The 66,944-nt window shown below is 43.6% G+C and overlaps 4 protein-coding genes across 4 annotated transcripts; 1 reads left to right on the top strand and 3 right to left on the bottom strand.

Annotated features, from left to right (window-relative positions):
* Positions 1–16,104: 16,104 nt before the first annotated feature.
* Positions 16,105–16,608, bottom strand: LOC120248806 (histone H2B type 1-M). The gene has a single exon (XM_039257288.1). It carries the CDS (start codon positions 16,581–16,583, stop codon positions 16,203–16,205), a length of 381 nt encoding a protein of 126 aa, XP_039113219.1. The 5' UTR covers positions 16,584–16,608; the 3' UTR covers positions 16,105–16,202.
* An 845-nt stretch (positions 16,609–17,453) lies between these two features.
* On the bottom strand, positions 17,454–18,164 carry H1-4 (H1.4 linker histone, cluster member). Its single transcript, XM_039257268.1, has one exon. It carries the CDS (start codon positions 18,116–18,118, stop codon positions 17,462–17,464), a length of 657 nt encoding a protein of 218 aa, XP_039113199.1. The 5' UTR covers positions 18,119–18,164; the 3' UTR covers positions 17,454–17,461.
* Positions 18,165–44,572: 26,408 nt separating this feature from the next.
* On the bottom strand, positions 44,573–45,028 carry LOC120248801 (histone H2A type 1-E). The gene has a single exon (XM_039257283.1). The coding sequence runs from the start codon at positions 45,026–45,028 to the stop codon at positions 44,636–44,638; it is 393 nt and encodes a 130-aa protein (XP_039113214.1). The 3' UTR covers positions 44,573–44,635.
* Positions 45,029–45,304: 276 nt separating this feature from the next.
* On the top strand, positions 45,305–60,472 carry LOC120248804 (histone H2B type 1-C/E/F/G/I). The gene is made up of 2 exons (XM_039257286.1): positions 45,305–45,746; positions 60,274–60,472. Exon 1 carries the CDS (start codon positions 45,357–45,359, stop codon positions 45,735–45,737), a length of 381 nt encoding a protein of 126 aa, XP_039113217.1. The 5' UTR covers positions 45,305–45,356; the 3' UTR covers positions 45,738–45,746; positions 60,274–60,472.
* Positions 60,473–66,944: the final 6,472 nt, after the last annotated feature.

The raw sequence follows: 66,944 nt of genomic DNA, 5'->3' as shown, positions 1-66,944 counted from the left end.
AAGCAGTATGTTAGAGTTTCGGAACGTGTTCAGTATTTTATCTTTTTATGATATTTACAACATTTTTATAAACCAAAAAAATGTGTGTATACATAATGTGGATTAGAAAGTGCTCTTCTTATTTGAGTCTGAAAATACATCATGAATGGACTTTTATAATAATAAAGAAAAATTAGAATGAGGGGGAAATGTTACCAAGAGGCAGCAAGTATGGCAATATTAATATTAAACAAATTTCAAAGCTCAAAGTATTAGTGGGCATAGAAAGGTACACACTAGATTGGACGTTTACAACCAATGTGGAAAACAAGATATTCTGGAAAGCCGCCCTGAAGCAAAATAGCTAAGGGCTAGATAAACAACAAAAACACTCTAGCACATTATGGCCCAGATCACAAGACACCAAGGAAAACTCCCCAAATCTCTCAGAACAATAAATACCTCGGAGCTGATGCCAGCCTGCTAAGCAGGCCAGATTTGGTTCCCAGCGGCAAATGCCATTATCAAGATTCTGCACTTTGTGGATCAATGTCAGCCTGTCGGGGAAATGAGGATTCTCCGCCTTTAAACTCAACTAGAGATATTGTAGCAAAAAGCCAGGGCTCTTTGAGAAAACAAAGGCTTGTAGGGGGAAAAAAATCTAGCAAAGATCCTTAACAGGAAAATCTGTTTGTCTCCGCAGGGCTCTATGGAGGAGGGTAGAGGAAATTTGCTACAAGGATTTCACCATAGACCTACTTAGAGTCGAGAGTTAACGTGAAAGCTTCCTGACGTTAAAATGTTGTGGTCTTCTGCGCCCCCTAGTGCATGAAGGCAAACTCACACACCAATTTAGGAGGGAATCATCTTGAATTCAAGTTCTCTAGATACACATAAGTTACTTATTTATTTCCTATTCGGCAATTATTTATTTATTGAGCACATATTATGTTCCAGGAATTTGAGATGTTCAAATACAAACTCATAATAAATGTGACCTAATCTAGGGGGATAACAGACGCTTTGAAGAGTCAGGCTTTTAGGTTCAAATCCACTCCTCTTCCTTGCACAAAGAATTTCAGATATTGAAGTTATCAGATGGAGACTAGAAAATATTTCCTGAACGCTGAAAAAAATAAAAATGAAATAATACAGTCTAGGAGCCAGGGACAATCAAAACCAGACCTGTGGAAAAAAAATTAATGAAATAGAACTTAAAAAAATTTTTTTGTCTTTATTTTGAGAGACAGAGACAGAGAGTGAGTGGGGAGGGCCAGAGAGAGAGGTAGACACAGAATCTGAAGCAGGCTCCCGGCTCTGAGCTGTCAGCACAGAGCTGGACGCGGGGCTGGAACCCATGGACTCTGAGATCATGACCTGAACCGAAGTCGGACCCTTAACTGACTGAGCCACTCAGGCGCCCCATGAATAGAACTTCTAAAAATGAAAAAAAGCTATATTTCATAATGATAAAATAAAAATCAACTGATAAGATGTAACATTTAGGGCCTTGATGGACCTGACCGCATAGCCACTAACTGTGGATGGCAGTAACTTCCAGAAATCATAGGAGAACTTCAGGTTTACAAGTGTGGGGCAAGCTTTCAATACACTTCTTTTAGAAACTCACATAACAACCAAGGAAAATGTTTATGGTTATAGAAGCTTGAACAGCACAATGAACGAACTTCATCCATCTGTGATTTCTTCACTTAACACATAGCGGATTTCTGAATTTTTCAAAGTACCCATTTAATAATTTCAGATTTTCAACACTGGCTTCAGAAAAAAGGAACAATACATATCAGAAAATCAGTTTCCTATATAGTGCGCTCTTATAATCTAACTAAGGAGCAATAGAAAGAACTCTTTTTTTAGGGATAGTAAAATGAAACAATCTTCTCATATTCTTGGAAACTGAAAGCACATTTCTAAATACGTGGATTAGACTGGATATCATTAAAGAGGGTATGTAAGAGAAATAACTATGAATAAACTTAACCAAGGAGGTGAAAAACTTGTGCTCTGAAAACTCTAAACATTGATGACGAAATTGAAGATGACACCTATAGTCGAAATACATTTCATACATCACATGCTCATGGAGTGGAGGGATTAATATTGTTGAAATGTCCATACTACTCAAAGTAATCTACAGAGTCGCCACAATTCTATATTTTTTCCAGAGTCACTGCAATTCTTGACAAAGTGCTAACAGTATTTCCCACAGAACTAGGATACATAATCTTAAAATTTGTATGGAACCACCAAAGACCTCAAGTAGCCAAAGCAATCTTCAGAAAGAGGAACGAAGTTGGAGGTATCATGATCCTAGATTTCAAGATATACCACAAAGCTATATTAATCAAAACAGTATGGTAATGCCACAAAAAGTAGGCAGATAGATGAATGGACTGGATAGAGAGCTCAGAAATAAACCAACTGTTATGGTTAGTCAATCTATGACAAAGAAGGCAGGGATACACAACCAGCTATATGCAAAAGAATGAAGCTAGACTGCTTTCTTACATCATATACAAAGATAAACTCAAAAATGGATTATAGACCTAAATGGAGACCTAAAACTATAAAACTCTTAGAAGAAAACACAGGCAGTAATCTCTTTGACAAGCTATGTCTTAGCAACATTTTTCTAGTCATGTCTCCTGCAGGCCAGGGAAATAAAAGCAAAAATAAATTATTGGGACTACATCTATATCAAAGGCTTTTCACAGAGAAGGCAACCAACAACAAAATGAAAAGAGAACCTGCTGAATGGGAGACAATGTTTGCAAATGACACATCTGATAATGTGTTGATATCCGAGTTACATATAAAGAACTTACACACTCAGCATCAAGAATAATAATAAGGTTTTTAAATGGGCAGGCAATGTGTATAGACATTTTCCAGTGAAGATATATAAATGGACAACAGACAATTGAAAAGATGCTCAAATCACTAATCATCAGGGAAATGCAAATCAAAACCAGAATGAGATATTGCCTTAGACCTGTCAGAATGACTAAAATAAACAAGGGAAATAACTAGGATTGAAGATGTGGAGAAAAATAAACCCTCATGCTCGGTTGGTGGGAATGTAAATTGGCACAGCCACTGTGAAAAGTTTTGAGTGTGACAACATGATGGATAGATGGACCTAGAGAATATCATGGTAGGTGAAATAAATCAGATAGAGAAAGACAAATGCCATACGATTTTACTTATATGTGAATCTAAACAACAAAACAAACAAAAGAGCAGAAAACAGGCCCATAAACACAGAGAACAAACTGGTCGTTGCCAGAAGGGAGAAGGTGGAGGGGATGGGCAAAATGGTTGAAGGAGAGTGGGAGGAACAGACTCTCAGTTGTGGAACAGATAAGTCAGAAGGATGAAAGGTACAGCACAGGGAATGTAGTCAATGGAATTATAATGTAATAGCGTTGTGTGGTGACAGATGGTAGCGGCACTTACAGTCAACACAGTATAATGTATACACTTGTCAAATCACTATGTTAAAAAAATGATGGTAAAAATGAAGCAATCTTTTCAAATACTTGGAAATGAAAAGCATACTTTTAAACACATGGATTAGAATGGATATCATAAAGGAAGCTATGTAATATTTTCATATAAATATGAATGAGAAAAATTCACATGAAAATTGTAGGATGTATTTGTAATGGTCCTAAAAGGGAAATACATGCTGTTAAATACATATCTTAAGGAACAAGAAACACTGAAAAGACGTAACCTAGGTATTCAACCAACAAGTTAGAAAAAAAATGATAGAAAGTTGAGAATTGAACTTAGAATCCTTACTGGCAGCACCTGATGTCTTCGTTTCCGATTTTAATACCAGATGCGCCACTGCTCATGTAGAGAAAGGCCATGAATTTTTTTTTAAATTTTTTAACGTTTTTATTTATTTCTAGGAGAGAGAGAGAGAGAGACAGCATGAGCAGGGGAGGGTCAGAGAGAGAGGGAGACACAGACTCCGAAATAGGCTCCAGGCTCTGAGCTGGCAGTCAGCACAGAGCCCGACGCGGGGCTCGAACCCACGAACCGCAAGATCATGACCTAAGTGAAAGTCAGACGCTTAACCGACTAAGCCACCCAGGCGCCCCGAGAAAGGCTATGAATTTTTATGTGGTGCTCTTATGCCCTGCTGAGCTCTTATTAGATCTAATTATTTATAGTCTCCCATAGATTTTTACACTGACATATTATTTTCAATATGTCAATTTCAAAATTTACAGAGAAGAAAAATTAATAGAAGAAATGGAGACGACCCATAAACCAAAAGCTTCTTCTTTGAAAAACCTAATAATAATAGACAAGCCTCTAGCAAAACTAATTAGAAAATAACAGTGTGTGTGCATGTGAGGGTGGGAGTGGCGGCTGAGAGATAGTTATGGGAAGAAAGAAGGGAATGTTGCTACCAAAGGGAGGTACTAAGAATGATAAGAATGCTTTGAGGGGCGCCTGGATGGCTTAGTCGGTTGAGCTTCCGACTTTCGCTTAGGTCATGATCTCGCGGTTCGTGGGTTCGAGCCCCGCGTCGGGCTCTGTGCTGACTGCCAGCTCAGAGCCTGGAGCCTGTTTCAGTCTGTGACTCCCTCTCTCTCTGACCCTCCCCTGCTCACGCTGTCTCTCTCTCTCTCTCCTAGAAATAAAAAACAAACAAAAAAAGAGTATATATGTAGACACATATGTTTTATATTCTTAAGCTCTTCTAGTCAAAGAATGCTTTGAATAAGTTTTATGAAAGAAAGAAAGAAGGAAGGAAGGGAGGGAGGGATGGATGGAGGAAAGGAAGAAAGAAAGAGGGAAAGAGGGAGGGAGGGAGAGAATGAAGGAAAGGAGATAAAGAAAGGAAATTTAACAGAAAAGGATAACTTTCAAGAAAAAATATTAAGCAATAAACAAGATGAATGAGCAAATTATGATCATAAGGAAATAGGATGGGTAGTTACAAAAATCTCTTCTATGCCCTTCATCCCAAGTGATGCCAAACATAATGGGGTTATACAAGTTTGAGTGAAATTTCATAAAGTGATAATCCCTGTTTTACAAAAGCTGTTTCAGTAGAAAAATAGATCTCTTATGGGTTTTCTTTTGAACATCTATAATCTGTTATCAAAACTGAACAGGACCGATTCAATAAGAGGGAAAATTACAGTTTTGTCTTACTTGTGAACACTTATTTTAAGAAAAGCTCTATTTAAAAAGCAAGCAAATGGAAACCAAGAAGCCATATTATTTAACAAATAATAGCACATTGTACAGAGTTGATTCCAAGAACGGAAGAAAAGTTTAACCTGCCAGTGTCAGGTATTAATGGGGTAAAACTGTACGGCCATCTCCCTAGACACTGAGAAAATACTTGCTAGAATATTTTCCTCTTTTCCTTTTTGAGTTTATTTATTTTGAGAGAGACAGAGACAGCACGAAGTGGGGAAGGGCAGAGAGAAAGTTAGAGAGAGGGAGAATCCCAAGCAGGCTCTGTGCTGCCATGTGGGGCTCGAGCTCATGAAGCCAAGAGATCATGACCTGAGCCAAAATGGAGCCAGATGCTTACCTGACTGAGCCAGCCAGGTGCCCCAAAATTCTTTCATCACAACCACTGTCAACAAACTAGAACAAGAGGGAGTAGCTACTTATTTTATAAAGAGTAGCTATAGTGAACATAACATATAATGGTACAGTTTTAGAAGAATTCCTAAAAAGTAAAAAAAAACCCAAAAAGACAAGACTTCTGTGGTACTTGTCCCTTTCAACATGGCGCCAGGGCCTCGGTGCCCATGAGACCAGGGGAAGTATAAGTAAGTATAGACAAAAATTCAGTAAGAAAAAGCTGTCATCTTTGTTTGAAAGTGATGTCATTTAAGAAATCCACGAGACTCTATAAACAGATCTGATAGAGTTCAGCAGGGCTCGTGGCTACATGATCACCACATGACATCCATGGCCTTTGTATACATTAGCAATGCCGTAGCTGGAACCGAAATAGAGCAACCAGACATCATTCACAACAGTACTTCAGAGTCTAAGGATTCTAAGTCCAGGAAAAAAATTCAAATCTACATGAAGAAACTATGAAATGTCATCAAAGGATATAAAACAAGATTGATTTCAGTTAAGAGTTAGACCTACACTGTACCATGTTCATGTTTTGTGATGACACCATGCTAAAGTGTTCATAAATTCCAGAATAAGCTACAAATTTAATGTTATGCCACAAAACGTCACTAGATTTTTGTTAACATTGTAAAATGCATGTTCATGAGCAGAAATAGTGAAGATGAGTCTAAGAAAGAAAGGGAAAGAAAGGGAAAAAAGTAAAGAATGGTGGGGTCTTGATTTAGGGCGTGCGCTTGAAGAAGGGCTTGGTCATCTTAGGGATATAGCCTTGATTTGTTAAAACTATCTTAATGTTTGTCCAAGTCTTTATAAGTGGAGAGGAAGGCTCAGAGTAGCCTGGCTAGAGTCTGGTGTATACTTTAGCTGCTGTCACTTGAACTGATTGCATATAGTTACCAAGAGATGATGTTTTTCCTGCAGATGGTGTCTTTCCTGCCCAGGGACCCTGGACCTAAACTGCCTGGGTCAGAATCAGAATCCCCTCTACCATTTAGTAATGGTAGGACATTGGGGAAATATAATTAAGCTTAAGGTGACTCAATATATGGGGGTACTTAGAATAACAATAGTTAATAGGTGTGTTACATGAGTTAACATCTGGAAAGTATTCAGAAATGTACCTGGGTGTTTGCAATAAAATACACTCCGCAAAAAAGTTTAAGTAAAAAAAAAAAAAAAAAAAAAAGCTGGGAAGGGTTGTGTGCTACCCACTCCCAAGGTTTCATTGACTTTTGTGGGTCCTGCGGACTTTTGCCTTCCTGGGCCGCTTCCTCCATTAAAATAATAATAATAAAAGTAAACACATTAAAGTTACATAAACGTTAATATATTAACATTACACATTAGAGCGTTTTGATCAACTTCACAGTTAATATTTATCTTCTGATTTCAGAAGAAATGATAAAATTTTCATGAGCCGCTACAAGTACCGTCGCACCTGGGCTCTGCGCCAACCGTGCCAAAGATGTAGACCTGCGTGCACACGAATAGGAAACAAAACCATGGTTATCCGAGTAGGAAATCATTATCCAAATACTGAGACATACGCACACGCAATGCTCACACGAACGTCCCTACACTTATAGGACGGTAAGAGGGGGTGTGCAAGCCGGGCGTCCCGCGCCGCCACTGCGAGGGGCTCCCCGGCCGCTGGGCAGAGGGACGCGCCAGCTCAGAAACAGTCGGACAGGAGGCGGACCAGGGGGGCCGCTGCCCGCCGCTCGGTCGGCGCCCCGCCCGCGTCTGCGCGCTCATCGGCGGTTGTTGCGAACGTCCAGCGGCAGCGCTCCGAGGCCGGGTGGCCATGGTTTGCACGCCAGTAGGGGGCGACCGAAGAAAACCGAGAAGACTCACGACCCCAACCCGGAAGCCTGAAGAACGTACTGTGGCGCAGGCGCAACGTGAGGCTCGTTGGGGCTCCCAGCGGAACGTGTCACGCGGAAACGGCCCAATCAGGGGGCGACGTGGGTGGGCGTCGCAGGACGGGCCAATGAGGGAGCTCCCATGGGGCGGGGCAGGGCGGGCCAGTGAGAAAGCAGGCCTGGGTGGGCGTCGCAGGACGGACCAATGAGGGAGCCCCCCTTGGGGGCGGGGCAGGACGGGCCAATGAGAGAGCCGACTTGGAGGCGTGGCTATGAGACTGGCGGAGCGAAGGCGGGGCCTGCCGGACAACAGGGTCATTTCCAGGCCTGCGTGGTCGCGGAGGGTGCGGGACGGCAGCTGCGAATTTTTAGGACTTGCCAGTTCCGGCTGAGACCTGAACGTGACGGGTTTGTGCTGCTGTTTGGTACTTGTGTTTCAAGGAAATCCCCTCTTCGAGTTGCAAACACGGTTCCCCAGGTGTGATTCCCTGGACCGGCAGCGTCAGCGTCACCTGGGTGATAGAGACACCTATAATGGGATCCTGCTACACACCTGGTGAATCAGTCTGTGAGGTGGGGCCCAGCAAGCTACGTTTTAAAATATACTCCCGGTGGGTTTGGTGCACGCTGACGTTTGAGACTCCTTCTAAGTATTGTGCTTCCCTTAATTCGGATGCTGGAGGTGACCCCTCAAATGTCAGCTGAGCTAACCTAAGCTGTTTATCTTCAAGATCGTTATCAGAGCCAACACAGTGCTGAGGCCTTACCCACTCGGACTTCGATGCCAGAAGATGAAGTGAAAAGTACATGTATGTCTAGAAAGGAGAGATCTTGGAGAGGGATCTGGATCAAGAAGGAATGTAGAATTCCATTTCTTCACAAATTTTATTGATCCTAACATCTCATTTACAAACTTTTTGCCCTCCTCATTTAGAGTTCTCTGGCAAACATAGTCCATGGTAAATAATGATTCCCTGTAGGCCTGTACAGCAGTAAATTCTATTTTCATGATTAAAACAAAAAATAAAATAAAAACACTTTATTTTTAGTTTCTTCACTTCGCTAAGGCTCTCTTTCTAAGGAATCAGTGTACACCAAACCAGGAAGGATTGGATTTGGGCAGAATATACACACTAGCCAATCATTCTCAGGCAGATCACTTTTCATACTTCATAATTTTATGGGCTGATTCACTTTTCAGTTACTGTTTGCATTGATTTCTTCTCTGCATTCATATCTCTCCCCTAATTGAAGAAATAAAAAGGGTTTGTTAGGTGCCTTACTATTTGATATAGAAGAAAGATTTTCTTTTTTCTTTTCTACATGTGCTTGTATAATGAATCTCTGCTCCAGTATTACCTAAACTTTAGTCATTTTTAGCATGAACACATAATGACTCAAACCACTAAGAGATACCTGAACAGTTTGATCTCTGTTCTAAATCCTCCAGCTATCTTTCAAGGGGTGCAAATCAAGCAGTTCAAAGGCTCGTATTTTCTTCTTTTAGTCTTTGACCTGAAGAGAATTGACCACTCTGATTTTCATTTTAATTCAATGACTAAAGAAATATAATACTTGATGACAATTGTTAAGTGCTTACAAAATTGTTTCAAGACTGATTTAAGAGCTTTGCATGAATTATCTTACTTAATCTTTAATAACTCTAAGAAGTAGTATTACTGTTATTGTTTTTGTTGTATAGATGGGGAAGTGAGACTCACACGCTGTTTCTCATTCTTTTGAGCCGTTGCAACAACTCACCCTGGCCCCTATACCTGTTGTTGTATGTGTACTTTAATTAGTTATGATTGCTGTAAATCCTTATTGAGAGCCTACTGTGTGTCTGGAACAGCCTTAGGCAGTAGGGAGTCAGCAGCAAAAAAGACTAACCCTGACCAATAGAGCTTACAGTCTGGAGAATGGTAGGAAACAAACAGTATGCAATTCTGTCAGTTATGCTAAGTGTAATGAAGAAGAATGAACAGAGCAAGTTAAGAGTGGGATAGAAGGGTGCCATTTGCATTTGCTGGTCTCAGAGTGTCTCCCACATGTGGTAACATTGTAATCATCCACTCACCCCAAAACGCAGGAAACGTGGGGCATATTTCAAGTGTGTAAAAGCTATTCCCAGCTGAAATGTTAAAAACATAACAAGGTATATCTCTTTATCTCCTTCTTTTCCCTCTCTGCTTTATGGCTTCTCCTTGGTCTTTAGGCTCTGTCGCTTCCTTTTATAGTAGCGATTTGCTTCTTCTATTCTTTTTCTCAGACCCTCTCAATCCTTTCCACCTTTCTTCTTCTCCCTATGAAATTCTCTCCTAAAAAATAGCCGTCATTTGGCTATGATAGTTACATTGTTTTGTATTTATGAAATGCAGCTTAACATTCACGGTTAAAGTTTTAGACAAAATTCTAAAACGTTAGTCCTTCACTTTTCTACAATCCCTGTTCCCTTTCCATGGTAGCAAATTTCATGGTTTATGAAAGGAAGGGCCAGGGGGCACCTGGGTGGCTCAGTTGGTTAAGCTTCCGACTTTGGCTCAGGTCATGATCTCGTGGCTCGTGGATTCAAGCCCTATGTTGGGCTCTGTTCTGACAGCTAGCTCAGAGCCTGGAGCCTGTTTCAGATTCTGTGTCTCCCTCTCTCTCTGATCCTCCCTTGCTCATGCTGTCTCTCTTTCTCTCAGAAATGAGTTAAAGGAAAAAAAAAAAAAAAAAAGGAAGGGCCAGTGAAGTGCTGCTGTCCATGTAAAGCAAAAGGAGCCTTTTTTTCTGTGTAGCACTGCATGCCCATGCCACCAAAATGAAGGTTAAGAACTCTGAACTTTCCCAACATGATCTCCACCTCTCCTAAGTCTTCTTTCCTGCAGCCCGGGTTCGCAGGGCAGTTGGGAGTATAAGTGAAGGAGACTGCTGAAATTGTTCATCTGAATAGAGTACAAGAAGATAGTCTTCAATTAGAAATCTCCTTACAACTTTTGGGTCCACAGTTGATCTAAATATCCAAAACCATTGACAGAACCATCAAAAGAGAAAATAGTTGGAGAATTCAAGTTATGTTCAATGATAGATATCTAGTCATATCATAAATCTATAGTTTTTCTTATGACTATGTGTATGGTAAAGAACTAACTGTATCCAAAGAGAAATGTGGTCTTTGCCCTTTGCTGGGATGTGAACTCTAGGCTCATGGAATGTCCTGCATGATAAGATTATGTTTACCTAGAGGTCTTGGGCTGTACAGTATAGTGTAATAATGTCACTTATGTTGGGGATTTTAGGTTATGTGGCATGTGGGCTACCTGTAGAGCGACTATCAACCATGTGGACAGTCAACCAAGTTTACGTGATAAATCCCCTTGGTTGGCAATGTCTGTTGTGTTGTTACAATACTGTCGTGGTGCAGGGAGATATAAACACTTCCCCAGACTCCACTGGGAGAGGATTACCAGAAGCTCTGAGTTGGGGACCCTCTGAGACTCTGCTCCGTGTGCCTCTTACCTTGGCTTATTTGTAATCTGTATTCTTTCTATATAATAAATACCCCCCAACCTTGAGTATAATAACTTTCAGTGGATTCTGTGAGTCATCTAGTGGATGATCAAATCTGAGGATGGTTTTGGAGACCCTTCAATGTTGCAGTTGGTGTCAGACGTGAGGAGAATCTTATGGGACCGTTACTGAACTTTGCACTATGTCACAATGGCATATTACTGTATTCTGTTTAGTACTCAAATACTGAGATGAAGTTTTGTCTTAATGAGCTTTGTAGTTTCCATAGGAGCCCAAGTCTATTCCCCTGGCAGCAGATTTCTAAAGAACGATGAATACTTTTTTAGGTCTTAGTGAATGATAATAATAACAACAGAAAACTGAAGGAGTAGCTATAAGTTTCATTGATGGTCTACAAACCTGAGGTCTCCAGAAGGTCAAGGACAACTTCACCTCTCTTTATATTTCCAGTGCCTGTGCCTGTGTCTGACCGAAGATGTTCGATGACTATCTCTTGTTGAACCGATTTACGATAATACTCTGAACCATTGCCAATGCTACAATTTAGTAAGAATTTTGACACATGTCAAGGGTCTCCTTATCAGCCTTTATGACACAATTATGCTCTTAGTTTCTTCCTTTATGTCTTTCTACTACCTCTTAATCTGTTACCTTACACTTTAAACTTTGTAAGTTACTTGTAAGTCTGACTCAATCATGAATTCAAATTCTATCTCTTAAATCACCAAATTTAGCTTTTACTCCTTGTCCATTTTCAAATTTTATTAATTTGTAGTAGTTTTTAAATCATTAATTTCTTATATTTTCATAAGCCAAAATATTTTCTCAGTTTTTTTTTTTTTTTTTTTTAAGGTGTTAGATGTTTACTGAATACACTGAAAGGGAGTGGTAGCACGACAGCAGAGAAGAGGCTGGTTCTCTGCTTGGGGTTTTACCTTTTTATTGTATTTATTTTCTCTCTTAATTTATCTTTTCCAAATCTACTAGTTTTGTTGGATATTCCTACAACCATCACGAACCAGAGATTTGTTGTACAGATGGCTGTTTACAATTTCTCTGTTGAATTCACTCAATTCTGTCAATATTTTCTCTATGCACTGGCAATGTGCTAGGTTTATTTGACTACAGAGACCACTGTTTGGTCTACAATCTCAAGCAAAAGTCCATCAGGATATCATGTGGAAATTTTATTGGCTTTTGTCTCTGTGGATATTGGTCAATTTTAGTCTGACTTCCTGGAATTCTTAACGACCTAAAGGAATTAGGTTTAGATGATTTCTGACTACTCTGTAAATAACAAATATTTGTTATAATCAAGTATTTAAAGCACACACAAAAAATGTGATGATTTCACAATATGTTCACAAATGTAGCATCCTCACCTCGAAAGATGATCTGGAACCTAGTTCCCCTTCCGATTTAATGACACACTGAAATGACTTGCTTCTAATTCATAGAAAGTGGCAGATATGACAGCATGTGACATTCAAAACTAGGTCACAGAGACTTGGTGGCTAATTCCTCTACTTGACTTCTCTTTCTGCAAGGGAAATGCTACCACATTTTGAAGACTCAGTTACCCTCTGGAGAGGTGCATGTGGCAGGGAACTGAGGTGGTACTGGGGTTCTTCCGGGGACAGCCAGCTGGAACGTGTGCAGCAGGGGAGTGAGCCGGCTCTGGGAGGGAAGAGGGAACCTTCCAGCTGTGGGTCAAGCCTTCAGGGGACTACAGCCTGGGTGTACATCTTGACTTCAGCCCCATGAGAGGCCCTGGGCCGAACCACCCAGCCCGAATCACTTCTAGATTCCTGACCCCCAGAAACAAAATGAGAAAAGAAATGTTCATGGATTGAAGCTGTTGAGTTTGGGGTAGTTTGTTACATAGCAGTAGATAATAGAGGAGAGTTCCACAGTTAGAGGTTTGAAAGTTACCATGATCTTAATGACAAAATTTGAGATGGCTAGACCCAAAAGAGAAAATCATAGAATGATTTTATGTATGACTAGAGTAGAGGAAAATGTCCCCTCTAAAATATGAAAATGTATGCAGCTGGTACTTAAGGCAATACTATAACATGAGCAAGTCAGATTTGGGCTGGGAATGCAAGTATAGATTAACATTAGGAAATCTACTTATACCTCATTGCGGCAGGCTAACGGAGAAAAAGCACATGATTCCATCAAATGACAAAAATTCATATATCATTTCTAATAAAAAGCCTTAAAACAATTTTAGAAGGGAACTAATCAACACATACAGATTACACACACACACACAACACACACTCACATGCACATATACAAGCAAGCAAACAAATTTTTATGTCATGGACGCACTTCAATGAAAAAGAAAAAAAGGACCGTGATGACTGAGAGCGTCACTATGTAGCGTACAGTTTCTGATTTTAGCTAATACAATAACATGATAATGTAATTAACATAAAGTTATTGGAAAGAATATAAAACTTTTTCATTTGCTAATGATAGTATTATATGCACTGAAAATCAAGACAGTCTATTAAATATTGATTAAAATAAGACAGTCCATTAAATATTGATTAAAATTACAAAGTTTAGTAATCAGATAGATATAAAGGGCATGTAAATAATTTCTCAATTATCTTCCCCACCAAGTAGTTATAACAGTATTTCAGTGGGCTGGCACCTCTCAGAACAGGTTAGAAGGCACAACCTTGTTGTAATCAGCCTTCTAGTTCTTGTGGGAGTTTATGTGGCTTAGGTCACAGTGTGATGCAGTGACCCTCTTTTTTATATCAGTTTTCACTCTATTTTATTTATTTTTAATTACACAGGTAATCCACTAACTCTAAAACATCCTCAACCATGATCTTTGAAAGCTCACATCTGGTTGTCCTTCTGGTGCCAAGATTCGTATTTCAGACAATGTTGCTACTAATTCCAGATCTCTTTTTTTTTTTTTAAGATTTTTATTTATTTCTAGGAGAGAGAGAGAGACAGCGTGAGCAGGGGAGGGTCAGAGAGAGAGGGAGACACAGAATCTGAAATAGGCTCCAGGCTCCAAGCTGGCAGTCAGCACAGAGCCCGACGCGGGGCTCGAACCCACGAACCTCGAGATCATGACCTAAATGAAAGTCCGATGCTCAACCGACTAAGCCACCCAGGTGCCCCTAATTCCAGATCTCTTACACTCACTTTTACTTTTCTCTCTCTGGATTTTGGATAATTAAGACCTGCTTACAGAGTTCATGAAAATTATTCAGTTGGCTCCAGTTGGGTATTTAGCCCACCCAGCAAGCTTTCATAATTTTAATTTTCTTATAATTAATGTATATATGTATACACATTTATCTCTAGAATTTGTATTTTGTTATTTTTTCCCCCCACACCTTTGTGGTCATTCTTGTATTCTCTTAGGCTCTCAGCATATTTCAAATAGTCCTTTTCCCCCCGTTTTAAATAATAATTTGTTTATTTACTTATTTATTTAGAGAGATCACTAGAGCGGGGTTAAGAAGCAGAGAGATAAAGAGAGCGCCCGCGAGAGGGAGGGAGAGGGAGAACCTCAAGCAGACTCCATATTCTGCCAGATGGGGCTTGATCTCACCAATCATGGGATCATGACTTGAGCCAAATCACGAGTTGGGTGCTCAAACCCACTGAGCCACCCAGGCATTCCCCTGCCTTTTTTTCTTTTAAAAGTTAATAAAGTGAGCGACTTGAAATCTGTATCTTTTAATTTCCTTTTTTACTCCTTTTGTTTCCTGCTCTTATTTCTGGTCAAGGTGTCCTGTGGAATTGGGTGCTAGTTTTGTGTGTGAAGCCTCCCAGGCACTGTCTCCCATGGGTTGTGTGTGGGGATTTGTTGAGACCTAACGTGAAGCTCCTTCCGCCAGAGAGGATTTGTATTTGCATTAACCAGGTGCTCAGGGCACAGAGCCAGCTTGGGCTTAACCCCTAAATTACTTCGCAGCCTGGGCGTTGGAATCCCCGTGACACGGGTGCCAGGGACACACGGGCTGCAGCCCACGTCCCAGTGGCGGAGCCCACCTTGCTCAGCACCAAGGCCCCGGGCAGCCTCTTCCTCGCCACCATCTGTGGCGAGTGTGGGCCTGTGCGCACGTGTGTGTCGGCGTGTGTGCCCGTTTCCAGGTCACCTTCTACCCGGAGGATGTAACTGGGCAGGTGTGTCAGCCTCACAGGAAGGATTTCTGATCAGTTTTCTTGGTGAATAATGAAGGAAATAGACATTTTCCCGGTTCCCCGGCAGCTGAAACCCTTCAGGCCACAGGACCTGGTGCGATAGAAACCGCTTCCTGCCCGAAGGGCTGTCCTTCCCTTTCAACCTCCTCGCGGGCCTTGGCCTTGCGTCAGGGGTCCACGGGGGAAGCGGCCATGGTGGGGAGAAGGGGGCCCGGTCCTGGGTAGCAATTGCCTGCCCACAGTCAGACACCTGATGGGACTGAGTGGGGGGCTTCTGTCCTGTGACCCCGAGGACTGTACAGCTGAATGCTTCCCAAAGACTGGAAATGAGGTAGGACTTTCTAGGAGAGGCTGTAGTGACCGACAGGACTTGAAGTCCTCTCAGAGCGGGGACAGCTTCCCTTCCCTGTCGGGCCGTGGGTTGTGGAGACAGCACAGACTCTGTCACCCTCACCCCCCAGAGACGTGCCTTCCCCAGCCTGCTGCTCAGAGCAAGCAGAAATGTGGGCAACTGCAAAGCTGGCCAAGCAGAAACGTCCATGAAAAATTTCGGGGACAACTCACATGGTCTTCAGCTGTTTTCAGTATTACATCTATCCCTTAAGAAGGAAAAGAAGCAAATCTGAGCAGAACAAAGTGTTCTTTTGTGCTCTGGGTAAGCAGTCCTGGCCAAGTCCATCGATCTGCAGCCCAGCCCAGGGAGTCAGAGCTGTGTACCTGGACTGGGATTTTCATTTCCAATTGTCTAGTTTTGTGTGACTGAAGTAAGAATGGATGTATAGAACCATTTTTGTCCAAAGTGAGCACATAATTTATGGCACGTATGGTTATTGACCCGGTAACTTGCAAATCCTTTCTATACAGCTCTAATTGAAAAGCTGGGAGTTGCAGCTAGATTTAGGTATCACCAGACACCCGAAAATAGCTTTCAGAATGAGGATTACAGCTCATTTATTGAAAGCATGCGTGGCTCTGAAAAGAGCCTTTGGGGTTGGGTAACAAGACGCTTACTTGGCAAGTTCACTTGGAGCTGGTGTACTTGGTGACGGCCTTGGTGCCCTCGGACACGGCGTGCTTGGCCAGCTCGCCGGGCAGCAGCAGGCGCACGGCCGTCTGGATCTCCCGGGACGTGATGGTCGAGCGCTTGTTGTAATGCGCCAGGCGCGACGCCTCGCCCGCGATGCGCTCGAAGATGTCGTTGACGAACGAGTTCATGATGCCCATGGCCTTGGACGAGATGCCCGTGTCGGGGTGCACCTGCTTCAGCACCTTGTACACGTACACCGAGTAGCTCTCCTTGCGGCTGCGCTTGCGCTTCTTGCCGTCCTTCTTCTGCGCCTTGGTCACCGCCTTCTTGGAGCCCTTCTTCGGGGCCGGAGCCGACTTGGTGGGTTCAGGCATCGTGGCGTTAAGTAGGAACGCTGAAACTAAGAACTGGGAAAATAATTCGCAGCAACAAAGCCACGTTTATTTATAGACGCGGTATTCAAATGAGGTTAGTAAGATTTCCTTCGCGATTGGATTAATTTTAGCGTGTCGTCACAAATGCGGATGTAAAAGATACTTGCAGGTCTAGCTTGTCATTGGCTGCGTTCTTACTTTGTTCCAAGCCAATCAGAAGGCCTAGAGTAGGCTGCCCAAACCTACTATAAATAAGTGAGTTAAAGGAATGGCGCTGGATTTCAGATAAGTGAAACTTTTCTAGTTAACATCCTCGCTTTCGGTTTATGGGTGTAGACCATTCCCTGCTGGCTAGTAAGGCTTCCTGCATGGAGCTTGGGGTCTGCACCAGTGAAGTCTATTACGCTGATGCTCGTAAGTGGTCACTGACAGCAAGTCCGTATTGTCAGCTTAATTTTTCTAGTGACCTGGAACTCTCATGGGCTGCGCTTCTCGACCCGTCGGGAGATAGAACGCGGTCGTGTCCACCTAGGAAATAAGCGTGAAGGTCGCAGTAGTGGCTGGGAAGTCTTACCAAACTTCTTACCCTGCACGGGTCAGTGTCGGTGTTAGTTTAAAACTGTCTGGTAGGTGTGTAGAGATTTCACCCCCCCGCCCCCGCGTGTTTAGGAAGTTCCTGGGGATGCACGCAGTCAGCCTTGTTGGGAGCAAGCAATCCCTACGTGTTGGTAGAGGTACCGCCCCTCGGCGGAGACACCCTCCCCCCCGCGCGCCACGCCCCCTCGAACAGTGTTAGCAAGCTCTTTCCTTGAGGTTTGTGGGTGGCTCTGAAAAGAGCCTTTGGGTTGTTGAGCTTCTAAGCAGGAGGCCAAAGAAACTTATTTCTTCTTAGCTGCCTTCTTTGGCTTGGCTGTCTTGGGCTTGGCGGTCTTGGGCTTGGCCGCCTTGGGCTTCACGGCTTTGGCCTTCGCTGGGCTCTTGGGCGCCTTCTTGGCCTTGGCTGCTTTCGCCTTTTTGGGGCTCTTGGCTTTTTTGGCTCCTGCAGCCGCCGCGGGCTTCTTGGCCTTCTTCGGGGTCTTCTTGGCGCTCTTCTTGGGGGTGCCGGCCCCCGCCGCCTTCTTGGGTTTCTTGGCCGCCCCCGCAGCCTTCTTGGGCTTGGCCGCGCCCGCCTTCTTGGCTTTGGGCTTGGCCTCCCCGGAGGCCGCCTTCTTGTTGAGCTTGAAGGAGCCCGAGGCGCCGGTGCCCTTGGTCTGCACCAGGGTGCCCTTGCTCACCAGGCTCTTGAGGCCCAGCTTGATGCGGCTGTTGTTCTTCTCCACGTCGTAGCCGGCGGCCGCCAGCGCCTTCTTGAGCGCGGCCAGGGACACGCCGCTGCGCTCCTTGGAGGCGGCCACGGCCTTGGTGATGAGCTCGGACACGGGCGGCCCGGACGCCTTGCGCTTGGCGGCGCCTGCGGACTTGCGGGCCTTCTTCTTCACGGGCGTCTTCTCAGCAGGGGCCGGGGCGGCGGGCGCGGCGGGCGCGGTCTCGGACATGTCGAAGGCGGGCGCGGGGAGAGCGACTCGAGCCGGAAGAGGAGGCACTGGCCGGGACTCGGGCCGCGCCGCTGCGCCCTCCCGTTTATATAGGGCGGAGCTGCGCCGTGATTGGTGCGCTGTCCAGCCCGCCTCGCTGGCAGCCGCAGAGTGTCCTCTCGGATCCCGAGTTGTGTTTGTTACACCTCAAAAAATGCCAAAAATATCAAAATTGTCTACATCGAATCGCCCGGTTTTTCTCGCAAAATGATCCCCGAAGCCTCAGGCTTCACGCTGGTCTCAAAATATGAAGAAAGCGCAAAGCTTTCTGCCAAAAACTTGCAATATTTCTCGCCGTGCTCTTCAAATTTCAACTCAGAGAAACAAAACTTTCTATTTTCTTCGTAAATTATAAACCGATCTTTAGCTGTGGAGTTTTCTGACCTCGCAAATAAGATTCTCCAAGTGGTTAGCTTCTTATATGTCCAAAAACCGTGCCACTGGCACTAAGATTTTTATTACAAATCTGCGCTTAAGTGAGGGAAGTAACACAGGCTCCTCGGAGAGTCCTGCCTATTGAGCTGAGGGCATTTGAGTTCATCAAACTGGTTTAGTTTAATGCCAAACAAATTATTGCCCATTTGGGGTTAGATTTTGGACCCCTGGGACATCAATCTATGCAGTCATGGTTTTATTTCTGTCTGCTGCACCTGGGTTTTTAAATAATTCTTTAGGATAATTCCTTTGCTTTCTGCTCCCAAGGGTTGGGGGCGGGGCTGTTGCTTCTCTTTTCCCTGGACAACTGCTCCATTAGTTTAGATACCTTGAATTCAGGGTATTCGGAATGGTTAGGGGACCCCAAAACATAGTCAGGGTAGACAGCTGGAAAAGGATTAATTTTCAAATAACATAGAGATGAGGTCCATAAAATCACTGGAAGTGGAGGGACACTTTGCAGAATATGCCATGTTGTTGAGTTCTTTGGCACATTCTTCGGGATTTAACTGTAATAAACGAGTTAGAAATGACATTCAAGCGTTGATCACATGGGGAAATACATTTGAAGTGTAAATTATAACATATCTACTCTCATTATTAGAGAAACCCAGACCCTGTTATTACTCAATAGCTGATGAATGGCTAATCCACCTACCAAATATGGTTTCCATCAGGATGATTATGGCCCCATGCTTCTCAGAGCTCCATAAAAAAGAAAACAAGTTACATGTTGGGTTGAATTACAATTTCAGATTTCCATCTCAGACACAGATCTTTGGCAAGTTCAGTCATCATCTTCTGAAGACATTCTTTGCAAGATCTCTCAAAGATGGATTTGTCTGGGTAATTGGCCAATCAACAAAGATTCTATGTTGGCAATGACCACCCAACTAAAGGAATTATTCCTGGAAAATGGTCTGGTTGGAATCATCTTTAAAAACTTGCAAGCCATGTACTTGAGAGACAACGCACCATTTTGGCCAGTGCTATAAAGTGATCTGACACTATTCTGTGGGTGTAGATGGTTGTAATAGAGCATTGGACATCACATTAATTTTTAGTTTTGTTGCCACAAATCTCCACGCACTACAGACCTTACTATTGAAATCAAAGAGAACATATATCTTTGATACAACATTAATTAAAAGTTTCAGATTAGTGTTACTTAAGTTATTGCTGGTATAAAAACTATGTAAATTATCCATATTTTAAAATCTTTAATGTATAAACATTTCAATGTAATTAAATTGCTACTGACAAATAAATATGCCCTTTGGTATATATTAATACAAACAGGGAGGGGATAAGGTTTCAAAAAAAGCCAGTTGATAGTTACTAGGGAAACTGATTTGTGGACATTCAATCCCAGAAGTGTGTTATATTCATTTTCAATGACAAACAATAGCTCTTATAAATGTCTGAAATTTGCACTACCCACTGAAGTTTTCTCTTAAATGTCTGACGTGATCCTACGTAATCCTTACTACTTCTGATGTCAAGGGACTTAATCTCTCCAAATTCTGTGATCTTTCAACTCACCTATGCTTGTCTCCTCTGGTACAGTGTGTTTTCCTATCAATAAAATGAACTGATGGATTCAAAGAATGCACTGAGGGTTTCCCAGTATTAAAGCAAATATTTATTTTACACTCTTCTACGATGATATAAGAGTAACCCTAAAGGCTCTACTTTACTATTGATCTGTCAGCTTGGTCAGCTCTGTTACAATGACTTAGGGTGTGTGTATGTGCGAGTGTGTGTGTATTTTAAATTTAGATTCCAAAGTCTTTCTTCGGATGATTCTGAGCCAGTAACTCCAGTGAGTCTCAGAATATTTAACAAATCCTCAGTTCCCTCTGATGCCCAGCTGAGATGTCAACTACAGCTCTCCCTGGAGGTGAGCAACAGGTCAAATCCGTTTTCTGTTGTGCGAGTGTTCCTGTGGATTTCTGGACTTGCCTGTGACATGCTAGACATGAACCCAGGTTGAGAGGAGGAGGTTGCAGCAATCCAAGCCTGACTCCCTCAGATGCGTACCTGAGTGGGCACTAGTGTGGGCTGTAGAAGGTGAAAAGGTGATGGCAGCGGCTTCTGTGCTTCCTGATTTTCCATCCACATTGGGTGGATGAGGCTTGGAGAAGGTGAGAAGGTGATGGCAACGCCTTCTGTGCTTCCTGATTTTCTATCCACATTGGGTGGATGAGGCTTGGCTGCCTAGGGACTCCCAGAATCCCCTAGTACTGCATCTCCTCATCTCATTTTAGCATTCTTTTTTTTTTTTAATTTTTAAAATGCTTATTTATTTTTAGAGAGAGAGAAAGAGAGTGCAAGCAGGGGGAGGGGCAGAAAGAGAGGGAGACACAGAATCCGAAGCAGGCTCCAGGCTCTGAGCTGTCAGGATGGGGCTCAAACCCACAGACCTTGAGACCATGACCTGAGCCGAAGTCAGAAGCCTAAGGGACTGAGCCACAGGTGCCCCTCCCACTTTATCATTCTTCATAAAAGCTACCCTTTCCATTTACTGGTCATTGTACTCTGTGTTACCTACATTCTTACTTGGCCAATGGAACAATCCCTAGCCTGGGCTATTGTCCTTATTTTACAAAGGAAGACATGGGCTTGCACAGACTAAGGGCTTCTGAGCAGGCTGTTGCTAACAGGTACATCTAGGTTTCCAGCTCACATCTGTCTGACTTCAAGGTATGTGCTCTTAAAGTATTTTGCAGACTGCTGGTCTGAATAATCACTAGAGGTTGTGAAATCAATTTAGTAGCAGAGGCCACATATTTCTCTTTCTTTCCTTCCTTCCTTCTTTCCTTTATTCCTTCCTTCCTTCGTTCCGTTCCTTCTTTCCTTCTTTGTTCCTTTCCTTCCCTCCCTCCCTCCTCCCTCCCTCCCTCCCTCCCTCCCTCCCTTCCTTCCTTCCTTCCTTTCTTCCTCCCTCCCTCTCTCTCTCTCTCTCTCTCTTTCTTTCTTTCTTTCTTTCTTTCTATGAACTATAATAGAATATCCAATACCCATGCCCAATGCATGTGGCTTCAGTTATGCACTCGGCTCTTTGACCATGTGCTAATGCCCCCACATATTTCTTGCTGTGTAGGATCATAGGCCAGAGTGGGAAGAGTCTTCCTCATGCAATTTCTTGAACTCATGAAGTATTCTCAAGTGTATTAATCTCTAATGACCTAAAAAAAAAGCGATTTCCTGATACTGACTTTTTTTTAAGCCTCTAAGAAAAACCCCAAATGATGGCAGTGGGGAGTATTCTGTGAAACTTTCCATTTTGGACATGATAGCAATTGTGCAGAGGAGAAACAATATGATTTGCAGACAGGTTAAAGGCATGGGAAGCTTGTACTTGGTTCCTTTTACTCCGAAGTTCTGGGTTCCAAGCACTTGACTCTGCACTCGGCTATTTTAATGTTGCCATGATTGCTTTACTGAAGACAGAGTTTGGGGATCGGTGTTTTTTGCAGGACAAACGAGTTACTCCCCAGCTTCTGCAAAGAAGGTGTGTTATGTGCACACGGACATGGCACTGTGGGCTGTGGTCACTGTGAAGATCACCTGTAGAACTCTATCTGTTGGGACAGACTTTCCCTTTGTAGACTTTTAATAGGTACTCTATCTTAGCTTTTAGTTTAGAACATTTCTGGAGAATTTTTCTTAAAAGGACTATATGTTAGCTTAAAAATTGTTATTCTTTCTATCTCATTCAACCTTCAAAAGTGTGGATGGCATACCCTAGATTATTTGTTTGCGACATTGTTTGAAACTGTAAAATATTGGGAGGAACTTTAGTATCCACACATAAAAGAGTGGTGGAATGAGCTAGGGCACACTTGAAATACTGAGGAACATGAAGCTAGAAAAACAGGTAAGAAAGATCTCTCTGAAGTAATAAGGAGTAAGTTGTAGGATGTATGGTTAAGTGAAAAAACCAAGTGCAAAAGAGTATCCATAGTATCATACCCTCCAGAGGAGAGAGAAGAGGATATAGGAAGACACACTTTCCGATTATTTGTGCGGAAGATGTACAGGAAGGATAAACCAAAAACAAAGGAGATGGTTATCTATGGCAGTGGGGGAAGGGTTAAAAAGGAGTAGAAAGAAAGGAGAAAAGGGAACAAAGTGCCAAGGTGAGGAGGGAGTATCAGTTTATTGAATCTGTCTGATTGTGTAACTGACTCTTACAACTATAGTAATGTTTCATGTACCAGCAAAATAAACAAACTGTTAAAAGTGATAGGGTTGGGGAAGGAACCCCAAATGCAGTATAAGCACTAACAAATGAGCCAAGCTATATTAGCTTGCTAACATCAAAACACTGGAGGGTTGTAATCTAATGAAAGTATTTCACGGATATGGGTTAACCATTCTGCAACTATTGATGTGTCTACTGGAATTGACCACAAATTTCTCATATTGTAGAAAATGAGATGTACTGTTCATACTGGTGGAAAAAGAAGCATTTGAATAAAATGAACCGTGCTGGCCTGGATTAGAAGCAGACGCATATCTACAGTTGTATGGATACAGAGACATAGATGTGTGTGTGTGTGTGTGTGTGTGTGTGTGTGTACGCAAATATACACATATATTTCCTTGCTCTGTTGGCCGAGAGGACTATTGGCAGTGACATCCCAGCAGCGATTAGCACACCTGGCCCACAATTGTTGGTCTTTAAGCATCATTTTCCGATAAAAAGAACCAGGGCTCCTTGGATAAGTGGTTGATTCCAAGGATGGAGCAGGTTAAAGACAGGATGGGCCTGAAACATCTTGTGGTACCAGAAGACAAGGACATGTTTTCTAAAAGATGGAAACTTTGAAAAAACATGGCAACCAGTCTCAAGGAGCTAAGAATGGCCAAAGCTGCTGCCATTTGAGCAACGAAATAAAAATCGATAATACTGGATTTTTTAGCTTTTGAATAAAATATGTATCCATAAATAAATACATTCGCAAAGAGGAAGGACAACTCTTCCTCGTTGCAGATGCAGTCCACATGTGGATGCTACAATCACTAGGTGGGAGTTTACGGAGCAGCAGGATTGCAGTCTCAGAGTGTCTTCCGTAAGACCCCTATCAACTACAAAGGCAGAGGTGATCAGTTACAGCCTAACTGCAGCAGACATCCCCTTAACTAAGTGAGCAAGGTAAACGTGACAAGTAATAGGACATATGGACATTGTGAACTCTTTGCATGGAGAAGACGCTCCTTTTTGTGATATTTCCTGGCAGAAATGCATATACTCGCTCCAATGATAAGAAAACATCAGACAGATTCAAATCAAGTTGCATTCTTTAAAATAACGGATCAGTACTCCTCAAAAGTGTGAAGGTCAGGAAAGACAAGGACAGACTGAGGAACTATGATAGACCTGAGAAGCAATAAGTAAATTCAATGCAGGATCCTGACTAAGACCTTGGAACAGAAAAAGGACACTGGTGGCAAAGTTTGTCAAGTTTGAAAAAAGTCTACATTTGGTAAATAATATTGTGCCAACGTCCATTTCCTGTTCTTTTCTTGTTTGTTTTGTTTTGTTGCATTTTCTGAATTGTCATTGTACAATGCTTATGTAAGACATTAACATTAAGGAAGCCAGTTGAGTGATATGAGGGAATTTTTGTACTAATTTTGTAACTTCTGTATAATCTAAAATTAGTTCAAAATAAAAAGTTTTCTAAAAAAAGTTTCTCTTCACATCTCACCATGTTGTAACACTTTTCATAGAAAGGGAAAATATACCTACGTGTGACATAGATTCTCCATAGTGGTGGAAATGTAGATGACTTTTATTCTTGTGTCCAAGCTTTTATGTTTTTTAAAAGTTTCCACCATAACCATGGATTGCTTTATTATTAGCAAACAACATGCTTCTCTTAAAAATATGATAAAACTTTTTTTCAAAATGTGTACCAAGTTTCACAGACACCAGGTATTATAGGCTGTGCCCCGCTCCTGCTCTTTCTCTGGGCTTTCATTGAAATTGTTTATTTGTTTTTTTAATGTAAGATTTATTAATTACCTCCATGAACATTCTGGTTTAGTTTGTCCTAGTTTTGAAATGTATAGGTACCCAATCATAGTGTATTTATTCCTTTGGGTCTTGGTTTTTCGTTCAATAAGAACTACCCTTCTGTATTATTGGTAACAGAGAGCTCCAGGTTGCCGATTTGCCCTGTGTTATATTTCATTTATAAATGTGGCCCAATGTATTCACTTACCCAGTTTACTGTACTTGGACTTCTTCCTGGTTTCATGATGAGGCAACTTTAATTTTCCAAATATGTTTGCAGCAATTTCTCCTGAACCACACTCCCTTCTCCACCATGTCTTGACTCTTATGCCTTCATCAAATCTAATTCTTGTCCCCTAGAGTCTGAGTGAACTTGTGACAGTTCACACTAAGAGAGTGTGGAGGAAGTGAGGCTGTGTGACTTCTGAGGCCAGATCCTACAGAGCAACCAGCTTGTGCCTTATTTTCTGGAACCCTTAGGCTCCCTCTTTGAGCTATCTATTTCATAAGAGTTTTGGTGATTCTGCAGCCACCAGGCTGTGAGAAAGCCAAACTCTGTTGGAGACTATGTTTGGGCACTCTGGTTGTCTGTCTTAATATTTGAACCATCCTACTTCTAGGACAAGAAATGTGCTCTTGTCCTAATAACATGTCATGGAGGAGGCTCCATGTTATTACAACTGCCAGTGGTCAAGTCTTTCCATCTGAGGTCCCAAACATCATGGCAGAGAGGCAAGCCAGCTCCGTTCCGCTCTACCTAAATTCCTGATCCAAAGTTTGTGGACATAACAACATGGTGCATCGTGGTTGTTTTTAGCAATTACACTTTGGGATATTTTGTAACTTAAACTGTAATGATTTCAGTTTATTTTCATGTAATTTATAAGCTGATCAGTGTCTTTAAAAACGTTTGACCATAACCTATGTCAAGAGACACGTGTTACATCATTATACTCACACTCGCCTACCCGCATCGTGTGTGTCCTAACTGAAAACAAAACAAAAGTAAAAGGCATGCCTTTTCTATAAAATTTTCTCTGCTACTTTCTCTTCTTCACTCCCCACCCCACCCTTCCCTTCCTCTCCCTTCCCTTTCAGTCCCTTCCCTTCTTTCTCCTCTCTCCTCTAATTTCAACAAAGCTGATCACAAGCAACCAAACTGCTTTTATAAATAAAAAACTGCTATTATAAATAATAGGCCTCAATCAGACTGAAGGAAATCTGTGTTAGAGGCTGCAGTTTAAGAGGTAATCTTTTTTTTTTTTTAAATTTTTTTTTTAATGTTTTTATTTATTTCTAGGAGGGAGAGAGAGACAGCTTGAGCAGGGGAGGGTCAGAGAGAGAGGGAGTCACAGACTGAAACAGGCTCCAGGCTCTGAGCTGGCAGTCAGCACAGAGCCCGACGCGGGGCTCGAACCCACGAACCGCGAGATCATGACCTAAGCGAAAGTCGGACGCTTAACCGACTAAGCCACCCAGGCGCCCCTAAGAGGTAATCTTAAACTCATTTTTATACCTATAGAATATGCGTATATATATCTCTATCTACCTTACATATTTACACTTGCATATATAGGTACATACATGTATTTTAAGTTCTAAACTCAGTCAAGTTGTTCTACATTGGCCCAAGGCTAACTAAATCAGTAAAATAAAAACAGAAAATATGGAAAGAGAAAATCTAAGAAATCTAAACTTAATTTGGATGTTAAGCGTTATTGAGACTCCAAGAATCCATCTTGTTTCAAGATGAAAGCTTGAGAGAGATTAGTGACTTGTCCTCTGGGTTACGAGCAAGGAAATCCTATGGAATCTGGATGCAGGAAGGTCTTTGCAAAAGGCATAGGTGGAAAATGATTTGGATCTGGGGGTGAGATGGAGGACTGGGGTGTCTTTACTTGGACTAGAAGAGCTTAAGAATATAAAACATATGTGTCTACATATATACTCTTTTTTTGTTTGTTTGTTTTTTATTTCTAGGAGAGAGAGAGAGAGACAGCGTGAGCAGGGTAGGGTCAGAGAGAGGGGGAGTCACAGACTGAAACAGGCTTCAGGCTCTGAGCTGGCAGTCAGCACAGAGCCCGACTTGGGGCTCGAACCCACGAACCGCGAGATCATGACCTAAGCGAAAGTCGGACCCTTAACCGACTAAGCCACCCAGGCGCCCCTACATATATACTCTTAAGAGTCAAAACACAGATCCCTCAATCCCTGCAAAAATCCCAACAAATACTCTTTTCTATCTGGAAAGAGAGCCCCTCGATAAATATGATTTCAGAAATATTAACTATTTCTTTATTAACCTTAATATTGAACTCATAATCATTGTCTTAATCAGTATCTTCAGCATCCATCTATTCAAAGATGTCGCCGGTATCTTTAGAAGAGATGGTTTAATGAACAAGGAAAGATTGCATCTGGCCTTGCATATCTCCACTGTGCTCTTCATCTTCCCTCTTTATCCATCATAATTCCAGTTATTATTTCCTCAGGATCCCTTTACTTTTTCCTCCTCACTCCCCCTGAATTATATACCTTTGCTGGTTTGTAAATGTAAGATCTATATATTTACACAGATTGTTAATTAATACATGGTCGCAGTTTGACATAATGGTTAAACAGATAGACTCTTTGATAGTCATCTACTGCTGCATAACAAATTATCCCCAACCTTTAGTGGCTTAAAATAATAATAAGGACTTATTATCTCACACAGTTTCCATGGGTTGGGAATTTGGGGGTGACTTTACTGGGTAGTTTTTTTTTTTACCTTAAAACACTTTTTTTAATGTTTTATTTATTTCTGAGAGAGAGAGAGACAACACAAGCAGGGGAGGGTCAGAGAGAAAGGGAGACACAGAATCTGAAACAGGCTCCAGGCTCTGAGCTGGCTGTCAGCACAGAGCCCGATGCAGGACTTGAACCCACGAAACCATGAGATCATGACCTGAACCGGATTCGGATGCTTAGCCAACCAAGTCACCCAGGCGCCCCACTTTTTTTTAACGTTTATTATTTTTTTTTATTTTGACAGGGAGAGCAGGGGAGCAGCAGAGAGAGAGAGAGAGAATCCCAAACAGGCTCTGTACTGTCAGTTCAGAGCTGAACGCAAGGCTTGAACTCATGAACCATGACATCATGACCTGAGCCTAAGTCAAGAGTTGGATACTCAACTGACTGAGCCACCCAGGCATCTCTTAACTGGGTAGTTTTGACTTGATGAGACTGGAATCAAGATATTAGCTGGAAGTGGAATCATCTGAAGACTTGACTGGGGCTGGAAGACCCAATTCCCAGATGTCTCGCTTGGCTGCCAAATCAGTGCTGGCTACTGGCAGAAGGCCTCAGTTTCTTGGCCTGTCCGTAGGTCTTCTCCGGGACTCCCTACATTGCACCTGACTTCCCCAAAAATGAGTGATCCAAGAAAGCAAAACTGAAGCCACAATCCTTTATGACCTAACTCCAGAAGTCACAATATTATATTAGTTACAGTTTATGCAGTTTTGAGAGGGAATCATCCAAATATGTGTGTGCATATTTAGAGGTAAGGTTGCCAGGGCCATCATGGAATCTGGCTACCACAGTTCTGAAGACAGATAACTCCATTTCAAATTCAAATCCTATCACTTACCAGGCTTATGATTTTAAGAAATTTACTAAGCTCTATTTCTCAATTTTCTCATGTTCAAAATTTGGATGAGAATAGTATGGTAGATTGTATTATTACTCCCAAATTTTTACTGTACATTTGGGAGGATTACACATCCCTGTCCATAAATATGGATTTACAAGATGCCTCCCCACATGAAGAGTACACTTCTTGACAACAACATCAGTCATTGACACAGGGGTTGCTTTGGTTGGTAAGATAATTGGAAGTGACATGTGCCCACTTTCCAGAAAAATTATTAACAGCAATATGATCCCTTTATGTCACATTCTGCCTGGGTTCCTCCATGAAGAAAACATGATAGATCCACTAAGAAATACAATGTGAGTCGGAAATAACCTTTGCTATTGCTATCAACTAAGATTTGGGGGGTGTTTATTGTATAACTTGGCAAAAATCTTATTGATTCGACTATTACCTACTTTGTAGGAGTGTTGTGAAGGCCAGATGAGGTCACCTGTTTGAAGTGCCTTCACAGTCTACGGCCACAGGCGCTCCCAATGCGCCTGACCATGTCTGAAGTGATGTCACAAAGTTTGACACATAGTAAGTGACCATATATGTTACTTTTTAAAACAATTCTTTTATGTTTTATTTTTTATATTTGAGAGAGAGAGAGTGTAAATGGGAGAGGAGTAGAGAGAGAGGGAGACACAGAATCTGAAGCAGGCTCTAGCTTTCAGCACAGAGCCTGACATGGGGCTCAAATGCATGAATGGTGAGATCATGACCTGAGCCAACTGAGCTCAACTGACTGAGCCACCCAGATGCCCTTATATATGTTACTTTTTAATCCTAAATTCACATGATCTCAGTTTATAAGCCATACTATTAATTAATTTATAATGAGATACACTTGATATTACATAAAGTATCAGATGTGTGCTTAATTTCCGGTCAGGAGACCAAGATACATATTAGAGGATATATTTTGAGCATAGGGTTCTACCAAGGGGTATTTTCATCATACATGGGTCCCCAAATCAAGCAGCCTCTCTGGCCGGAAGACATTTACACAAGTGTCCTACTGTGTTCTCATCTGTGGAAAAGATACATTGAACAAGTCACCATTCTTGAACTCCTCTTTTTCTAGCTGACTACCAAACTTCCTTTTCTCACAGTTGCTCTTACATGAACTCTCTGGACTTACAGTGACCATAATGTCCCAGTATAATTTCTATCAGTTACAGTAAAATAGAGTCAGTTACAGTGTAGAATGTTGTAATGTATTTATAAGGTTTACCATAGGCTAGACTACATGCCAGGCACTGTTCTAAGCACTTTACAAATACACACTCATTTCATCCCTGTAATAACTGAATGTACTAGGATTATTATCGCCATTTTCCAGAAGACAAAACTGCACCCAAAGATGGTAAGTAAATTGCCTTGGGTCTTAAGCTACAAGAGCTTATCTGTACTGCCTCTCTTCCTGGTAAAATTACTCCAGTGACTAACTCGGTCACATTTTGTAAGTTATTTTTATCCCCATTATAGTGAAATATTATTTTTATATTTTTAACTTTATTCCTAAGCAGTTTTTTTTGATTTGGGGGTGGGGCAAAAAGCAGGGGTTGGAATAGGAGACAGAAAGCAGTTTGTAGGACAACATAGTTTATGAAGCTTAGCGTAGTCCCTGTTAGCTTCCCCTTGGTGCCCACGAGTGCCATCCCCTTCTATGACGTGGAAAACTCAAGCTTTGGGGTTTTGTCTGTTGTCTCCCCCTACCCCCAACCCAACACACACTTTGGTTTCATATAAAGTGCTCCCACTCACTTCCCCATTAGAAAGTGGCTCCTAGACTTTCCCTGTGGATGAATTCTGGAGCCCCCGGTATTCAGGGATTTAAAAGATCACAGATGTCACAAAGCCTCCTGCTTTATGAAATACAAAGCATGAGCCCAGGGTGGTGACACTACATCCTGATGCAGAAGCGGCCACCCTCTGGACTTCCAGCAGCGGGAGGACCAGGGCAGATACTTAGGACTAGAACAGTGTAAACACTGCTCTGTACATTAGTGGTTCAAGGAAGAGCCGTGTTCGTCGGCTGTGTTTGGTCTCACTGGTTCCCGGTGTGTTAGCACTGGCCGGTTAAACCAAAGAAGCCACGCTAGGGATTTCATATAGAAGGAATTGAATTGAGAGAATTATATAAATCAATGATGGAAGAGTTGAGAAGCCAAAAGAGGGGTGAGGAGTAACCAAAAGAGAAGCAGCAGCAGGAAGTTGTCACATCTCCAAGGGCCACTGGGACAAAGGGAAGAAGCGGTGTTAACTGTCATCTGGGAGCTGGGGCTGGGACCCCCAGTGTAGCTGGACAGCACAGGCTGGGGAGGCAGGAGCTCAGACCACCAAGAGAAGGGCCATCTGATGGGACTGAGCCGAAGGGCGCCAACGAGGCGGGGAGACGCGAGGAAGTGAAGAGGGAAGGGAAGAAGCGTCCTGGTCCCACCAACATGGCCCACCAGTGTCTCCCATCGGTCAGAACTACTGGAAACCAGAGAGCAAGGGAGCCTGGGAAATGCAGTTTCCAAGGACATTCAGAAACGTAAGTACTTTGGCAATTTTTGATGCCTGAGTATATGACCCAACTTGTACCCAAACAGGCCCGTGTGTGTGAAAACTCAGAGATACTCTTCCATCTTTAAAGATACTGGATCAAGAGGTCAGTTTCACCTTGTTTTAAACAGGCTGTGATGGGGGCGCCTGGGTGGCTTAGTTGGTTAAGCGTCCGACTTTCGCTTAGGTCATGATCTCGCGGTTCGTGGGTTCGAGCCCCGCGTCGGGCTCTGTGCTGACTGCCAGCTCAGAGCCTGGAGCCTGTTTCAGTCTGTGACTCCCTCTCTCTCTGACCCTCCCCTGCTCACGCTGTCTCTCTCTCTCTCTCCTAGAAATAAAAAAAAAAAAAAAATCAATAAACAGGCTGTGATGTATTCCATGTGGTAGGCATCCTCTGAGATGACCCTTGCCTCTGAGGGTTCTCACTCTCGGGTCATCCTTTTCCCCTGAGTGTGTGGTACTCTTGGTGACTCATTACTAGAATGTATCAGAAGCGATGGGGTGTCCCTTTTAGGATTAGGCTACCAAAGGTTGTGGCCCCTGTCTTGGGCCCTCACTTGTGCTCTTTAGAAGGCCCACAAGATAAGAAGCAAAAAACACGGACTTGAGTCCCCGAGCCTAACAGTCCTCGAAGGCCTGCATCCTGCCAACAGCCGCTCGCATGGGTTTGCGAGTGGATTGATCCCACGTGGGGCCTTCGCTACCCACCAGGCCACACTGCAGCCCTCACTGTAGTCCCACCACATCCTCAAAGCAGCCTGCAGGAGAGCCAGAGGGCCCGGCATCGTTGAGTTCTGGTCCTGAAGTGGCCAAGTCTGGGGATAATTTGTGACGTGGCAGTCGATAAGGGACACACCCAGAGATGAACCCAGCTCAGAGACAAGGGGAAATGAAAGAAGGAGAAGGTAGTGTTTTCAGGGTCTACTAAGTGTCAAGTGTACTATCCCCACTTAGTCTTGACATCCACCCTCCGAGGTGGGTGATAGGATGGTTCCATTTTCCAGACAAAGAAACTGAGGATAAAGAGGGCAAACAGTTTGCTCCAGGTCACATAGCGTTGCAAAGTAGGGCCTGGCGTATGGCTCAACCTGTGTCTTCACTTCCCTTATCCCACAGGGTCCCAGACATCCCGGCAACCAGCCTTCACTGCTGCTGTCATCTCCTTTGTGTTGGGTACAAAGAAAAAGAACAAATTGTTTAATATCAGGGATCTTCTTGCCTCCTTAAAGTCGAACGTCTCCCTCAGAAGTTCTCTTTCAGAATGACATAAACCACCAAAAAGTAAAAAAATGAGGAGGGCCTCATTTCTGGCATTCCTTGGTTAAAGACTAAGCTACAGAGGACATTACAAAATTGGAGTAATGGCTAAGTCAAATCAAACGACTCTCCAAAGAGGTAGACAGTTCATAGCTCCAGTAGACCACCGGTGGCACTGCGTGATGGAATGTTATGAGCCGGGCAAGTTCCTTATGTGTCTGTGACTTGGTCTTCTAATCTAAATGGGATCCTAATAACACTAACATACCCATAAACTCCTTATGAAGGTAAAATAAGGTAGCACTCGGCACACAGTGAACATTATAATCTAATTCATGAAACGAAGTAGGAGCTACATCCCTCGCAATCTACCTCTAATTTGGAGAGCAGTGACTTTGGTCAGCAGGGACATTTATCGGATTCTGAGGTCCAGCTTCTGAGCTACCAGTTAGATCCCAGCAGCGAGGTTCCTGATGAGGGAGCCAGAGCACCGCAGCACACCTGCTCTTCTCCCACATAGACACGGGCGCCAAGGCCCTGGCTGACACTGGGTCCCACCCGGGCGTCATTGGAGCAAGGAGGCGGCAGATTTCCGTGTATCTCAACACAGAGCACCTAGTGTGAAAACAAAAAGGTACTTTCATCATTTTTAAAAAATTTTTAAATTTTATTTGTAACATTTAAAAAAGTTTATTTACTTATTTTGAGAGAGACAGAGACAGCGTGAGAGGGAAAGGCAGAGAGAGAGAGAGAGAGAGAGAGAGAGAATCCCAAGCTGGCTCTGAGCTGTCAGCACAGAGCCCGATGTGGGGCTTGACCTTGCAAAACCTGTGAGATCATGACCTGAGCTGAAACCGAGAGTCAGGTGTTTAACCAACTGAGCCACCCAGGTTCCCCCAAAGAGGTACTTTTAAAAAGTGTTCCTTGAAAGATAGTTGATGCTAAGTGGAGAGAGATTGAGGGCAGAGGAGGGACAGTAGAAAGGGGGTCTACAGGAGACAAATGGGAAATTATAGGAACAGCTATTGGTTTATAGCTTTCATGAAGGGAACTGGAGAAGACAGACACAAGGTGACTTCAATAATGATCAAAAAGTTAGGCCCAGCCCCTTAATGGAAACTCTTTTCCACTGACTTCTACCTCTAGAGGTCATGTGACTCGGACCAGGCCTTCCTGTTTGGGGCTGCAGTGGTGGTCTTGACAGTGTCTGCTGGAACTGGGGGTGGGGGGAGGGAAAGGGCGCAAAAGTCTGCCCAGGCACTGCCTGTTCTCAGGCAACGCTCAGGGCTCACTCCTGGGAAGCAGGCCCCTGATGTGCAGATGGGCTGTGCTCCCCAAGGGCGCCCACTCCCTGTGCTGTTCCCTCAGTAAGAAAAAGCCCGAAAGCGACTCGAATGGGGAGAAGAAACATTTTCCTTGTGGGTGTCCGCTGGGAACGGCAGCCTCCCAGCACTTGGGAACATTGGCTGGTCTTCCCACGGGGAAAGAAGCAGCCATTGTTCTCAGCTGATCACCAGGCAACGCTGAGGACGTCCCTGGGGTCACTGGTTACATGGCCCTGCTGCGGCCCCAGCACTGCCTTGCTCAGGGCATTCGAAGCCCGGGTGCTGACAGCCATTGCTCCAGTGTCACTACCTGCCAGCCCATGGCCTCTCTCCCCCTCTGGAAGTAGGGGAGTGATCAGGGGGCAGCGGGCATGGGGGAAGTGAGGCTCGAGGCCTGCGAGGATCTGTCTGAAGATGTGCTAGGTTTCCTCCTACAGTTTGGAAAGTAGACGTGAAAACATAGCAGATGGGAAACAATGTGAAAATATACATGGCAAGTACTGAGGATAGGAGTGTGGGATTTGTTTATCTTTGAAAAAAATTTTTTCATGTTTATTTTATTATTTTTGAGAAAGAGAGAGAGAGCCTGAGCAGGGGAAAGGCAGAGAGAAAGAGACACAGAATCCGAAGCAGCTCCAGGCTCTGTGCTTGAACTTGTGAACCGCGTGGTCATGACCTGAGCCGAAGTTGCACGATTAGTTTACTACTAGTAATTAGTAACTACTAATTAGTTTACTACTCCTCATTAGCAACTCCTGCCACTGTGGCCACTTAAGGCTACCAGAGATACACTCAACGCAGAGTAGAAAGAAAGGAAGGAAAGATTCAAAATGGGATGGAGATTGTCCAGGGAGGTGAGAGACAGTGAAGACCTCAAGGGCAGAAATGGAACTCAAGGTGTCTGATCTCTTTAGTAACCAGGCACAAGACCAACCGATTCAGCACCGTAGTCTCTTCACTCACAACCTGCAGGGACTGAGCCAAAGGAAAGAGGAGTTTCCTTCTGTGCTCTATCCTCACTTAGGGGAGCATCTACCTAGGACCCTTCTTTTTATTTTTATTTATTTATTTTTTTAAATGTTTCATTGATTTCTAGGAAAGAGAGAGAGAGAGAGAGACAGCGTGAACAGGGGAGGGTCAGGGAGAGAGGGAGTCACAGACTGAAACAGGCTCCAGAATCTGAGCTGGCAGTCAGCACAGAGCCTGACGCGGGGCTCGAACCCACAAACCGCAAGATCATGACCTAAGCGAAAGTCGGACGCTTAACCGACTAAGCCACCCAGGCGCCCCTAAGGACCTTTCTTTTTAATAGCCTTCTGCATTTTTCTTTTCTGTGTCAAGGTTGCTCAGATACTCGGTCGGGGTGAATTCTCCACATTCAGGGAGCGAGTCATGCCCAGGGTGCTGTGGGCAGTGTATGCGGCGTCCGTGTCTTGAGACCCTCTGCTCTGGGAAAGGTGGCTCAGCCGAGTTCGAGAGGCCCACCCGTTCTGCTGGGGCTGCTGCTGCTGTACCTGGAAGGGACTTGGGGGGTAGGGGGGTGGCATCCGCTGCCATTTCAGCAGTGAATGTCTGCTAGGCCCTCTCTTCTAGAAGCTTCCTCCTGCCTTGGAACTTAGTTGCCGCCAGAGGCAGGCAGTATTCCAGCTTCGCATAACGCCAGTTCCTTCTGTCTCCATAGGCGAAGCCAGCAAACCAGAGGGGAATCCTGACAGCCTCTCCTACTTTTGCTTTTCCATATTTGGAAATAGGCAGATGGATCGATGGATGGTAGATAAGATGGATTGGGATCGATATCTATCCACATCATTTTGCACATGTTTACATGAAGTGTCACCCGGAACACTGTGCTTTCTCATGTTTCATCTCATTTGATTGGTTCTCAAACCCCTGGGTGGTACTGCCCCGTTTTATAGATGGTGAGTCTGACCTTCAGGGATGGAAGGTGACTCACCCCCAGTCAGACACTCAGTAAGTGGCAGAGCAGAGCTAGCACAGAAACCCAAGCAGTTTAGCTCCAGATTCCCATGCCTTTCCAGAAGGTCTCACCGCGTGTCTGCTGTGCAAATATACGTATTAGCCTGTGTGCACATGCGCAAGCCACTTTGTGCAGGCTTGTTATATAGAGGTCTCCTTCCCACATCCCAGCCTTCTGAATTCATCAGCTGTTTCTGGACTGACTGGTGAAAGGCAGGAAACGCCAGGCACCACGCTCACAGCAGGCAGCACAGCGATGAATCCGAGGGATCCCCAGCCCCCAACACACAGACCATACAGCCTAGCAGAGACATTCTTAAAACTTGGCCTTAAAAACAAACAAACAGGGGCGCCTGGGTGGCTTAGTCGGTTAAGCGTCCGACTTTCACTTAGGTCATGATCTCGCGGTTCGTGGGTTCGAGCCCCGCGTCGGGCTCTGTGCTGACTGCCAGCTCAGAGCCTGGAGCCTGTTTCAGTCTGTGACTCCCTCTCTCTCTGACCCTCCCCTGCTCATACTGTCTCTCTCTCTCCTAGAAATAAATAAAACATAAAAAAAAAATTAAAAACAAACAAACAAACAAACAGACAGGCAGACAGACAAAGCCTGCCCTTGGTTGAAAGAAAAAGAACAATAGGGAGAAGGGCACGAAGAAATTGGGAGAGTGTGTTTTCTGACTCTGGTGGGCAGGAAATGGCCATTTCACCTGGTAGGTGTCTTAAGCAGGTAATTAAGAATCTGCCTTCCAGTCTCCCTGTACCACCTTATCCCGTGGCAGCAGGCTGGGCTTTGGGGAGTCTGTTCCTATTTCAATATATCATCTCTAACTCTCACAAGAGAAATGGTGTTGAAAGGTACATAATCTTATCTGTGTTGTTCTTTTGAGCTTCAAACAATTCACACACCGTCTTCTTTCGTTCTGATAGTCACATAAGGGAAGTATTACCTCCATTGTACAGATGAAGAGACTGAGGTTCAACATTGCCAACTTGGCCAGGGCCATAGAGTTTCTAAGGCAAAGAATCTGAGTCCCACCCAAGAGTGACTGGTTTCTGTTCACTTCCCACAACCCCGGCAGACCAGGGGGACGGCAAATTTGGTGCACTGTGAATCGGCGTTTATCATCGTGTTCTATATGCCCACCAATGGCAGACAGGTTACATCAACACAGTGCAATCCCACAGGATAGTGTACAGAAAGCTCCCTGTTTTCACATCTGGAAAGTTCTCCAAGATACACTGTTATAGAAAAGAACATGATGAGGTGCCTGGGTGGCTCAGTTGGTTAAGCATCCAATGAGTTCAAGCCTTGCCTTATGTTCTGTGCTGACAGCAAGAAGCCTGGGACCCTCTTCGAGTTCTCTCTCTCTCTCTCTCTGCCAACCTCCTGCTCACACTCTGTCTCTCTCTCTCAAAAATAAATAAAATTCAAAAAAAAAGAAAAGAGCAAGGGTAAAATAGTGTATATAGTTGGCAATCTTTTAGCAATGAAGGCAGGAGAGGGGAGGCTTGACTCTCTGTGCGAGTTAATGGTGGGTAGGTATGCAAGAATATTAAATAATTATCTAGTAGAGTTTTCCAGTGGAGGGGTGGATTCTCAATATACACCTGTTAGTTTGATTTATTTGAACCCTCTGAATGGATTACTTAATCAAAACATTAGACATATTTCGTACTCAAGAGAGCTTCACTTCGATAATATTTCCTCCCCGTTTACCCTCCTCCTCAAGGCGTATGTGTACACACGAAGAAACGAACCCGGAGTAAGTTTTCAGTAGGAAAAAATTTGCAGGTGCGGAATCAATCAGTGATGTCTGAACATTGGCACCATCCATCCCTTTCTTTCTGAGAACGAATGAGTTTCACAGACACTCTGGACCCAGATATTTCTGTAGTGAGAAGCTTTTGAAACCCAAGGCGAGATTAGAAACCAAAGTAAATGCAGTTAGGAACTTCTTTCTCAGCCTTTCTCAACACATGCAGGAAGACTTACAGACCCATTTCTGGCGTCAGCCATCTCAGTTCCTCACACAGAAAGTCCCCATGGTCAAGAGGACCCAGGCTCCCAGGGAAGATGCTCGCATGTTTTTAAATGTTTACTTATTTTGAGAGACGGGGGTGGGGAGGGGCAGAGTGAGAGGGGGACACAGAATCTGAAGCAGGCTCCAGGCTCTGAACTGTCAGCACAGAGCCTGACGCGGGGCTCGAACCCATGGACAGAGACATCATGACCTGAGCCGAAGTCGGATGCTTAACTCACTGAGCCCCCCAGGCAGCCTGGAAGATGCCCTCAGTTTGCTCTGCAGGTGATGTTGCCAGATTTGGCAAATAAGAACACAAGATGCTTAGTGAAATTTGAATTTCAGATAAATAACAATTTTTGTTTTACTGCAATACGTTTTGTGCACTATTTTGGAGCATATTTAGTCTTAAAGAATTAATTGTTGCTTATTTGACGTTCACATGTAACTGAGCACCTTATTTTTTATCTGGTAACCGTCATAGTCAGGTGCCACCTGGAGGAAATTGAGCAAGCGCCCTTGAACACGTTAGAAGGACAAGGATGACCTGGCCCAGGGCTACCAGTGGAACTTTCTGGGATGACGGAGGTGTTCTATATCTTTCTCTATCTGAGACAGGAGCCACCAGCAACTTGAAATGTAGTTACTGCAACTGACGCCTGAGTCTTCAATGTAATTTAATTTAATTATTAATTTAATTTAATCATTTAACTTAATTACGCTATTTTGTTTACATTTAAAATGTCACATGTGGCTAGTGGCTACTGTATCGGACAGAGCAGCTTTAGAACCCGTCATGCATCGCCCTCCAAACTGAGGAGCTGGGATTTAAGCCTGGGCGGAGGCTAACATGGTACATGCCCCAGGGATAAACCCTCGAGTCCCTGCGGCTTAGTGATTATTCCATTTCTGTGCATATCTAAGGTTTGTTGTCAGCACATTGATCCTGAGTATTTCGTGAAACTCTCATATGGGGAGACGTGAAGTACCAGAGCGTAGACACGGATGGGATAGGATCCTTTCACCAACAGCCTGGAGATGAGTGTGTTAACTGGATAATCCGAGTGTTAGCATGTAAGAGCCAGGAGCCGCCCTTCTGTGCAAAGCAGACATTGTGAGTGGATGAAAAAGTACTGATTTTGTCACACACACCACTTGCGTGACTCTTCTCTTTCCACGAGTCCAAGCAAATGCTTAGTAACCACAGAGCCAGTAGCACATCAAAAAGGCTTCTTTTATGCATGATATCAGCTAGCAGAGAACAGGCCCTTGAAAGAATGAAGGGCTTCCTGAGGGTTATCACGAAGACAGTGAGCCTGGAGAGGTTAGTGCAGAAAGCTGAAAAGGTGGCGCGTGGAAGGCAAGCGGGGCGCACTTCCCAGTTTCGCTGCCTGCCTGCTGACTGCGGACGGCGAGCGGGCGAGCCATGAGTGGTGGTCAGTGGACAGACATCTCTCCACAGAATGCAGACGGCTACGTGCTGGGCTCCAATATCCACTCCCCGTTCATTCAGCAGAGGCGAGTGGCCACCACACCCCAGGCCCTCCGCGGATGCTGGGAAGTCACAGGGAGCACACAGACAGGTCCCCATTTCATGGCCCAGAGGGTGTAATGGGAAAACACAAACTGCAAGGGATCCAATAAATACAATCTTGGACTGTATTTTAAAGAATCTAAACAGGATGGTTGCTAGAGAGTGATCTGATGTGGGCAATGAGCAGAGAGACGCTACTTTGTAATTTTACTTTTTCTACTCAAAGTTACCAACTTAGTATATGCTCATTTTACCACTTTACACTCAGATGTTTATAAAGGTTAAAAATCTCTCCTCATATAACCATCGTGGGGTTTGTCTCAAGAAGGTAGAAGTCCTCTTTTCCCCAGTGCTTACTCCCCCCTGTCCCCGTTTGGTTTCCTTCCTTATTTTTTTTTAATTTTTATTTTAAAAAAAATTTTTAACATTTATTTACTTTTGAGACAGAGAGAGAGCACAAGCGGGGGAGGGGCAGAGAGAGAGGGAGACACAGAATCTGAAACAGGCTCCAGGCTCTGAGCCGTCAGCACAGAGCCAGACACGGGGCTCGAACCCACAAACCGTGAGATCATGACCTGAGCCGAAGCTGGACGCCTAACCGACTGAGCCACCCAGGTGCCCCGGTTTCCTTCTTTATCTAGAAGTAATTTGTTGTACAAAAGGTCAAGTGTCTATAGACAGTGGCAATTCTTCCTTGTCCTCAGCAGTCCTGTGTATTATTAGTTTCAGTGGTTGTCTCTCCACAGAGAAGAAAAGAAATCCCATTGTTACTGGTCTGTACAAAGCTTAACCACTAGCAATGTTATTATTTTTTTTTTTTTACCCCTGATATGTATTGGCCACTTGAATTTATTAAAAATTTTATTTTTATGTTTTTGAGAGAAAGACAGACACAATTGTGGGAGGGCCAGAGAGAGAGGGAGACACAGAATACGAAGCAGACTCCAGGCTCTGAGCTGTCAGCACGGCTTAATCGACTGAGCCACCCAGGCGTCCCTGGACACTTGAATTTAATAAAAGATACAAAATATCCAGTTTAGTCTTTTTTTTTTTTTTTCCTCCTGTTATATTGTCTTAAATCGCTCTGGCCTGTGTAGTTCACATCCTGTCCTCCATGGCTTTGCATTCCCTGCCTTGCCTGATAACAACTGCCCCTTGAAACACACACACGTACAAAAACTGAGGTTAAAGTGTTTCCTAAAATTTCATCCAATATTTGTATTTTGTATTCAGGTCTTTGATCTGTCTAGGTCGGTCTGTCAGAATTGGCCTGAAGAAGAGGCGAATCCTGAAGGGTGAGAGCGAGCTCTCCAGAAGACAGCCAGGGAGCAGGTAGTTCAGAGAAAAAGAGCAACAGTGAAAATGTCCTGAAGCAGCAAAAAGCTTGGTGGGTGGAGAGGGACCCGTGCGGCCGGAAGGGAGAGATGAAGTTAAGTCCGAGAGGAGGACAGAGGCTACATACAGGCTGTGGTAAGGAGGGTAGAGAATAAATGAAGACCTGTGTTGGGGTATAGGTGACATGACTCACAGTAAGTCTGGGTTTGTGGAGATGAAGGGAAGGGGGGAAGGTTGCCCCTAAAATTTTGGCTTGAGCAAATCGATGGAGGGTAGTGTCACTTCTTGAGTGGGAAGGACAGGAGGAAGTAACAGGCTTCGGGAACACATTGTCAACTCCTGTGTCTTAGATGGATTCAGACTGAAAAGAGCTGCGCATGAAGAAGTTGAGGAGAAACGTGTATAGACACGTTTGCACATTAGGGTAGGAGCCGGGGCGTGACATGTAGAATGGGAAGTTTGTTGCACACAGATAGCCTTGGGATCTGCAGAGTTGACAGAATCATTAAGGAGACAGAGGAAAGATCAGGAACAAGTACCAAGCTTCAAGGGTCTAAAATTTAGAGCGCATGATAGTCTGACCATATTGGGATCAATCTTTAAAGAAGGGACAATTTGTTGTGGTGCAAAGGCAAGTCCTGTATTCAGTTCTGGCTATCAGCACATTTGGGAAAGAGTGGATGTGCTCACGTGCCACTGCCTGGTGTCCCCGAGAGTGGGGATGTGGTAAAGGTTTAAGCTCCACCTGGCAGACAGGCAAACAGACAAGGGTCTGAGGCTTAGCGCACTCACTTCTTTCAGAAAGAGCCTCAACTCTAGTGACGCGCATTAGTCCTAAGCCCTAGGATGGCCCCCACCCCACCTCTGCCCAGGTTGCCACACAGGCAAACCACTGCAGCCTAATCGAGTCCAATGAAGTGCTGATATTTTTTACTATGACTACACTAATTCCTGCCTGTGACTTTGCTTTATTTTGCAGTCTGCATGTCTTATTCTCGATTTCGGTACACATGGGGAATCCTCAGTTAAATTCCTAATACCTTCTCATAAAACACATGCATCATATTTAACAAGAATATTTACATTAGTAATTATAACTCAGGATCAACAGATGACAAAGTCTGAGATGATAAAGTAATTGACCTTAACATACACTTTTTTCTGATTATAAAATACATCATACTGATAAAAAAGAGTTCTAATGACACATAGAAAACTAGTACCTGACTGTATAATGGGCAGAATAAAGGGAAGCCGCATAGGTGGTTTCAAGACGTAAAAAGAGGGTTTCTAGTTGGTGCTATTGTATCATACTGGTCTGCATTGTCGGGGACACTCTAATAATCATTCTATCTTAGCCTCACATCTCAGTAAATCCCTGAGATCAACTTTTTGTCCCCGGGGTCCAGGTGCTGCCAGTAATTGGAAGACCTGGGTGTATCATTTTCATCAACTCGCCCCCGTTGCGATGATGTTCCCCGGGACCCTTGAGGCCTGGCGGATGGAGACGTGCTCCATGGCTGGGAACCAGTTGAAGCTACTGAGAATTTATTGCTCACTGGAGAATTTTCCAAAGAAGTAGCTAGGGCTTTTGGATACAAACAGAGCCGTTTCAGAGTAGCAGGATGAGAGGTACGGTGGTGATGGGGAGCCAGGACACCCCTCTGAACAGTGCTCTGCTTGGGGAGCAGCCTCTTGGCTGCACCTCTCAGGTAAGAGCTGGTCAGTGGGCACCTTCTGTTTCTCTGAAGCTCCCCAAATAAGATGCCAATGCAAAGTAGATTTTCAGAAGGGATTTCTACTGCAAAGAGAAGATGTTATTAGCAACCTGTTAGTCTCGTATCTAATTAACATCTCCTCTGGTGCTACACCGAGCCTCTGGAACAAAATGCTTCCTCATGGCCCAGCCGCTGACTCAGCTCAACGTTTACACACTGTCCAGTCTTCATTTGTTTATCTCATGCAAGGGTCTATGCTGACTATGAATTTAACAAGATGGGGTCTTTGACTTTAAGGAGGTCTTGCTTAAGATGAAACAAAGAAAATTCATACAGTGGATCATGAACCAAATGATACAGGGTTTTGTTACTAAGCCCAGAGGGGAGAATTCAAAATCAGATCTTCACGAATTCCTTCTTCATTCACAAGAGATTAGTTTATCGGGTCCTGTAACTCTTTACCAACGCATCTCCTGATTTTCCCCTTGTTTCAAAAGTGTATGGGCTTCTCTCCCTGGGTCTGCAATGGTAACACAGTGCCAAGATTGACCTCCTTCCCTTTATGTGGATGCCGTGGAGAACACCTCTCCTCTTTCCTTTGAATTCTTCACAGTTGAGGATGCAGTTGGTAACAGTCTGATATATGGGCAAAGTCAAGCCAGTATGTATTGAATTTTTGCTGGTTTCATCTCTTAGAGAGCAGTGCTTACAGAGCAGCCAGTGCTTAAAGTACTGGTTCCCTGACCTAGGGACTTTGAAAAGGTAAGTCTATGCTCTGGTCCTGTTCTCTGGGCTTTCAAGTCAGGATAGTGATAGCACTTACCTCTAGACTGTTGGCTTAAATGAATTTTCTGGAAGCAGGTAGAACTATGCCTGATACTGTAAAGTGCTTAGTGTTGGCCATTACCCTTGAGTGCCTGTGCTCTAGTTTCTGAGCCGACACTGCTGAGCCGACTCATTTCATCACTATGTGAGCAAAGGTGAACACGAAGAAATGGAGGCAGGGGGGAGGTTGAGCACCAAGTCCAAGGTCACACACCACCTACTATGTGTTGGAGCTGGGTTCAAATCAACAGGGAAAGTTCATGAAGAGGCTTGCTAGGCTCATATTGAGCAATTCAGCCCTAAAGATCCAAGTTCTCTAGCCTACAAGAAAATCTGGGTGGAAAGAACCTGATCCTCTAGTGGACCTCAGTCTGAAACGCTGCGAGCCGTACCTCCTCCATGTGCAGTCGCAGCCACCTACCCATTAGAATCTCTAAAAACTCTGAAAATTCTAACGTGTTAGAATCACGGTGCTTACTTCTTGTTCTGCCCCTTTGCCTTCACCGAACTCCCAGACACCCTTAGCCCCTTTTTCTGAAGGTGAGCGCCAGGCCCGTGGAGGGGTGATAGGGAGGCAGGGCTGGGGGATGTGGGGAGAGGCAGGTTGGGATGGAGGAGGACCAAGGCTGGGAGAAGGTGGAGGCGGCTTCGAAGCCACTATACAAGCGTCAACTTTTAGAAAGTGGGAGGCTTGTCCTTGGGAGCCAGCTTCTGTTTAGATGATCTCCATCCTCCCGCCCCCCGCACACATTCAGATTTGAATCCTCCAAATGCTGCCACGCAAAATGCCTCCGTGGGAGCTCCAAGAGTGTGTGCGAAAGAGGCTGTTTCTTCTTGGGTGGCGTGAGTCTCCAAGCTCAGAGGCATGGGCAACCCATGGCTCACTCCGCCTTCTTGCCCACCAATTCTCCAGAGCAGGACCGAGTCACTCCGAAGAATCAACTTGGTGAGACCCAAGCCTAAAGAATAAGAGCGCAGGAAGTTTTGCACCGTCCCAGATCGCATCTTTTGGTGTTGGGAGCAGCTAATTGTAGATCCTTAGTAGCAACTGCTTTGGAGAGGCCTCTGGCCCTAATCTACCTTTTTCCGGCTGCTTTAGCATTTGAGCCTCTGGAAATATAGTATTAGTTCGTTTGCTGAAGGCCAAGCACTGATCTAGGTTATGAACTTCAAATGCTTTAATTGGCACACAAGTCTAATGAAAATACCAACTCTTTTGCCAGTTTATGGATGACAAGACCGAATACCAGGAGTTAGAAACTGGCCACAGGCCAACTAATTTGTAAACAGGGAGAAGCTTCAATTCTAATCTGGATTCAGTCAGTATTGTGAACTACCATGTAGTAGGTCCGGAAAACCCACTTCTGAGGCCTTCCTGTAAGTTTGATTAATGCTCTGAAAACCAACGAGAAAAGAAGCTAACTCTTTTACGGAGTTGTTAGGAAGGGCCAGGGAGTTACCGCGTTACTCGGTAAAGTTTACCTTCACGAATATGCGAACAACTTCGCGAAAGTTACGCGCTACTCGACTGATGTGCATAGATCGTGAAGTCAGCAAGCATATTAAATCGTCAGGATATTCAATTTGTCATTACCCAGAAAGTCGGAGGGACTTTAAAACTTGACCTTTTTTTCCCCAAAGGCTGAAGAATCTATCCTGGTTTGGGATAAAGCGAACGAACTTACCTTTACTTTTCACCTTAACCTAGAGTGATATTAGCTCTTCTATTGAAGTGGTGGGGGGCTCTGAAAAGAGCCTTTGGGTAGGAGAGCGCTTTCGGAAGCTCAGAGGACTGCCAGATCACTTGCCCTTGGCCTTGTGGTGGCTCTCGGTCTTCTTGGGCAGCAGCACGGCCTGGATGTTGGGCAGGACGCCGCCCTGCGCGATGGTGACGCGGCCCAGCAGCTTGTTGAGCTCCTCGTCGTTGCGGATGGCCAGCTGCAGGTGGCGCGGGATGATGCGCGTCTTCTTGTTGTCGCGCGCCGCGTTGCCCGCCAGCTCCAGGATCTCGGCCGTCAGGTACTCGAGCACGGCCGCCAGGTACACGGGCGCGCCGGCCCCGACCCGCTCGGCGTAGTTGCCCTTGCGCAGCAGGCGGTGCACGCGGCCCACCGGGAACTGCAGCCCGGCCCGCGACGAGCGCGTCTTGGCCTTGGCGCGCGCCTTGCCGCCCTGCTTCCCGCGTCCCGACATCACGAAACTGGGTTCTCTAAGCGTAACTAGTGAAACGGGTACGAGACCAGCACTTTTTATAACCCTTATTGGGCGCGAAAAAAGAGACTTGGCATTGGTTAGGGTTGTGGCTTTAGTTTATCCAATGAGAATGCAGCTTTGCGATCCTTGCGTCGTGATTGGGCAGAGCTGATTATTGATGTCATTTGAATAGTCACCAATGAGACCTAGGGCTGTAACTTACACCTTATTTGCATAAGGGCTTCTATATAAAAAGGGCAAGCCGCGCTTTGCGGCTACTATTTGTCTTCCGCTGTCTGTCTCCAGCGCGTCCGGTGTCCTCCCGACCATGCCCGAGCCCGCCAAGTCCGCCCCCGCCCCGAAGAAGGGCTCCAAGAAGGCGGTGACCAAGGCGCAGAAGAAGGACGGCAAGAAGCGCAAGCGCAGCCGCAAGGAGAGCTACTCGGTGTACGTGTACAAGGTGCTGAAGCAGGTGCACCCCGACACGGGCATCTCGTCCAAGGCCATGGGCATCATGAACTCGTTCGTCAACGACATCTTCGAGCGCATCGCGGGCGAGGCGTCGCGCCTGGCGCATTACAACAAGCGCTCGACCATCACGTCCCGGGAGATCCAGACGGCCGTGCGCCTGCTGCTGCCCGGCGAGCTGGCCAAGCACGCCGTGTCCGAGGGCACCAAGGCCGTCACCAAGTACACCAGCTCCAAGTGAACTTGCCAAGTAAGCGTCTTGTTACCCAACCCCAAAGGCTCTTTTCAGAGCCACCCACATGGCCACTAAGAGAGCTGTGATCAAACACTAACTTTGCATGGTGAAGTTTGCAAAGTATCCTGCCTGAAAATAGCCTACCTTAGAAAAACCACTGCACATGTAGGAATTCGTAGCTTCCCCCCCCCCCCCGCCCTCTTTAATGGCAGTAAGATACTTAGGAACTGAAGGTGATATAAAGCTCTGCCGGCTTTCCTGTGCCAAATGATAATGCCTATTGCTCTATACTTGGGAGTCTTCAATGAAACTATGCTGTTTCGCGTCTCCTTGCTGTTGGTCTTAATTGATGTGACTTAACCTTTATAGGTGGCTGGTGGCTTGTAGTCAGCAGTCAGGATCCACCTACTGATCAAAATTCCTGGCTTACTTGTCTCCAGGGAGGCGGGACTGAAGGCAAGTAGGAGGGGCAGAGAAGTGAGGTGTAACGGCAGGAAGGACGCCATTGAACTTGGCATACTTAGTCTCCCAATAGGGAACCTTCCTGTACCAGATTCTCAGGCAGTCTGTAGGCTGGGAAATTCCACTCTAAGCCCTTCATTCATGAACTTTGCTCCAGGCAAAAGTTTTGAGGTGAAAAAAGCGCGTTCTCCACTTGTTTATTCAAGTCTAAGGCGTGAGGTATGCTTTTTTCATTAAAAACATGGGAAAGCACAGAGAAACTTTGTTACAAAGGACACAAAGACCTGTATAATTTTGGATAAAATGTTACGTGATTTAGATACAAAGTTACTTGGCATTAAGGGCCTCGTGATCTAAAATCTGCACTTTTCTTTGACACTTGGGAAGAAAGCTAAAGGTCTATCTGGCACCATGCAGGCCCCCATTTGAACACAGCTCTGGCTGCGGAACTTGGAAAGAGTTTCTAGAAATGGTGTGGCTCTGACTTAAGGTGGAAGTGCAAAATACAAGACAGTGGCAGATGCTTGTCACTAGCTAAACTCTAAGCTTTCCTGAGTCAACAACTGAAACTGGATTTTGATTCGGTCCTATGTGCCTATTGAGCCTGCTCGAGGACTGAAGGTCCAATTCAGACTGACCACTTAACTGTTAATGAACCAGGTTACCCCAGAAATGTGCAGGTTCATTATTACCAGGCTGACTACAAAGTGTTTTGTTTTGTTTTGTTTTTCCCTGTGTCTTCTCCCCTTTTTTTCTTATATAAATTCTGGTTTGCCTATGTTGGATGAAAATAATTCTGTAGCTTGTTCTCCCCTCTATACAAGTGAAGGGCAGGCTAATCATGAACTACTTGACCATTTATTTATTTTTTTAAATGTTTTATTTATTTTTAGGAGAGAGAAAGAGAGACAGCGTGAGCAGGGGAGGGTCAGAGAGAGAGGGAGTCACAGACTGAAACAGGCTCCAGGCTCTGAACTGGCCCGACGCGGGGCTCGAACCCACGATCCGTGAGATCATGACCCAAGCGAAAGTCGGACGCCCAACCGACTAAGCCACCCAGGCGCCCCGCTTGACCATTTATTTCTGAAGATTACACCAGGATGTAAGTCCTACCATAGGAATCAATTGAAATGTGTGACCTGGAAATGTACCTTGTCAAGCCCTAGACAGTTTGGAGTTTTATGCTCCTGCATGTTGAAATGTATTCTTGCCTAAAGTTGTTTCTTATTTTGGGTCTTTTTCTGATTGCACTGTGCAGATTGGGAGCACATTAATGGTTCTATGTCAGATCAGGAAGAGATTAGTTGGTGGCAGAGGACAGGGAACCTGAAGTCTAGTTCATTTGTTAACCTTGCTGGGGTCGATTGTGTTTGTCTGATATTTGCTCTGATATCCTCTGGCCTTTGAGAACACATGAGCAGGAAGTTGGTGTTTTCTTTACTGTGATCCTCTGGGCTTGGTGTTTTATGTTTGTATGCTGTGCATTCCTGAAACGAAAGACGAGTCTCTTTCATCTTTTGAAGACATTCTTTTCTTGTGTTTGCTCATTAAATCTCCAGAGAGTTATCAGTATCTGCAAAAATAGCATTCCTGCTTCAAAGATACTGCATATATAAAACGGCAATCTCTAATCACTTTTGACTTTAATAAAGTGGTTGGGCCTTGCCGGAGACTAATGACAGAAAGAACAAATTAACCAAATCTCCAGCCTACAAAGGCCCGTGTCTTGCTAAGCAGAAGCCTCTGAAGTTTATGATTGAACAGTGCCAAATTGTCGCTCCAGGTTCTTTAAGGTTAGAGAGCAGAGAGAAGGAACATGGTATTATAAATCAGACTACTGAGTCAGACCGACAGTGAAGGCTTCCAATACCCTCTTCCAACAAATGCTTAATAGTTTCTAAATCTTAATGTGTTTATTGTGAGGCCTATGGCACTGGAAATGAGAATTTCCTACAAAACTTAGAAGCATCTCAGAGAATTTACTTCTATGCTCAGCAATGGTATTTGCTGAGGGATCTCTGGTCTTAATTACATTTGCTTCTTAGTTAAGCTTGTATTTTGTTGCGTTGTGTTTTTCAAACCAATCAATGTGCTTAAGTCTGTGGCTCTGGTTTTACCTGCTTTAACTTTCATTCCAGTTTCACAATTAGCTCCTCTAAGCTGCACAACGATTGAGAATATTTTCTGTTTTGTGAATACAAGTAACTTTGAGCAAGTGGCCTACTCTCTCTACCTCAGCAAGAAATTAATAAATTACCAACTAAACTTCAATTTTCTTTCTTTTTTTTTTTTTATTTATTTCTAGGAGAGAGAGAGACAGCGTGAGCAGGGGAGGGTCAGAGAGAGAGGGAGACACAGACTGAAACGGGCTCCAGGCTCTGAGCTGTCAGCACAGAGCCCGACGTGGGGCTCGATCCCACGAACCGCGAGATCATGACCTAAGCGAAAGTCGGACGCTTAACCGACTAAGCCACCCAGGCGCCCCTAAACTTCAATTTTCAATGCCTTATATAAGAATAAAAAACACAGTTTAAAGTAAGAGAAACCAGGAGCTAGAGAGTATAATGCTAAATGAAATAAGTCTGTCAGAAAAAGACAAATGCCATATGATTTCACGCATATGTGGAATTTAAGAAACAAAACGAACGAAGGGAAAAAAGAGAGAAAGAGGCAAACCAAGAAATAGATTCTTAACTCTAGAGAACATGTTGACAGAGTTGTCAGAGAGGAAGCTTGGAGGGGGAATATCTTAAATAGGTGATAGGGAGTAAGGATGCACTTGTGATGAGCACGGGGTGATGTGGGGGTGTCCAATCACTCTCTCACACACCTGAAACAAATATTACACTGTATGTTAACTAACTGGAATTTATTTTTTTATTTTTTATTTTTTTTAGAGTTTTTTGTACACTTTTTTTTTTAATGTTTTATTTATTTCTAGGAGAGAGAGAGAGACAGCGTGAGCAGGGGAGGGTCAGAGAGAGAGGGAGTCACAGACTGAAACAGGCTCCAGGCTCTGAGCTGGCAGTCAGCACAGAGCCCGATGCGGGGCTCGAACCCACATACCGCGAGATCATGACCTAAGCGAAAGTCGGACGCTTAACCGACTAAGCCACCCAGGCGCCCCAATGGAATTTAAATAAAAATGTAAAAAAAAATAAAGAGAAACTCAAATCAGAATAAAAGTTCTCTCGGTGTTTTAAATGTGCTATCCCTTTAAACTATAACTCGGAGAAAACAGGAATGTTGAACTGTGAATTTAATGGATGGTTTTAGTTAAGAGGTTATAGGATAAGAAACAAAACAGGACTTCTCTATTATTTTTGAACAACGTAACATTTTTAGCTCATGACATGTAATTTTATAGGAAAATATCACATATTTTTAATCTAGGTAACTTTTGGGATACATTCACTGGATTACCAGTTTTGCTTTAGAAATGGTTGTATGTCTTTTTCTTTGTTATTGTCATGATGGAAAAGTAACATTCGCATGATATTCTAGTTCATATAAGTCTAGGGTTTATTTTCTTAAAAAAAAAGGAAACAACCCTAATTAATATGAATTTATTAAATTCTTCCAGTTGGTTTACTGGTTAGAAGAGTTAAGATCACTTTATTTTATTTAAAATTACACATCTGTAAATTATACAATGAATTAAATTAAATCATAATAGATAATATTTTTAAAACAGTTAATGTTTATAGTGTTGCATACAAATCACAAAAACTCTGGGTCAGCTTAAATGCTGAATTCACAATCTATAGGTAACTGTAAGAATTTCAACATATATTAAATTGAGTATTTTAATGCCTACTCTTTGAAGACCGGGACAATTTCTGAATTAGTGGGTACAGAATATGCATCCGTAAAAACAGTTTGACCTATGCAAGGCCCTTATTTTTACATGGTTGAGAATGACCTTAGATTAACAAGTTAGAGAGCATGTAGATGTCACAGGAGAATGGAAGTAGATATATACACTTGTTTTTGTCACTTTAAGTTTGTAAAAGTGAATGTCATGTGTACCCGTGGGGCCAGTGGCCCAGCAGGTTGGGACGGCTCCCAGTTTCCTCATGCCTACCAGGGAACACAATCGCCTGCTTTTTCGTCCCTTTTTTTTTTTTTTTTAATGGTTATTTATTTTTGAGAGAGAGAGAAAGACAGAGCATGATCAAGGGAGGGGCAGAGAGAGACACACACAAAGAATCGCAAGCAGGCTTCTGGCTCCAGGCTCCTCACTGTCAGCAACAAGGCCGACACAGACCCCGACACGGGACTCAAACCTACAAACGGTCAGATCATGACCTGAGCCGAAGTCAGATGCTTAGCTGACTGAGCCACCCAGGTACCCCACACCTGCTTCTTTTAAGGGCTGTTATTAACACACAGAATTCTGATTCTATTAAGTATTAGAGCTACAGAGAGACACAAATATGCACACAACCTCATGGCTATGTTTAGTGTGTTTATTTATTAGGAAGTTGTTACAGTTTGTTAAGGTAGTAAATTCAGTTTAATATGTGTTTTATTCATGCTGATTAAATATACTTTAGAGTGAAGTTAAAGGCTTTGAATTGTTCATTATATGAATTCATCATTATATTTATCTATGGTATGGCTATATCTAAACACATGTACAGGAAGGTTTACTAGGATTCGTTAAAAATACAAAAAACAGGGGCGCCTGGGTGGCTTAGTCGGTTTAGCGTCCGACTTTCGCTTAGGTCATGATCTCGCTGTTTGTGGGTTCGAGCCCTGCGTCGGGCTCTGTGCTGACTGCCAGCTCAGAGCCTGGAGCCTGCTTCAGATTCTGTGTCTCCCTCTCTCTCTGACCCTCCGTGCTCACGCTGTCTCTCTCTCCTAGAAATAAATAAAACATTAAAAAAAAAACAAAAACAAAAACAAAAAACACTACAAGAAAGAGAAGAATTCAGCGTTCAAGTGGAACTTTCAATATATTGTGTTTTTGCCAAACGTGAGATAATTTTTAACAAAAGTGCTTCACATCAAAGAACTTGCTACCATCACTTTGTGCTGTATCTTACAAGTCACTCTGAAATATGACTGCAACCATTTTCCCATTTTTATATCCCTATGATTTATGTTTACATCTTAATGTAAGAACCAGTTTTCTCTGACATTTTTATTTTTTACCTATCCGAGATTCAAGCTCTGAATACAAAATAGTAAAACCATTAAGATTTCTTTTACACCAAAAAATATCTCTGGCCTTGCTTGATAGCCATTGGATAACCAATGATTTATTTCAACAACTTACTGAAAGGAGGGATGATAAAATAATGAGATGTGTTAGGTATTTTTCAATTATTGACTACCAACTCACTGCTCTGTCTGCATTTTTTATATAATTCCTAAAATATTTTTCCTTTTTAAAAAAATTTTAAAATGTTTGTTTACTTTTGAGAGAGAGAGACAGAGAGAGAGACAGTATGAGTAGGGGAGGGGCAGAGAGAAGGAGACATAGAATCTGAAGAAGACTCCAGGCTCTGAGCTGTCAGCAAGGAGCCTGATGTGGGACTTGAACTCACAAGCCGAAAGATCATGACCCGACCTGAAGTCAGATGCTTAACCGATTGAGCATCCAACCATCCCAAATTTCTGAATTTTTCAATCTAAACCCAGCTTCCCAACCTCCTGCTGATGAGAGTAAATTGTATAACTTTGTAAAACTATTCTCACACTAAGCTCATTTTATGCCAGTTTGTCTGATGTCCTACCATAATTACAATTTGACCTATTATGTGGCAATTAATTGTTTCTGAAGTATAATCCAAGTAGATTTTTACTGTTATGTCTTAACTAAACTGTTCTATACAGTCAATAACGCAGTCTGCTTAATAGCTCAGATATGAGAATGTCATTTCGCTCAAGGCTTAAGAGTCGACAGCTTTACTTATGGTAGATATGCCTGTGGGCGTTCATTTGCTTTCACTTGTATGAAAACAAGGAGTTTCTAACTTGTTCAAATGGCTCAGCCAGTATTGCAGCAGGATTCGGGGGAGGATAGTTACTCATGAGAGGAAAAGGAGGAACTTAAGAAAATCTGAGTAGTTACAATTAAAGGTAATGCTAAAGAAAATACCCCAACTGCAGTGGGAAAAGCAGCTGTTAAAGTTTTAATCACCATCAATACTTTAACACAATCTTCTAGTTTGATTTCTAAAAATAAAAGCAAATATAACCAGCCCCTCAATAAAAATGAACTATCACAGGGGCACCTGGGTGGCTCAGTTGGTTAAGCCCCCGACTCGGCTCAGGTCATGGCCTCTTGGTTCATGAGTTCAAGCCCTATGTCGGGCTCTGTGCTGACAGCTCAGAGCCTGGACCTGCTTCGGATTCTGTGTCTCCTTCTCTCTCTGCCCCTCCTGCTTGCTCTCTGTCTCTATCTCTCTCTCAAAAATAAACATTAAAAAAAATTAAAAACTGATGATCACAAATCTTTTATGCTGCTTATATAGTCCAACCATCTCCAGACTTTATAGTCATAACAAGAAATATCTCCCACAACAGACACAAACCAGTTGAAATTTTACAAATATGTTGTTTGGGCCAAAGACATGACAAGTGATTGAATCTCACCTTATTTATAATTAATATAAATTGCAAAAGTATAAAGGTGGGGCAATGCTTCAACCCCCACCTCCAGAACCACGTTAATGAATCAATTTCATGTTATTGTTAAAGTTTATAGATTTTTTTTCCCACATGGTAATACCTTTACTACTTATGGATGATAAAAATGAGATCATAGGTAAAATCACATCTGTTCAATCATCCCCTATCTGCCGAGAAGATAAAACAAGAGAATTTAAAGTAAAATTTGCCCCAAATAACGTAAACTTAATTTTTCCCCTGATAATAATGATAATGTGTCCACACCTGAAGATTCTCATAAATTCTTATTATTTGAGACTGTACCAAAGATCCATGTGACTTGGTTTCTCTTCTCTTTTGACGTGTTTTGCTTTGGGGTGTTCTGACATTGTCAGATATTATGAATAACTAATGTTATTCACTATCATAATTGAACAAATGGGAGTTACCTTTGAAGAGAAGATGTCCCCAGACACATTTCTACCAAATACACTATTAAAGACTATATGTAAAGAGACTCAAAGAATGTCAGCTTTAGAGTGTGATGGTGAGCTAGTTGCAACATCTGTCACCCTGCTGGTCTCCGGGTTGATTTGGCTGGTCTGGCTGGTGTCCCCTTCCTCCCTCTCCGCTCCATGTGCGTCCCACTCAGGGCTGCTCTAGGTTGAAGAGGATGAGCCTCCCAGATCCAGGAGGGCCATTCTGTGGTCTAAGGTAGAGGAGGAAGTTCTGTGCTGTCCTGCTAGAACCTCCAAACAAGCTCTCAGGGTCCATTTGTAGGAGGAAGTAGGGGAGTCAAGCTTCCATGATTCCAGACACATCCAAATGAGGCCCTGCGTGTGGCAGTCTGTCTGTCCAAAATATAAAATAGAATAAAATAGAGTAGAATACAATACAGTACAATAAAATAATATAAAATAAATTAATGTAAAATAAAATAAAATAGAAATGTCAACTTTTACCAATGGTGGAAAGGGCTATCTGCAGTACTTTTAACTAAAAATATTGCTTTTATGCTCCAGGACAGATGGATATTTGATTCTCAGTGCAGACATATTTAGAATTTCACCACTTTGGTATAAATTCCCATTGGAAACACAATCTGAGACTCACTGAACGCTCTCCAGAATTCTGAAAGTAGGAAGCTTTCTCTTGAGATTCTACAGATCAAGAGGAGGTCTAGAGTAGACTGCTTCTTTCTTCTTCTTCCTCTCTGCTTTGTCTTTTTCTCCAGTATCAGTCTTTCCAACAATTCAGTTTTGGATTTGGTCTTCCTCAGTATTGAATAGAATAGGATAGAATAGAATAGAATAGAATAGAATAGAATAGAATAGAATAGAATAGAACAGAATAGATTCCTCAGAGCTTAGACCTCCAGACCTTGACTAAAATTTTCTAAACAAGAATGAGTGCTTTGCAGTTTACTTCTGACTATGGCTCAAATTACAATTGACACAATAATCAGGAAAAATGATTCATGTTAAACTAAAATACATCAAAATGATCTTTGAGAACTCTTCTAAATAAGACAAGCCAATTAAATACTTGGAGACTATATGGACTTCAAATACTTCTTGTTATATTTGTGACTGCCTTCATACATTTTTTGACCAAAGTGGAGGAATTGAGAAATTCCTTTGCCAGCAACGGTGGCGATATGACCTTCTCAAGATGGCAGAGCGGACTGAGGGCTGGAGGAATCTGCCGTGCAGAGACAGCCTGCTTCACAGACCATCTCAAGAGTTTTGGAAGAATCGCTAATTATTTTCTTTGAAAGTCCTCCTTGCTCTATGTAAGAACAGATTGTCCAGACTAAAAATAATGCACAAACATGACACCCTGTTTTTATTCTGCAGGCTTTTCTCCCCCCTTTCTGTTAGAGAATCATCTTTTTTAAATTTTGTTGAGGGAAATGAATGTATTATTTGACATCCTGTACACAGGAAAAGAGCAGGCTAATAATTACTTAAATGTTTCAGTTACTGCTTAAGAAACCTACCACTCTGAGCCTCTGGGTGGTAATAATTACTTGCTCATGAAGATGGGGTGAGGGCTAAATGAAACACCAAATATAACATATTTGTGTCAGGAACAGTATTGTGCTAGTAAAATAGCTCCATGGTGAAAAAGCATAGTGACTAGAGAGGGAACATTCAGGTTCGGCCCCCAGCTCACTACTTATTAGCTGTGAGACTGAGGCAAATCCTCATTTCATCTGTGTGCCTCAGTGTCCTCATTTGTGTCTTTTTTGCTAATTAATTTTTTTTTTTTATTTTTAAGTAGGCTCCATGCCCAATATGAGGCTTGAACTCATGACCCCGAGATCAAGAGTCACATGATCTACTAACTGAGCCAGCCAGGCACCCTGTCCTCATTTGTGTCTTAAGGGTGCTGGTAATAGCACCTACCTCCTAGCTGTTTGTGGAGATTAAAGATCTTTACTGCATAGAAAGCACCGTGAAGAGTGCCTGGCACATGGTAGGTGCTCGGCGTCTGCTGATATTTGACAAATTTCAGTTATAGCCTTTTTTATACCCCTAAAGGGACCTAAGGCAGCTTATGACTATCTTCATAACAGCCAGTGTTTCCTAAATCATGGGAATTTCACAAGTGATTTGATATAAAAAGAATACCAACTGATTCCACCGTCTTTACCTTGGTCCAGCAGGTTGAAAAAGAATGCAGTCCCCCCGTCCCACACTTAATGGCCTTTCTGGTCCTGTTCCTAAGGGCATAAAGAATGATACCTACATTTGTCTTGATTCTTCCAGATTTGGAAGGGTGTGTAGATTCAGCACTTTGCTAAGTAGTCCCAGCTGTCTTAAATTAAAAGGCATTAAATATTGTCTTTTCCAAACTTTCACTCTGGGCAATCCTGGATGACTAAGCAGAAAAAGAAATTGGGCCGAATACACATCTGCCTGTGACCTTTCCTGCAAGATATTCTAGACTCTGATGAAAATTTCTAGTCTCTGACAATCAACTTGACATATCTTCAAGCACTGTGGGTTTGTCATAATTTAAGGAGAAGAGAGTAAATCTGGAAAACGAGCTGAGTGAGGAAGAGGAAGGCTTTGGTTGGCTCAGTTGGAGACTTTGGTAGCAGTTTGTACTGGAGTGAATGAAAGGCCTGCTTCATCTCGCTGTGGTTATTGGTGGTGTCAGATGTCCCACTGTGGGCTCTGACAGGACCGGGGAACACCAATGAGGGTGCTTGTCTCATTGATGAGCAGCCAGACGTACCTAGAGGAGGGATAGTGGTGCGAAACCTTGACCTCATCACTTAACAGGCCGAAATTTGTTTTCTGACTCTATCAAGGGCTCCAAGTAAAAGAACTGGATTCAAAAGCAACAAGGATAAACCTTTGTTCTCATTCTTCTTTTCTCCCTCCTCTCCTCACTTTCTCCTTTATTTTCTTTTCCCTTATTTTTCTTTTCACTTCTTTTCTAGGTTATTTATTATTGGCCCAAACTCAGCTGTGGGACAACATATAAAAATAAAAACATTGAAGATGAAAATGTATCCCTTTTACTACTGGACTTGCTTAAATAGCCGTGGCGAGAGGTATTGGGCGCTAGGCTTAAAAACACGCACACATTTGGGCTTTAATGCACTGAAATAAATATAGTTTTTACAGTTGAGAAAAATAAATAAAATTGGGTGTTTAAGAATGGTACAGAGGTGGGGCGTCTGGGTGGCTTAGTCGGTTAAGCGTCCGACTTTCACTTAGGTCATGATCTCGCAGTTCGTGGGTTCGGGCCCTGCGTCGGGCTCTGTGCTGACTGCCAGCTCAGAGCCTGGAGCCTGTTTCAGTCTGTGACTCCCTCTCTCTCTGACCCTCCCCTGCTCACGCTGTCTCTCTCACTCATAGAAATAAAAAAAAAAAAAATTAAAAAAAAATTAAAAAAAAAAAAAAAGAATGGTACAGAGGTGCTGCAGGTTCTCAGATCACGCGTGGAAGGAAAGCTGCTTCCCTCGAGGTGGGTCAGTGATACCGGGCCAGCATGAGGGTAAGGGCTCTGGGAGGGTGTGGGGAGAGTGCTCAGGGGTCCTGATTCTAAGGGTCAGAGATGGCATTTGGTCCACTCAGTTCTAAACATACGTAAGACTGAGTGGACTGGAAATTTTTCCTGTATGTGTGTGTGTGTTTAGAGCATATCTGTCTATATCTATATCTATATCCATATCCATATCCATATATCTATATCTATACATTTGGGGCATACATATGCTTTTACATTTGTATATATATTTAGAGCTTATATATCCATATATGCGTGTGTGTGTATGTATTTAGAGCAGTTTTAGTTGTATGACAAAATTGAGAGGGAGGTGCAGATTTCCCATACACCCCCAGTCCCCACATGCATAGCCTCCCACATGAGCAGCATCCGTTCACCAAAGTGGCTTTTTTTTGGGATGACCCTACACGGGCACATGACGATCCCGCAAGGATCACAGTTTGCCACTGCGGTTCTCTCTTGGTGTTGGACATTCTATGGGCTCGGACAAACGTATAATAACATATATGCATCACTGTAATATCATACAGAGGCTTTTCACTTCCCTAAAATGACCAGAAGTTTTAACCAGTGGGAACTGAGGGTAAGGAGCAGTGGGGCCTCTGTCTGGCGGGCATGTGCACTGAGGCACCATGGGTGGTCTGGAAAGCGCCTGAAGGAGACCGTTATTTTACCTTCAGATTCTCCAGATGCATGAAACGCACTTTGTCAGGTCCTTCTTCTGCCCGGTGACTGGGCCCTCCCCTCCCCTCCCCTCTCTTTTGCGTCTGTATTGCACACCTGCTCTCCCAGCTGCCCGCCTCCCACATATGGCGGGCCTCTGTCTTTAGATTTTTCTTCTTCCTTCTTGCACAGAAACTCCTACCCACCGTCATCCCGCAGGCGTCTTCTGGCCCGTCGTCCCCTATCGGTTTGGTGTGATCACTGCACCGTTTGTGCTAAGTTGTGGCCGTTGTCTAGCTCTTGTCCAACAGGCGCTGAGCTCTGGCGGGGTCACCACGGTGTCTCGGGGGCTGGCACGGGCCGCGTGCACAAGTGACTGAATGAATCAATTCCTTCACTAATTGTTGTGTTATGCCCACTGTGTCCCAAGTTCCCGTGTGCATGTATCAGTGAACAAAATCACAAAATCCCTTCCCTTGAATAGCTAGGACTCAGGTAAAATTGAAAAACATAATAAAGAACCCAAATATCTGGTGTGTTAGAAAGCTGTGTCATCAAAAAAAAGCGAAAAAAAAAAAACCAAAATAAACAAAACAAAACAAAACAACAAAGGCAGGATGAAGGCATGAAGCCAATGAGGCGGGGCTGCAGTGATGAACAGGGAATGGGCTCTGAGAAGGCGGCCCCAGTGTGCGCCGGGCTTGACGGGGGACCAGATCCATGATCAAGGTGCTACTATGGACAGCAATGTTGAGTCGGCTTCATGAGAAAAGCCTGGGTCAAAACAAGGTCTGTTCTACGAAACGGATCCCCAAAACCTAGTGGCTAACCCCAATGGAAATGTGTCCGTCTGCTACACAATGTTGCACAGTGTCCTGTCACAATGAGGGGATGGCGCTTGGCCTTTCTGGGACTGTTTCCTTCTGCCTTGTGTCTCAGGTGTCCCTGGTCTTAGAGATCTCTGCTGGAGCCCGGACATCCAGCCTGCTGACAGAAAAAGGAGCGTTTCCTGGCCCAGGCCCGGGGTGGGGGGTGGGGGTGGCACATGTTATTCTGTCCACATTATTTTGATTAGAGGACCACTCTCTAGCTAAGGGAGCCATCGTCAGTGACTGTCTCTCTGGAAAGGATCACGGTCACTGCCATCTTGGAGCTTGCATCATGGCTGTAGAAGACAGACAATAGACAATAGTTATTAGATGTAATTACATAGGATGTGAGAAGGGAGTAGACACTGTGGGGAGGGAAAGGTGGGCCAGGTGTGGCAGTGCCTGTAAGTTTCTTATGTCCCCTAATTAAAATGCTTACTAGGACAATAGTTGCTAACACTGGGGTAGCACTTAGCCAGGCACCATTCTAAACCTTTGCTCTGTTAACTCGGTGAATTCCCAAGTAATAAAATGTTAGCTGGAAAGCGCATGGGGAGGAGGAACCAGTGATTAAGAAAGCGAGAGAAATCAAAGTCCACCGTTCTACCTCTAGAGTGTTTCGAGAACCCGCCCCTCCTTCTCTGGTTCCAGAGTCAGTGTGCTCATTCGGGTGTGAGCTGGAAAGATTATGTGTGAGTGTGAGTGTGAGCTCCCAGAGAGAGAGCCGTGTTTCCCTCCAGCGCAGGCCTGAAATCTGGAGTCTTTTCATCGGGGTTTAAAACAACATGTAGCACTAGTCATTGTTAAGACCATGACATCGGGAGGGACGGTGAGTCCGTGAAATGCACTGTCAGGACATCAGAGGTCACTCCTTGAGTCAGCAGACGATGGTTAGTGGTGTGTGGGGGCGACTGCCCCTCACCAGCTAGAGAGAGAACTGCCTTTCCCTGTCTGTCCCACCCCCCCATCCCCTCCGCCGGGGGCGCCCACCCCACACTCCCACCTGGCTCTGCTTCAGGCAAATCTTTCCTAAAACTTACCTGAATGTGACTGTGATGGCCCTTTTACAAGTCCACACAAAACGTGCAGCCAAGTCCCTGTCTTTGTCAAGTGAACTGGTCGCCCGGGTGTTGCTGTGTCCAGCATGGGTTACAGTTATGAGTGGTTAGATCTGCCAGGTGTGTGAACACTTGTCGCGGAAGCCGTTTCTCCCCACCGCATGGAGGTGTCTTGTCAGTCCGCAGGCATTGAAGGGGCTCCCTAACAAGGGAGCCCCACAGACATCTTCCTGCGTGGGGTTTGACGCCTGTGGAGGATAAACCCAGGTTTGCCTTTGCTTGTTGGTCAGGAGGAGGAGGAAAAATGCATTTTACAGCATCCCGAGAAACAGACCGAGCATTGATTTGGGTACATTTCCGTTAGATGTGTTTCATTTGCCTCACTTACAAGCTGCTGGGGGAGGACTTCGTGTGCTAGCAGCCCAGTGGGATGAACCCCTGGGAGAAGGGTGGCTTCTGGGGACAGTTTCAGCTGCTCCGCGTGGGAACAGCACACCTGAACTCTAACCTGTGGCCATGCAAGGGCCTTCCTCGTCCCTCACCGGCAACTCCCCTCCAACACCCCATCTTAGACGACCCCCACTACCTGGTCTTTGTCACCGTGTTACCTTTGGGAAAAACCCTAACATGACAAATTCTTACTCGTCCTTCAAGACTTAGCTCAAATGTAACTTAGGAGACACTGACTAGACCATATTCACCTTTATTTAAGAGTCTACACAGACTCCCGTGCTAGAGGGTGTGAGTTTACCACAGAGAGTCGCCACCAACAGCTGTGTCAACTCAAGTACAATGTCAGGTATCTGATGAATTATAGAAATGAACTGATCAATCTCTCTCTTTTCACAGGAGGAGCCTACAGGTTTTAGACATCTTTTCCCACCACTGGCCACTGCTAAACACCATGACATCTCATGCATAAAACGAGTGACACTGCAAGAAGATACATGGAAATACTTTTAATGATCATGGAAGGCTCAGTAAGAACCTGGCTAAAATATTTGTTTTCTGAGTATAAAAATATTAAGTGTTTATTGTAGAAATTTGTAAAAAGAAAAATATATAAAGAAGAAATTAAAATAACTCCTGGTTTCTCCTTTTTTTTTTCAAAAAAAATTTTTAATGTTTATTTTTGAGAGAGAGAGAGCATGCGTGGAGGAGGGGCAGAGAGAGAGGGAGACACAGAATCTGAAGCAGGCTCCAGGCTCTGAGCTGTCAGCACAGAGTCCGATGCAGGGTTTGAACTCACAGACCAGGAGACCATGACCTAACCTGAAGTCAGACAGCTGAACCTACTGAGTCACCCAGGTGCCTTGGTATCTCCTTTTAATATGTATATGACAAATATGTATAGATGAATATGAATATATATGATGCACCTATAACATATATCATATGCAAATTTAGGTATCATACCATAGATACATATATATAATTTTCTAAGTAATATGCTTAGAAACACAATTTTTAAAAATGTTTATTTACTTTTGAGAGAGAGAGGGAGAGAGGACACAGGTAAGGGAGGGACAGAGAGAGAAGGAGACAGAGGATCCAAAGCAGAGTCCATGCTGACAGCGGATAGCCTGATGTGGGGCTTAAACTTATGACCTGTGACCTGAGCTGAAGCCACATGCTTAACTGACTGAGCCACCCAGGTGCCCCTAGAAATACAATTTTTTATGGATATATCATTCCTTGGGTGATTAGTCCTCTGTGATTGGCTATTTAGATTGAGTTCCATTCTTATGCATTATAGATCATACAGATGATCTTCGTGTGAATATGTGATTATCTCCTTAGGATAGACTTCTAGAAATAGAAATACTAAATCACGAGGTCATAGCATTTTTTAAAGGCTCTTAATACATACATTGTCAAATTGCCATCTAGAAGGAGCATTCCAATTTATAATCCCAACATACTTTTTACACTGTGAATTTTTTTAAAGCATTGTTAACCTGACAGAGACCCCCCAAATAATTGAAATGTCAATCTCCCTCATTATTAGAATACTTTCTCCCCATGTTTTCATTAGCCATTATCCTGTAAGGCATGGACTGCACCAGATAATGCTCATGACCACAATTATCCCACTGGAAGCCACCATATGTAGAATAAGCAGGCTCTTTGGTTATGATCAAAAACTAGTGTTCATCAGTCAGGTGACTTCCCTGCCCAGGACTGTGCTAGAATAATGAACTGCATTTGGCTGTGTGTAACTGAAAGTACTTTTACCTACATTGCCTCTTTAGAGGCTCTAACTGCTCTGTGAGGTACTGTGAATTGAATTATGTCCTCCCCCAGAATTCATGTTAAAGCCCTACCTCCCAATGGAACTCTATCTGGAGGTGGGGCTTCAGCAGCCATTTAAGATGAAAGAAGCTATAAAAGTGAGGTCCTAATCCAAGAAGATTGGTGGCCTTACTGGAACGGGAGGAGGGAAAGCTAACTCTCCTGGCGTGCGCGCACCAACAAAACAAAAAAAAAAAAAAAAAAAAGCCATTTGAGGACAGAGCAAGAAGGCAGCCATCTATAGGCTTGGAAAAGAGCTGTCACCAGAATTCGGCCACGCTGACAGTCGGATCTTGGATCATAGTCTCCAGAGCTACGAGGACATACATTTCTATTTTTTAAGCCACCCAATCTACAGCATTTTGTCCTGGTAGCCCGAGGAGACTAAGACAGTGTCGCTGCTGTGACATACGGACAAGGGGAGTGAGTAAGACCAGGAGAAATAAAGTTATATTTGGCCAAGGTTGTCGAGAGTCAGAAACTGGCAAGGTGGGAGAACCCACTGATCCTTATTTCAAGGCCAGGGCTCCTCTGCTCCATAAGCAGACAGGAGTCTGAGAATGTCAAGAGCCACGTGTCTCTAGAGCCAACATTAGACTAAGACTTGTCACCAGGAGATGAATGCTTAATCTCAAATAAATACGCTCTGATCACTCACTTATGAAAAGCATTGCATTTCATGCAAAACTACAATGAAAATTGTGTGCAAGACCATGTGTACCTATACAGTGGTTAGAGATATAAAGCCTAATGCTCTCCTTACAGCACTGAGGTTTGTATGTGTGGTGAGGCAGGCTTTCACACGGGTTCTAGAGTAGTGCCTTGGACAGCTAACTAAACTGGAAAGATATATATTGTAAAATGTTTATTATTTTTAATAAAGGAAAGATAGTAGACAAAGGTGGAAATTAGATGGACCATATGTCCATCCATCCATTCAGAGGGTCTGCAAGGATGAGCCACTCCCACATACCAGGCGCTGTTATGGAAAGGGTGGGTAGTGTGCATGGTAGACAAAAGTCCCAGGTCCGTGAGGCTGGCATGCTCATGGGAAGGTAGTATCTACCGAATCAATATTTGTATATCAGTTATGGGTGCTCTGGTCTGCATTTCAAAGAAACCCGTCTACGGTACGTTAGTTAGAAAGAGATTTGTGTTTCCCAGTCAGCAGGAGGTCTAGGGTGGTTTGTCAGGAGCCCTGGGGAGCTGTCAATGTCACCCAAGTACACAGGCTTCTCTGACCCTGTGTGGTCAGCCATGCAGTTTCCACCTCCATGTAGGTTTCAACCTCTCAGCCGTCTTTAGCTCCTCTGGAGGGCGAATCTATGCACCGGGCTGGAAGAAGGGGTGAGATCAAGGGGAAATAGGCAGGTGTCATCTGAGTCTACTGGATTAGTATCCAGAAGTTAAAAAAAAAAAAAATGACTTTCTACTTTTTTTCTGGCGATTCCATATTCTGTATTAAGGTGCGACAGAAAATTCACCCCAAGTTCTAATGCCTGGACTTTCAAAGACTGGCTCATTAGCATCTATGTGGCTTAGGAGAATCATTTCAGTCACGTAGTACAAAGGTTCAGGACAGAAGTCTGTATGCGTGTCATTCACAACTTACGAACCAGCACGATGTAAGCACTTGCTTGGGCTTACATGAAATAGCTGAGAGGCGAGGTCGCAGTGTCTGGAAGAACAGAAATCAGATCACCTGAGTGGCTTCTCTTGGGGTTTTCTGGCTATGCAAAAGATTTTCTTCTAGATTAGTCACTTTTACTGCTTCCTAATTAGATGGTGGCGGGTTTAGTTCCTCTGTCCTCTGAGAAGTTTCTAGAACTCCTTCTGAAGGTGTTCAGTTTCATAAGGAGCAGCAGAAACAGGCTGAACAAGTCATTCAGGTCCATCTGACTCAACAAGAGGACATCTTCCCTCCCACCTTCTCTCAAAGAGAGCTCTCCATCTTGAAACCCTGGGCACATTATTGTCTTAGATGTTGATCTCGCACCAAAGAATTGTTGTCAGTGCATATATTTAAATCTTATCTCCCAAATAAGGAAAACAGCAATTTCTTTAAAGAACAAGTAACACTTCTTTCTCAATTGAAAAAAAATCTTGTTTTTATGTCCCTCAATCCTGGAACAGCATCGTACCTACATTTGATATTCAATACTTGATGACTTTTATTTATTTATTTAAAAAATTTTTAAATGTTTATTTATTTATTTATTTTTTTAATGTTTTATTTATTTCTAGGAGAGAGAGAGAGAGACAGCATGAGCAGGGGAGGGCCAGAGAGAGAGGGTGTCACAGACTGAAACAGGCTCCAGGCTCCGAGCTGGCAGTCAGCACAGAGCCCGACGCGGGGCACGAACCCACGAACCGCGAGATCACGACCCAAGCGAAAGTCGGACGCTCAACCGACCAAGCCACCCAGGTGCCCCAAATGTTTATTCATTTTTGAGAGACAGAGGCAGAGCATAGCAGAGGAGGGGCAGAGAGAGAGGGAGACATACTATGAAGCAGGCTTCAGGCTCTGAGCTGTTAGCACAGAGCCGGATGTGATGCTGGGCTCAACCTCAGGAACTATGTTTGAGATCATGACCTGAGCTGAAGTTGGATGCTTGACCAATTGAGCCCCCCAGGTGCCCAGAACCCTTGACGACTTTTAGAAACAACTTTTACAAATCACACACATGCCTTTTCTACAAAACAAACAAAATAATGATTCAATGGCTGAACAATCAATCAAAATAGAATAATTCAAAAATGAGGAAATCAGTGGAAAAAGAGTTAGGGTTAATTGTGAAATAATGTTTGTTAAAGATAGTTGAAAGTTCAAATATGAAGTTCAAAAATAGCTACTGAAAAAAGAAGAACCATATGAAATAGGGATACAGAGCAGTTTTAAAACTTAGATATGAGGCAAACCAAGAAGTACATAGGGTAGACATGCTAGTCTGAACACTGAACAGTGAACATTTTCACTGAACACTGAAAATCTAAAGAAGCTTTTATTTAATTCACACATACACATGTATAAAGGGAGAAATGTTGAGTAAACATTTTTTAAAACAACAGACTAGAATGTTAAATTAATATTAAGACTGGGCTGTACAGTTTCCATATCATGAGAGAATAGCTTTGTTATATTTTAAAAAGAAAACAGTTCTCTTATTTTCTTTGTGATTGCTTCCATTGTTTGACTTCAGAAGCTAGAGATAGGGAGCCAGCAAAAGCTGATCTAAGGAAACATTCACAGCAGTATTATTTCAATAATGAAAGTCCAGAAAGTTGACTTTCCCACAATAGAATCTACACACACACACACACACACACACACACAAAATGCGCTAGGGGTGCCCAGGTGGCTCAGTCGGCTTAGTGACTGACTTTGGTTCAGGTCATGATCTCACCATTCTTGAGTTCAAACCCGGCCTCTGGTTCTGTGCTGACAGCTTGGAGCCTGGAGCCTGCTTCAGATTCTGTGTCTCTCTCTCTCTGCCCTTCCGTGCTCACTCACTCTCTCTCTCTCTCTCTCTCTAAAAAATAAATAAACATTGTAAAAAAAAAAACAAGACATAGGTCATTGGTAAGATGCACTTGTAACCTCCCTTAGAAAGAAGAGTTTTCAGACTTAGGGTCACAGTGCATTAGTGGGCTGTGCAAATCTCATAGTTTGCATCCAGCTTTTTAAAAAATTAAATAGATTAGGAAGTATCAGAATGCAGACACTTCAGGTGATATTGTTTTCTGAATGTTTTTTTAAAGTGTATTTACTTTTTGAGAAAGAGAAGTTGGGGGGGAACTGAGGGTTTGGAGCAGGACCTGTGCTGACAGAAGACAGCCTGATGCCGGGCTCAAACTCACAAACCTCAGGATCATTACCTGAGCTGAAGTCGTTCATTTAACCGACTGAACCACCCAGACACCCCCATTTTCTGAATTTTTGTTTCAGGTGTGAGTGTGTAAGCAAATGCCCATGAGACAGAGAGAAGCGGACACTTTGCTATCTCACTTTGCAACCGGAAGGCGGAAAGTCTCATCATTTGATTTCCACTTCAGAAAAATTTCAGATGTAGACTGTCTCCTTTCCCACACCGTCCCCTTAGATGCAGCCGTCTTTCTTCAGGACTACTGCAACACACTCCCAACCTCTGACATTGGGCTACTTTCCATAATGATTGTTTCTGCGAAAACTTTAAAACCAACACAACTACAGCAACAATACGCAAATCCTCTCCTTAAAACCTTCAGGCCATTCCCGAGCCTGCCGAATAACAGACTCCGCACACAAACATTTGGGAATCTCCGCAAGATGGTCCTTAAGGGCTTTTCCTCCGCCGGACTTGGGGCTTTGGCCACACTGCGTTGCTCTCCTCCTGGAAGATCTGGTCGTGATGAGCAACATCCTATTTGGATGTCTTACAAAGCAAGTCCTAGGACGAGCCTAAAGAGGCCTCCTGGACCTTGTTCCAAAAACTCTCTTCCACAGCGTGGCAGGCGCATCTGCAGCTCAGTCCTGGGGAGATCCGGGTCTGTGGTTCCCACTGAGCTCTTCAGCCTCCCGCCTGCCTGCGGTTTAGAGGTAATTGACAATAGACACCGTCTCTTTCCCCGTTTGTGTGCTTGGCATTAGCCAGTAGAGGTGGGGTGGGGTGGGGTAGGGAGAGGTGGGGGGTTTGGTCTGAGTGAATGAAACCAGAAGCAAAATTCAGTTGCGGACACCAGCCACGGAGGTGACGGACTGATTTGGGCTAAGCAGAGATCATGTATTAGATTCTTGAGGGTCGTCTATCAAACTGCAGGGACGGAGCACTGGTTTTGGTCACATGCATCCCACAGGCCTTGCTGATTATGGTTTCTCAGGTTGTGTTTGCCCAAATAAAGTTGTACGCTGCCGTTTTGGACAATTCTATAAGCATCGTCTAAGTACACAGCGAGACATTTAAGAGACCTGTGTTACTTCCTTCATATACATACATAATTTTCGAAAACAAATCAGTGCGTGAATAATTTACTTTCTCCACCGATTGGAAGCCAACCGTTTGGAAAACCATTGAGAAGAGAGGAGGTAAGTCTCGTGCTAAAAATTACTTTTAAATTACACGGAAAGGAGGAAGTTTTCTTCTCCTCCTTGAATTTCGCTGAAAATCGAGCACTTTATCAGATAGTTTCGGCATGCAAGGTCATCTTTCATGAAAAGGTGAAAAAGCCTGTGAAATCCGGGTCTCCTCGGA

The sequence above is a fragment of the Hyaena hyaena genome, unplaced genomic scaffold, assembly GCF_003009895.1.
Source record: "Hyaena hyaena isolate Hyena2069 unplaced genomic scaffold, ASM300989v1 scaffold_614, whole genome shotgun sequence".
Lineage (NCBI taxonomy): Eukaryota > Metazoa > Chordata > Mammalia > Carnivora > Hyaenidae > Hyaena > Hyaena hyaena.
The sequence above is the reverse complement of the archived record's forward strand: the minus strand, read 5'-3'. Positions and strand labels throughout refer to the sequence as shown.

Excerpts from the sequence above, each read along its gene's own strand:
- LOC120248806 (XM_039257288.1), bottom strand. The coding sequence starts at position 16,583 with ATGCCTGAACCCACCAAGTCGGCTCCGGCCCCGAAGAAGGGCTCCAAG.
- H1-4 (XM_039257268.1), bottom strand. The coding sequence starts at position 18,118 with ATGTCCGAGACCGCGCCCGCCGCGCCCGCCGCCCCGGCCCCTGCTGAG.
- LOC120248801 (XM_039257283.1), bottom strand. The coding sequence starts at position 45,028 with ATGTCGGGACGCGGGAAGCAGGGCGGCAAGGCGCGCGCCAAGGCCAAG.
- LOC120248804 (XM_039257286.1), top strand. The coding sequence starts at position 45,357 with ATGCCCGAGCCCGCCAAGTCCGCCCCCGCCCCGAAGAAGGGCTCCAAG.